This window comes from Silene latifolia, chromosome 11 (genome assembly GCF_048544455.1).
Source record: "Silene latifolia isolate original U9 population chromosome 11, ASM4854445v1, whole genome shotgun sequence".
Taxonomy (NCBI): domain Eukaryota; kingdom Viridiplantae; phylum Streptophyta; class Magnoliopsida; order Caryophyllales; family Caryophyllaceae; genus Silene; species Silene latifolia.
Genome location: NC_133536.1, coordinates 128346133 through 128418221, shown reverse-complemented (window position 1 = coordinate 128418221; position 72089 = coordinate 128346133). Strand labels below are relative to the sequence as shown.

The following is a 72089-nucleotide window of genomic DNA, read 5'->3' as shown; positions in this document are numbered from 1 at the left end:
GGCGGAATTGGAATGGTGGACTGAAGTTTTCGAAAATAGAAATATTCAAAAGATTCATTTGTCGCTTTAAAGGGCAGCTTCCGAAGATAGAGATCTCCGCAAGTCAATCAGTTGAAAAAGGTTGTCTTAAGTTTATTTGCAAAAGACGGTTTGAGTTTGAGTCGGCTCGGAAAACAGTGTATTGTTTCCCAAGACGGTTTTGAAATTAAAAATTGTATGCTCTGAAAATCGAGTTTGAAATGTTTGAAAAGGTCTCGGGGACGGTGCATGGTCCTCGGGATCCCGAAAGTGTCTCGAGAAAAAAAAAGGCGTGTGCTTTTCTCGGGTTTTGAAAGAGCCATTGTCGGCGCGAAACGGGTTAAAATCCGTGTCTAGACGCGGCGATTATAACGGCGTAAAAAAAGTGATTTGAAATGGTTATACAAAACCGAGTTTGAAAATCGTCATTACGACGGCCTAGAAAGGCGTGTTGAAATGGTTATACAAAACCGGGTTTGAAAATCGTCATTACGACGGCCTAAAAAGGCGTGTTGAAATGGTTATACAAAACCGAGTTTGAAAATCGTCATTACGACGGCCTAGAAAGGCGTGCATCGGTCGGCGAAAGACCGAGGTTTGAAATGGCCATTATAACGGCGCAAAAGGTGATTTTGAAAGTTTGCAAATGACACGGAAGGACTAATGATCAAGTAGCACATAAGCACTCACAGTTTCATTATATTATGCATCATGCTAACACGGGTTTTGGCTTAAAATGGTAGGTTACACACCAAGCAATCAAACCCCGATTTTCGAGAGGGATACTGAAGTGAAACTCCAAGGACTCGGATTTTTACTGAAAAGGACACGATTCGGACAGTAAAAGGGACTGTTTAATCGTGCTAAAAACGACTAAAAAACTCAACATGAACTCTGAAGACCGCAATCGAACAAATCGATCGAACCGTTTAAAATCACGGTTCCAGAACTCTACAATCGAATAGAGTAAAGGATGCGATTGGGATATGAATTAACCCAAGCACACAGCCACTAGGTTAAGACTAAGAGGATAATTTTCCAAAGACACAAAGAAAGAAAAATACCCAAGGACTATCTTCCAAAGACACAAAGAAAGAAGAGTACCCGACTCTAAGCACTAAGCAAAAGAGGTTTAGTAGAAATCGATGTTTCTAACTTGTGTTTTCTTCATTCATCAAATCTGATTTTTACACTAAGGAATGCCTTACTTTTATAGGCTAAGCAAAACAATCCTATCCATCCATCTAACCTAGTAATCTAACGGTCCAAAAGACCTCTAGGAAACCGGTTTCAAAAGTGGCCCTAAAGCCTTACACAAGTTCTTACACAAGCTAAAAATCAAAAGCTAAAAACAAGAAAAATAAACTAGTAAGACAAGGATGATGTAAACATAGAGGAAAACCCTTTTGGAGGCTTCAAGGGTCCGGCCACCAAGGTGTATAAGGGTTAGAACATGTAAGAAAAGCTCAAGGGATTGTCTTGGACAAATTGGGAAGCTTGAAAGCGACCTTTGTCCTTGATGTTGCAAACCGTGCAAAAAGGGGCCACCGGTTTTGTTCCTTGCCTTCCTTGATTATTTGGACTCCTTGGAAGCTTCAAATAGTCCTCATACCAGCCGAAATAGAGCCTTGGAGTAGCCATCATAGAGTCAAACAAAAGCCCTTACACAAGCCTTACACACATGTAAGAGTGAAAGCAACATGTGGACCTTCCTCGAAAGCGACATTTGATCTTCATTTGAAAATGATAAAACAACCCTCTTGGACTCTCTTGGACGACCAACCAACTCTTATTTAGCCTAGGATTGTCTTGAATTATTTAACTAGAAAGAATAGGACCATTTGGAAGCAAACTAATGTCGATTGTTGAAAACCGATAAACCCGTTACCCGGTTTTGTCTCGTGACTTTATCTTAGTTCGGATCCTTATTTAAATAAAAGTCCCTAGCCAAAAAGTCTCCAAATTCATTAAAGAAATGAGACATGACAAAAATTACCGTGCCTTTTTAGACGGATTTTGGAGTTTGGACCTCGTTTTGCGTGAAGGATCAAAATCGGGTGGAAGCATGGTTTAGGCGTGGCTCCTTTTGCTTCAAACTCTCCCTCTTAAAAAGGACTTGTCCTCAAGTCCTCGACATCACCATCCTTGACCTTCTCATAGTATTGACTTAAGTCCTCAACATTAAAGATGACATGGATGCCCAAGAGAACCAACCCAATTGAACTAGGACTCGGGTTTTTTGGACAAGGACTCGAAACTGGACAGTGCAACGGACTGTCTGTTTGTGAAACAAGGACTGAGATTTTGGACGGACAAGGGCGAATCAGACGGTCGAGAGGACTGTTTAATCCTTGCAGAGAACTCTAACATGAAAACAATGTCGGTGAGCTTGAAAGGACCTCTTCCACTTGCCATGGACCATTCTTCTTCTCGCTTGACAACCCTTCCTTTGCTGAAATGTATCCACACGGGATCCCCGGGATCAAATACTTTGGTTTGCATAGGACTCTTGGACCTTTTCTCCCAAGTCCCATTGTCCTTCTCGGTTTGATCATGGATGAACGGTTTCCCTTTAACTCGTCCCTTGGAATCATTCCATTTGAGCTTGCTTTGTTTAAGTGGACATTCTCCTACCTTGCCATCGGAGTTGTATATATCACGGCTTCCCAAATGAGGTTTAGGGACCTCGGTCATCAACTCCATGGTGGTACTTGGTGAAACATCTCCATAGAGTTTGGTCAATCCTTGAACTTTGGTAGGAAATGGTTCCTCTTGCTCTTTGGACATATCATTGGTAGGGAGAGCATGGACACTCTCCATACCACCCACCTCTTGATTTAGCACCTCAATGTGATTAGTAGATGCTTTCCAAGTAACCAAGCCAAGACCCATGCCCGTTTCCGCCAAATCATCACCCGTTCCCTCATGACCCATTTCTTCCACATCCTTATCAAACACAAGGATCTCATCATCACCCCAATGCACTAACTCAAATGTGTTAAGGCCTTTCTTTGTTGGACATTCTTTAGCAAAGTGACCAAAGCCTTGACATTGACAACATTTTTTGAGGGTAGTGACCTTTTTTTGTGAGGTTTCGGTTTCCTTACCTTTGTCAAAAGTTGTGGTTTTGTTTTGAGGGTTTGGTTTGAAAACCTTGGTCACGGTTTGAACACTGTGGGGGACTGTTTTGGAGGGCAATTTTGTGGTGATAGGCTCATTCATTTCGGTTTTGGGTCGGGGTTTATGAAGGACTATTTTGGACGACCATTTTGTGGTGGTAGACATGTTTCGGGTGTAGTTTCTAGGCACAAACTTTCTCATAAGCTTCTCCTTCAACTTAGACCAAGACTTAATAGGTTCCTTACCATCTCTTCTCCTTTGAAATTTTAAGTTCTCATAACAAAGAAAAGCATGGCCTTTGAGTTTCAAGATTGCAACTTTGAAAGATTTTCTATCCGAATAATCATTAAACTCAAAGATTTTTTCCATGGTCTCAAACCAATCTAACCAATCATTGGGGTTTAAGCTACCATAAAAATCAGGAATTATTACCTTCAAATCCTTGGTGTGCTCTTGTTGGAAAGCTTTGGCCATAGAATCCTCCGAATCCGAGTTGGTCTTGCCTTCATTGACACCTTGAGCAACCTCATGTTCTCTTCTTCTCCCTATGAACCCACGGCATCTACCTCTGCCCGGTGGTGGTTGTGGTGGTGGCCTTACTCCTCCTCTTGGTAGTGTAGGGACGTTTGCCATCATTGTGGTCATGGATTGCAAGATCAAATCGACATTTGTTGTTAGCCGATTGAACTTTTGTTCAAGACCACTCAATCTCTCTTCACTCATTTCACTCATGGATATTTTGTGTTTTTGAATGTGGTTGAGGTTTATATTGAACTCACAAGAATGATTACCAACCCAAGACTAGCACAACAATGGAATTGTGCTAAACCTAAAGCTCTGATAACCAATTTGAAGTGAAACTCCAAGGACTCGGATTTTTACCGAAAAGGACACGATTCGGACAAAGAAAAGGGATTGTTTAATCGTGCTAAAAACGACTAAAAAACTCAACAGGAACTCTGAAGACTGCAATCGAACAGTCGACAGAACTGTTTAAAATCACGGTTCCAGAACTCTACAATCGAATAGAGTAAAGGATGCGATTGGGATATGAATTAACCCAAGCACACAGCCACTAGGTTAAGACTAAGAGGATAATTTTCCAGACACAAAGAAAGAAAAATACCCAAGGACTATCTTCCAAAGACACAAAAAAAGAAGAGTACCCGACTCTAAGCACTAAGCAAAAGAGGTTTAGTAGAAATCGATGTTTCTAACTTGTGTTTTCTTCATTCATCAAATCTGATTTTTACACTAAGGAATGCCTTACTTTTATAGGCTAAGCAAAACAATCTTATCCATCCATCTAACCTAGTAATCTAACGGTCCAAAAGACCTCTAGGAAACCGGTTTCAAAAGTGGCCCTAAAGCCTTACACAAGTTCTTACACAAGCTAAAAATCAAAAGCTAAAAACAAGGAAAATAAACTAGTAAGACAAGGATGATGTAAACATAGAGGAAAACCCTTTTGGAGGCTTCAAGGGTCCGGCCACCAAGGTGTATAAGGGTTAGAACATGTAAGAAAAGCTCAAGGGATTGTCTTGGACAAATTGGGAAGCTTGAAAGCGACCTTTGTCCTTGATGTTGCAAACCGTGCAAAAAGGGGCCACCGGTTTTGTTCCTTGCCTTCCTTGATTATTTGGACTCCTTGGAAGCTTCAAATAGTCCTCATACCAGCCGAAATAGAGCCTTGGAGTAGCCATCATAGAGTCAAACAAAAGCCCTTACACAAGCCTTACACACATGTAAGAGTGAAAGCAACATGTGGACCTTCCTCGAAAGCGACATTTGATCTTCATTTGAAAATGATAAAACAGCCCTCTTGGACTCTCTTGGACGACCAACCAACTCTTATTTAGCCTAGGATTGTCTTGATTTATTTAACTAGAAAGAATAGGACCATTTGGAAGCGAACTAAGGTCGATTGTTGAAAACCGATAAACCCGTTACCCGGTTTTGTCTCGTGACTTTATCTTAGTTCGGATCCTTATTTAAATAAAAGTCCCTAGCCAAAAAGTCTCCAAATTCATTAAAGAAATGAGACATGACAAAAATTACCGTGCCTTTTTAGACGGATTTTGGAGTTTGGACCTCGTTTTGCGTGAAGGATCAAAATCGGGTGGAAGCATGGTTTAGGCGTGGCTCCTTTTGCTTCAAACTCTCCCTCTTAAAAAGGACTTGTCCTCAAGTCCTCGACATCACCATCCTTGACCTTCTCATAGTATTGACTTAAGTCCTCAACATTAAATATGACATGGATGCCCAAGAGAACCAACCCAATTGAACTAGGACTCGGGTTTTTTGGACAAGGACTCAAACTGGACAGTCTGACTGTCTGTTTGTGAAACAAGGACTGAGATTTTGGACGGACAAGGGCGAATCAGACGGTCGAGAGGACTGTTTAATTCTTGCAGAGAACTCTAACATGAAAACAATGTCGGTGAGCTTGAAAGGACCTCTTCCACTTGCCATGGACCATTCTTCTTCTCGCTTGACAACCCTTCCTTTGCTGAAATGTATCCACACGGGATCCCCGGGATCAAATACTTTGGTTTGCATAGGACTCTTGGACCTTTTCTCCCAAGTCCCATTGTCCTTCTCGGTTTGATCATGGATGAACGGTTTCCCTTTAACTCGTCCCTTGGAATCATTCCATTTGAGCTTGCTTTGTTTAAGTGGGCATTCTCCTACCTTGCCATCGGAGTTGTATATATCACGGCTTCCCAAATGAGGTTTAGGGACCTCGGTCATCAACTCCATGGTGGTACTTGGTGAAACATCTCCATAGAGTTTGGTCAATCCTTGAACTTTGGTAGGAAATGGTTCCTCTTGCTCTTTGGACATATCATTGGTAGGGAGAGCATGGACACTCTCCATACCACCCACCTCTTGATTTAGCACCTCAATGTGATTAGTAGATGCTTTCCAAGTAACCAAGCCAAGACCCATGCCCGTTTCCGCCAAATCATCACCCGTTCCCTCATGACCCATTTCTTCCACATCCTTATCAAACACAAGGATCTCATCATCACCCCAATGCACTAACTCAAATGTGTTAAGGCCTTTCTTTGTTGGACATTCTTTAGCAAAGTGACCAAAGCCTTGACATTGACAACATTTTTTGAGGGTAGTGACCTTTTTTTGTGAGGTTTCGGTTTCCTTACCTTTGTCAAAAGTTGTGGTTTTGTTTTGAGGGTTTGGTTTGAAAACCTTGGTCACGGTTTGAACACTGTGGGGGACTGTTTTGGAGGGCAATTTTGTGGTGATAGGCTCATTCATTTCGGTTTTGGGTCGGGGTTTATGAAGGACTATTTTGGACGACCATTTTGTGGTGGTAGACATGTTTCGGGTGTAGTTTCTAGGCACAAACTTTCTCATAAGCTTCTCCTTCAACTTAGACCAAGACTTAATAGGTTCCTTACCATCTCTTCTCCTTTGAAATTTTAAGTTCTCATAACAAAGAAAAGCATGGCCTTTGAGTTTCAAGATTGCAACTTTGAAAGATTTTCTATCCGAATAATCTTTAAACTCAAAGATTTTTTCCATGGTCTCAAACCAATCTAACCAATCATTGGGGTTTAAGCTACCATAAAAATCAGGAATTATTACCTTCAAATCCTTGGTGTGCTCTTGTTGGAAAGCTTTTGCCATAGAATCCTCCGAATCCGAGTTGGTCTTGCCTTCATTGACACCTTGAGCAACCTCATGTTCTCTTCTTCTCCCTATGAACCCACGGCATCTACCTCTGCCCGGTGGTGGTTGTGGTGGTGGCCTTACTCCTCCTCTTAGTAGTGTAGGGACGTTTGCCATCATTGTGGTCATGGATTGCAAGATCAAATCGACATTTGTTGTTAGCCGATTGAACTTTTGTTCAAGACCACTCAATCTCTCTTCACTCATTTCACTCATGGATATTTTGTGTTTTTGAATGTGGTTGAGGTTTATATTGAACTCACAAGAATGATTACCAACCTAAGACTAGCACAACAATGGAATTGTGCTAAACCTAAAGCTCTGATAACCAATTTGAAGTGAAACTCCAAGGACTCGGATTTTTACTGAAAAGGACACGATTCGGACAGTAAAAGGGACTGTTTAATCGTGCTAAAAATGACTAAAAAACTCAACAGGAACTCTGAAGACTGCAATCGAACAGTCGACGGAACTGTTTAAAATCACGGTTCCCGAACTCTACAATCAAATAGAGTAAAGGATGCGATTGGGATATGAATTAACCCAAGCACACAGCCACTAGGTTAAGACTAAGAGGATAATTTTCCAAAGCACAAGAAAGAAAAATACCCAAGGACTATCTTCCAAAGACACAAAGAAAGAAGAGTACCCGACTCTAAGCACTAAGCAAAAGAGGTTTAGTAGAAATCGATGTTTCTAACTTGTGTTTTCTTCATTCATCAAATCTGATTTTTACACTAAGGAATGCCTTACTTTTATAGGCTAAGCAAAACAATCCTATCCATCCATCTAACCTAGTAATCTAACGGTCCAAAAGACCTCTAGGAAACCGGTTTCAAAAGTGGCCCTAAAGCCTTACACAAGTTCTTACACAAGCTAAAAATCAAAAGCTAAAAACAAGGAAAATAAACTAGTAAGACAAGGATGATGTAAACATAGAGGAAAACCCTTTTGGAGGCTTCAAGGGTCCGGCCACCAAGGTGTATAAGGGTTAGAACATGTAAGAAAAGCTCAAGGGATTGTCTTGGACAAATTGGGAAGCTTGAAAGCGACCTTTGTCCTTGATGTTGCAAACCGTGCAAAAAGGGGCCACCGGTTTTGTTCCTTGCCTTCCTTGATTATTTGGACTCCTTGGAAGCTTCAAATAGTCCTCATACCAGCCGAAATAGAGCCTTGGAGTAGCCATCATAGAGTCAAACAAAAGCCCTTACACAAGCCTTACACACATGTAAGAGTGAAAGCAACATGTGGACCTTCCTCGAAAGCGACATTTGATCTTCATTTGAAAATGATAAAACAGCCCTCTTGGACTCTCTTGGACGACCAACCAACTCTTATTTAGCCTAGGATTGTCTTGATTTATTTAACTAGAAAGAATAGGACCATTTGGAAGCGAACTAAGGTCGATTGTTGAAAACCGATAAACCCGTTACCCGGTTTTGTCTCGTGACTTTATCTTAGTTCGGATCCTTATTTAAATAAAAGTCCCAAGCCAAAAAGTCTCCAAATTCATTAAAGAAATGAGACATGACAAAAATTACCGTGCCTTTTTAGACGGATTTTGGAGTTTGGACCTCGTTTTGCGTGAAGGATCAAAATCGGGTGGAAGCATGGTTTAGGCGTGGCTCCTTTTGCTTCAGATACCAATCCAAACAAAATGTGTAAGGAGGGTGCCCTAGCCTCGTGCTCGAAAGTGATGAAAGCTCTTTGACGAAACAAAAATGTGTAATGTCAATGGTATGCTTGACTCAATCGGGATTCGAAACGCGGGGATGAGATAACTCACGCCGACGAGACGAGCCAATTGGTCGATAAGGGTTAGGTTGTGGGCCCGGACAAGGAAACCGACCGTGACCGTAATATCAATTAATGCATTCCAACCAAGACCTCGTTCGAGTCTCACCATCTAGGGATCACAAAGACGTAAGTGTCCTAGTTCTCCCAGTGAGTCGCCAATCTGTGGACATGGCCCACCTGCAGGTCCGGTTCGATCTGCGGACGTGCAGCGGTCTTTTTGAAAGCCACGCTCGGCGGCGTAAAGGTGCTTTCGACCGGATCGTTTTTAGATCGATCGGTTTCGTCTCGGTAAGGGTCTCGAAACGATTAGAGATGTTCGGAGTTGCCACCAAGCATTTGTGGGATGCCTGGAACCCGTTCGAATTCCACTTTATACCTCGGTCAAATCGAAGCACAAAGCAGCGTTTTGACATAGGTACTAAAGATAAGGAAATCGTCCCTCTTTAGCATCCTATCTCTAGAATGACTCTCGTACGCCTGGATAAGGTCGTCCACTATCCAAAGTTTTCGAGTAAGAGGTGAAGGTACATATTGGGAAGCCCTTTAATCAGACACCCAATCCCGCCCGCGTTTAGCGGCCTCTACTGATCGATCTTGGTTGGTTGAATGCAAAAGTTGATAAAACGGTTTAAATGTATGAATGCGCATCCAATGATTTAAACCTAACATGTGAGAGCTTTCTAAGTCGGTTGATTTAATCCAAGTATCAAGTATAAGATGTCGAGTTGGATTAATGATTGATTTGCATGCAAGACGGAAATTAAACATCCATTTACCGTATTAGGTTTAGGGTGCATAACATGATCCATTTGTCTTAGTAAGGCATTTTGCAAATGTGGGTTGAATAGTCATCTGATCCGTCCTATATCCGGGTTAACCGGAGTCGGGATCGTCCTAGACTAAAGCTGGAAGGGAACAGGCCCTGTACCAGACGGCTATAAGAGGCGCGAGCCAGCCGGCGGTGTAAGGGGCTTCCTCTGGTTTTGAAAATGAGAAAGAAAAGGCCTGCTTGAGGCGCGGGTTAGCCAACGGCTGTATGCCGTGTTCGACATTTGTTTAGAAAACGTTATGAAACGTGTTAAAAGTGGGTATTTGAACCCGGTTTGATTTTGAAAGGGTCGTTTAGACCGCATTTGTTGATTTGAAGAACTAGACTCGAATAATCATCATTATTTGATAATATTCGGTGTCGGGTTCGGTTTTGACAAGCTTGACATAAATAGTTTTGAAAATGATTATGGACTAATTGTTTTAAGTCCATTTTGAATGTAATTAGTCGGTACTCATCATCGTACCCGGGTTAAAATCCGGCATGGTATGTAGAACCAAGGATGATTTCGTGTTGGTGACTAATATGTTTGTTTGAAAATGTAAAGAAATGAAATAAAAGGCTTTAAAATACCTTCTAAATGTCGTTAACCAAATATTATCACCGAAACACGGATTTAACCGTCATGGTATGAACAACCAAGGGTGAAAAATGCTTTATGGTTAAAACATGTGAAATGAAACAAAAGGGTTTCGAAAATACTTGAAAGGGTAAAAACCGATTACAAATATGAAAAATGGATTAAGGGAAATGACGAGAACAAACACGGTTGATCTCTGGTCTGAGCACCCCATTTAGGCGCGAGCCTGTTGGCGACCTAAGGGGCTTTTGCCTCAGACCAAAAATTAGTTTTGGCTCGTTTATTCCATGTTTTGGTTCATGTTATGCATGTTTTAGCATGTTAAAGTCATGAAACAAATGAAAACATAATAAAAGAGGATTTTTACACCCTCATACTTACATGTTTGGTTATGGCGAGTGACCGACGTAAGTGTAACAACTTGTTTGATCGGAAAAAACTCGGTTTAAAACCGTTTTAGTAAGTAAAAGAGTGTTTTAAAAGTTTAGTGATGGTGTAGTGGTCAAAGTGGTCGGACAAGTGATTTAATGCACGATGACGGTACCAAACAATGTGTAAGGCTCGTGTTTACGATCGGTAGGTCGTAAACACGCGTCGGATTGTGACTTTAGAAGTCGAGTCGAGAATTTTAAGGGAGAAAAGAGGGGGCGACACTCGCGTAAGTCTCAAATAAGTGGCATTTGAGGGGTATTTATAGGAGAATGAGTGGTTGTGTGAGTTTTGAGCGACGTGGCCACCTGGGCTGCTCAAAGAGGCGCGAGCCACGTCGCGGCACTTCGAGTTGTGTTGTCACTATCACAACAAACGCAATCATGATTTGTTCTATCCTAGGTTTTGTAGTCACATGTTTGGTACTTGACCATTCATGAATCCGGGAAAACTTAGTATAGAAGGCTTGAGATATTTTGTTTTTGTGCTTGACTCGGTTTGACTCGTTGTTGGAGTCGGGATTTTGAATTTTCGAGTCGGTTTTTGGCTCGGTGTCGGTTTTGACTCTAGTTAGTGTCATCGCGACCCCGTCGTCGTGCATTAAACACTCCAGGTATTTTTGAAATGTTTTGTTTTCGAAATCGTTTTAAGTTTTCCGACGAAAAGTTGTACACAAACTGTCGATCAAACGCTGCGATCCCAAAACATGTTGTAGTCCGATAATCATCGGGTGTTTGTTGGAGTCTCGGCAGATACTGGGTATCTACAGAGAGTTTCTAAACTAATTCAAAGATAGAAAATATTCATAATCTAGTCCGGCACCCGCCTCCCCCGAAGAAAGCAAAGGTTGCAAATGTGTGGCCTCTTGGTTGAAGTGGCATACCTTATTAGCAATCCTTGTTACCAACCCACCTAAGACAATCTTACTAGTGGAAGGGTTATATTGTTTGGTAAAATGATTTGCAAAGTGGTAATGGAGATTAATCCCCCATTTCTCATCACCATCAACATTAAGAAATGCACCCAAAATTTCAACCTCCAACATCCTCGCCGAGTGAGGTTCATTTCTACCCAAAAATGTCCAACCCATGAATCGTTGCCATATACGAATAGCGGGTTAATCAATGTACTAGTTGAGATCCCGTGCTAAAGCACAGCATTTGAGAGCTAAAGCGCAACATTTGTGAGCTTGGCTTATATAGTAAGAATTTAAGATATTTATATAAATGAGTTGTACTTATAATAAGTTGTAATGTACTGATTATAATGTTAGTGATATTTTCAAGAAAAGTGTATTATTTAAAGGACTTTTAGATTAAATTATTTTTGTGCGAACCTTTTTTTATTATTAGAAATAATGAAAGCCGACTATTATGGAAAAACATAATCTAATATAGGGTCACTACTTATAGGGGATATGAGCATTGAGTTAAAAACGAAATGTAAGTAAATCGCATATTAACTTTATAACGGAAACATATATAAAAATAATACGATACATCTAAACGGACGAAATGTGAGTAAATCGCATATATTAACTTTATAATGGAAACATATACAAAAATAATACGACACATCTAAACAGAAACATATATTAACTTTCTTTTATTAGTCAATCAATCGGGTCCACTTTATTTTGTACTCAGTTAAGAATGTAGTGTAGAAAATTGTATCAATTGAGTTGAATAAACTTGTATAGAATAACATGGGTTTCACTTTCTTTTGTTACTCAATCAATAGCAATTATTATAATTTTAGCATGACCCACCACTATGTCAATCAATTGGGCGGGAAAACATTGAGAATTTCTTATTCTTTTAGTTTAGTGGGGATTGGTGGGGGACATGATTCCTTGGTGGGGGACATGATTCCAATCAACAAATGCGAATTTAGAAATGGCTTGCCATGTATTCTTGGGGTGAAAATGGGTAGGTGACTCAATATACAATTTCTCATGTTTTAATTCAAAGATGACCGCAAATGCACCTAAAGTCATCCTAAGGTCTTCATTGAATAACCAAAAACTTACACCATAAATAAAATCCTTCTTCTTAGACTTGTGAAATTCAAATGAACTCAAGGGTGAATTCGGGGAAGGTTTTGTAATTCATAATATAAGCAAATTTCATGTCAAGTCCCTTAAACAAAGATTTAACATGCTTATCAAGACCAATATGCTTTAAACAGTCATGATTAATGAATCTGGTGGCTTTCATACCCTCAGCTCTTAAGAACTTCCATTTTAGCCATTGAGTTCCGTCGCAAAAATCACATCCGAAAATGTAGGATCATTTAACTACACCATTGCAGGGTGTAGTAATATGAGTAGTGTAACTGCAGAAGGGATGAAGAATGAAGTTGTTTCACGAGACTTGTTACAGGATCCGAAAACTATGCATAGTGGGCCTTACACTAACCACCGTGGGAGTAAAGTCGGTCACTTAAAGGGAAAAGGTGGTCTGAGAACGCACAAGGTAAAACTGGCACGCTCAAATGTGTGTGAAAATTCAAGAAGTTCTAATAAGGCGTGTAAGGGTATTTCGTTTAGGTGGTAGTGCACGCCCCGAAAAACGCTGAATGAAGCCCGAAAAGTATGGTTGCCCGTGGGAACAAATTTTATCGAATGGTAAAGGGTCGAGGTTATGTAGTACCTTGGATGGACTCTTGCATGAGGCATGAATTGAACATGGTTGCATTAGGTGGAAAAGGTAAAGTTGATGTTAACTCCATAATTGTCGAGAGGTGGGTGATTGTTGGGATTAATTCCCTCCATTATGGAGAATTATGTTTCATGAGAAACATAGGAGTAATGAATTCATCTGAAAGAAACTTACTTTATTGATCACTAGAACTAAATGTAAGATGTTATACATACTTATTATGACTTGGAGTTATAGGTTGTCATTGGCTAAAGAAGAAGAAGAAGAAGAAGAAGGAGGAGGAGGAGGAGGAGGAGGAGGAGGAGGAGGAGGAGGAGGAGGAGGAGGAGGAGGAGGAGGAGGAGGAGGAGGAGGAAGAAATGCTACGTAATTTGTATTCTTATATTGAGTGATCAATAAGATTCCTAGTGTGACTATAGTGAGGACGTAACCAAGTTGGTGAATCTCGTAATATTGTGTCCTTATTATTTTTTCGATTCTTATATTTATTATTGTGTGTGGTCTATAGCAAAAATCTCTACAACATTTAACTGACAAAAGGAAAAATTTACAAAAACAAAAGAATGAATATTAATTACATGAGACAACATCAAATGACAAAAACTGATACTGCAAGAAGTTATCTCAAAAAGTCAGATGTCGCTAGAATTTGAATCAATCATTACAATAAGCCATACAAAATATGAAACGCATTTCTGGGTTTATGTTATCTTATCAATAATGTAATTCATCAAAGTATTCAAGTATTCAATCAACAATCATCTTCCTTCAACACTCAAGTTAGTAACATTATCCCGTTTCTTTATTACTATGCTTCATTTGTGCCTGCGAGTGGGTGGCAGTCACAATTTTGAGAGCAATTTCAGTGTTTTTAACTATCCAAATAGAAATATACAGGAGTACCTTATACATTGATTAATGATAGATAATGAAACTTCAACTGGTATGAAGTGATGAATGATGTAGAATGGGTAATGACAAATGAAGGGAGATGATGAATGATGAAGAAAGAGGAATGAATGGAGAGATGAAAGGAGCGTACAGTCGAAATAATGGGTTAATATTAAACACAAACTAAAAGGGGGAGGTAATGGCGTTTAAATAAGAAAAGAGTAAAGAGGTAACATGTTGAGCAGGCTGCGAGTCCAAAATAGCAGTATGAAAAAAAATGAGTGTAAAGATCAGATTAATATGGGTTAAAAAATGTAATTATTAGCAAAATGAAGAGAGAGAAAACGGATTTTTCAGCTCTAGGGTTTCAATCGATCTTCTGCAATGACGAAGATTACATCACCTTCTCAATCTTCATCGTCTAAAAATCGTCAACATAATAATAAAATATCAATTAATACTAATAACACTACTAGACATACAAAAAATTGAAACACAAAATAGTAATATACCACATAATACAAATACAGATATGAATGCTGCAATTACTCAAGAGATTCCGAAAGCTAGTTCGACTTCAGATCGTGCAGCAGCAATTGAAAAAATTCGCCAGGAGGTGGCGGATATGCTTGCAAAGGTTGGGTATACTCCAGATGAATGTGAAGGCTTCAAATACTGCGATGGGTGAATGGATTGAAGTATCTAATAAGAAATCAAAGCTTCCACCTATTGTAGAATAAAAGGTTCTGGAGGACAATACCAAAGGTAATTTGTTGAAACTCACTTTAGATGATGTGAAAGATGAAATTGATTATTGGAATTTAGCAGTTTATGGATATGTCATGGGGGCTAATCCTCCTTGGGAAGCCATGGAAGGATACCTTCGTCGTATTTGGAGGAGTTATGAGATTTCTAAGGTATCATTCTTACCAAATGGTTTATTTGTGGTTCGTTTTGCAAAGGAGGAACATAAGCGGTTAGTTTTAGCACAAGGAATGTTTATGTTTGATGGGAAACCAATTATCCTACGATCCTGGGAACCAAATGTTAAGATTACTAAAGTCTCGGTTAAGAATATTCCAATCTTGGTGAAATTGGTGGGACTGGACCTGAAATTATGGGGGGTCAAGTGTCTAGAGAAATTGGCCTCATTAGTTGGGATGTTTAATAGAGTGGATAAGCTTACTCTTGAAAAGAATTTACTGGGATATGCTAGAGTCCTGGTAGAATTAGAAATTGATCAGCATTTCCCAGAAAAAATACAATTTGAGGATGAGAATGGTCATGAAGTTAATGTGCTCCTTGAGTATGATTGGCTTCAAATAACCTATCAGAAATGTAGAGGCATTGGTCATAGTACAAACATCTGTAGGGGCAGAACTAGAATGTTCAGAAAATAACGTGTTCCTGCTCCTGCTGCACATGATTTGGCCCCAAAGCAAGTATGGAGGAAGAAGACTGATGTTATGCCCATACTAGATTCAAAAGAGTATCCTGCTCTTTCAGGCTCAGGTGGGAATCAGTCAGTGCAGGTAGAGAGTACTGGTAGTATGGAGGATAAGATTTCAGGGATTATTACTCCAGCAAATACTCCTATGAATGTGATTCAAGGCACTGTATACACTCCAGCAAGAATATTGACTAGAATTACAAGGCATGAGACTGTCAGGAGGGACAGAAGGTGAGTTTGTCAGGAATTTTAATGCTGAATTGATTAAGTCTACTGAAATGGTTGATAAAGGGGGAGGTGGGGGTACCTCATCTTCTCATGGTTAAATTTGGAATGTGAAATGTTAGGGGTTTGAACAGTGACACCAAGCAAAGGGATGTGAAATTGTATCTTCATCATTCTGAGGTGATTCTGTTTGGACTCTTAGATACTAGGGTAAAACCTGGATCTCTGAATAAAGTAGCTACTAATATCTGTAATGGTTGGTCTTATACTACTAATAATAATTGTCATGCTGGTTGGAGAATTTGGGTGTTATGGAAGAGTCAATACCTCAAAGTGGATATAGTTGAGAGGGATGCTCAATATATTCATCTAAAAGTAAAGGATACAATAGATGACTGTGTTTTTTATGCTACTTTTGTGTATGGGTTTAATAGAGTGGAGGAGGGAGTACCTTTGTGGACTGCTTTACAGAGTTAGAATATTATTGAACCTTGGGTGGTCCTTGGGGACTTCAATAATGTGATGTACTCAAATGAGAGAATTGGGAAAATTGTAAAAGATGCTGAAATGATACCTTTCCAAAACACTATAGCTGCTTGTGATTTACAAGACATGAAGACCACTAGTGCCTTCTTTACTTGGACCAATAAACAGCCTAGTGCTACTGTGGTGTTTAGTAGAATAGACAGAGTTTTAGTCAATACTGAGTGGGTAACTGTGTGGCCAGATTACTTTGCTCATTTTGCCTCTGAGGGAGAATTTGACCACTGTCCTTGTGTTATTACTTATGGGGGTGAAACCTTGACCAGGAGGAAGCTCTTTAAGTTTTTCAATATGTGGAGTTAGGTGCCTGATTTCCGAGAAATTGTTAAGAAAAGGTGGAGCTGCTATATTAAAGGGTCACCAATGTTCAGAGTGGTGCAGAAATTAAAACTTCTTATACCTGAATTGAAGGCATTAAATAGGAATCTTTTTGTTGATGTTGAGAGGAATGCTGAAATTTCCTATGAAGTTCTCCTGGACTGCCAAAGGAGTTTGTAGGCTGATCCTAGGAATACTATTCTCATTAACATTGAATATCAGTCTAGGGAGAGTTACTTGATGCTTGCAAAGGCAAGAGATGACTATCTTAGACAAAAAGCTAAGTGTAACTGGGCAAAGGAAGGGGATACTAATCCTGCTATGTTTCATAGAATCATCAAACATAGACAGATTCGGAATAAGGTTTTGAGGATAGAGGATGCTATGGGCAGAATCTTTACTAAACCTGATGACATTCTGCATGCCTTTGTGCATTATTATGAGCATCTTTTGGGTTCAAATGCTAGTACTAATGGCTTTTATTCTCAAATTGTGGACCATGGGAAGAAGGTAAGCATTACTGAGTGGGACAATCTTTGCCAGACACCTTCAAATGATGAAATTAAGCAAGCGATATTCTCCATTCCTGATGACAAGAGTCCTGGACCTGATGGTTTTACTAGTTGTTTCTTTAAAGCCAGTTGGGGAACTATAAGAGAGGATTTCTGCAAAGCTATCATAGATTTTTTTTTCATTCTGGGCAATTATTGAAACAATTGAATAGTACAAATTTGGTCTTGATTCCAAAAAAAATAACCCTGTCTCTGTTAAGGAATTCAGACCAATAGCCTGTTGTAATACCACTTATAAGGTTATCTCAAAGCTGATGTGTAACATAATGGCTGGTGTCCTCCCCCATATTATTAATCATACCCAATCTACTTTTATTAAAGGGAGGAGTACAATGGGCAACATTCTGATTAGCCAGGACTTAGTAAGACTTTATACCAGGAAAACTGTATCCCCTAGGTGCATGATGAAAGTAGATCTTAGGAAAGCCTATGACTCTATTAAGTGGAAATTTGTGCGCCAAATGCTTAATGGTCTAAATTTTCCTCCAAGATTTGTTGATTAGATAATGTAGTGTATCACAACTACATCCTTTTCTATTGTGATTAATGGCCAATCTCATGGTTTCTTCCCTATCAAACGAGGTCTCAGACAAGGAGATCCTCTTTCTCCTTTGTTGTTCACTATTTGCATGGAGTAAGTAGACTGCTAACTGCGGCTTGTGAGTATACAAGATTTAAATACCATCTTTTATGCAGAGGTCTTAAATTGAGCCATTTGATGTTTGCTGATGATTTACGACTTTTCTGTAGAGGGGACAGCATGTCAGTTTTTACCTTCATGGCTGTCTTCCAATGTTTTTTTGAAGCCTCTAGTTTATCTATTAGTAATGAGAAATCTGATATCATTCTTAATGGCATTAAACCTGAGTGTGAAAATGATATCTTAACTCATACTGGTTTTATAAAGGGGAAGTTATCTTTCAAATACTTGGGTGTTTAGATTTTTCATATTAGACTTACCAAGTTGGATTGTAACATTCTAGTGGATAAAATGTTGGCAAGGATAAGAGGATGGAATAAGAGGAAGATTTCTTATTCTGGCAGATTAGTGTTGGTTAAATCTATCTTAGCTACTATTTACATCTACTGGTCTCAAATTTTTATTTTACCCATGGAGTAGTTGACAGAATCAAGGCCTTGTGTAGAAATTTCCTTTGGGAGGGTGGTGAGTCCTACTCTAAAGTTCCTTTGGTAGCTTGGAACACTCTTTGTAAAGGGAAAGAATTTGGAGGACTTGGGCTAATTGATACTAAACAATGGAACATTGCTGTTGTGGGCAAGTTGGTGTGGTGGATTGCAAGGAATAAAGATCACCTGTGGATTCAATGGGTGGATAATATTTATATAAAGCAGACTAATTGGATGGATTATAAGCCTACTTGTGCTAGCTCATGGGCATAGAGGAAGGTTTGTGAGGTAATGGAAATATTTAAAAACTGCATATGCTCAAGGGAAATGGATTGCAGATGATGAGGATTATAGGATTATTGATGGTTATAAATGGGTCACTCAGCAAGCTATGGACAAGGTACTCTGGTTCAAGAGTGTTTGGAATAAATTCATAATTCTTAAGCACTCTTTCATTCTTTGGCTTCTTAATTGGGAACGGTTATTGACACTGGATAGACCTGTGAAGATGGGCATCACTCATCAAACCAGCTGCTTTCTATGTGGACTCCATGCTGAGAATCATAGACATTTATTTCAGGAGTGTGTGTCTGTCGGAAGTTGCTATACTAAATTACTTGATTGGCTGCAGCTTAGGTTATCTGGTTAGATCACTGCTACCAGAATGCTGAAGCTGAGGAAATATATTGGATTTATACGACTTCTACTTAGCTCTCTGATTGTTGTTGTGCAATATCAGGTTTGGATATGCAGGAATACATGCAGACTTGATGGATATGTGCCTCATCCTAATGCTATCATTAAACGTCTAAAACCTGATTGTAGGATGCAGCTTGTGTAGACCTGGCAAAACGGGTCAACGGGTCGGGTTCAGGTTGCAATTCAAGTCGGGTCAGCTTGGGTTTCTCATTGATTTCGGGTTAACTCGGGTCGGGACAGATCATTTCGGGTTTCGGGTCTGTTTTGGGTTTGTTGGTCGGGTTAGTTTCGGGTCAAACGGGTCGGGTTGTTTTGGGTCGGGTCATTTTCGGGTCAATGAATAATAGAGAAATAGTCATTTCAAGTCTTTTCTGTTCAATTAGAGTTAATATTTTGTCGGGTTATTTTCGGGTCGGGCCAGTTCGGGTCAAGAAAGCTCGGGTCGGGTCGGGTAAATTCGGGTTTTTGGGTCACGTTCTGGTAATGTAGTTCGGGTCACTTCGGGTCTCGGGTCAATCGGGTCGGGTTGCTTTTGCCAGGTCTAGGCTTATGAGTGTCAATGTAGGGAGTTTGAAAAGGAAGAGATTGCTTGGTGTACTCAGCGTGACTTGATATAACTTTATATTTACCTGTGGTTGATCTTATTGGAATATAGGTGTCTTAGTGGTATATGTTTACCTTTTGCAAAAAGGTAAATGGAACCAGCAAAATGGTTGTATTGGTGATTGTCAGCCTATTTGGGCTTGGTTTATAATATTACTTACATTTTCACCCATATAGGTTAAAGTATAGTTAAAATTAATTTAAAAAGATAAAATAGTTTAAATTATTCTCATTAAATAACCCTATTAATTACATTAGATAATAGGAAGAGGAAACGGAACCACAGCTTTTTTTTGGTCTAATTCCTTGGGAGTATTACTCAACAAACAAAAATTCCATGGTAAAGCGAGGTCAAAACGATACACATAAAAATAGAAACTGTCAAAAACCCGGAAAAAAGCATAAAGAGGAAAGCCACTTTCCCAGTTCCCACCTCGCTTTTTGCATTCAAATACACACATTTTTCCATCTTTTACCATCTTTTCAAACTTCCTAATGATGGACCCCTTCAATTTTTTACAGTGTTTTATAATTTTTTTTTGGCATTTTCTGTCTTCAATTTGATGTTGTTTGTAGTATTGAGCTAAAGAGCAAAAGTTAGAGAGACACGGCACCACAATGCTAGTGATAGGGCAGGCAAAGGAATCCTACCAAGATCTGCGCCTTTTCAACACTTTGCTAGGTTTCTTTCCTCCAATTCCTCACATTTTTAAACGTGATGCTTGCAATGTTAAAAAAAAAAAATCTTTGCTAAACCTAGACGGCTATACGCAACCTCTCTTCACCTTGAGATGTTAAAAACATATTTTCACCTGCATCACAAAAATAAACTAGGAACTTTTAGATTGTTTTTTTTACGGAAAATGCACGCGGTGTCCTTGAGGTTTGACATTTTGTCCGATATGCCCAATTTTTTGACCGAAAAAATTTAAGAGGCCATAACTCGTGTTTACAAGTTCAGAAAGTGATTATTTTTTTTTCAAATCGATCATCTTTTCGAGAACTACGATTTGAAAAAAATTTATCGTATTTGGATCCCATGGCTCGGAGTTATTGTATGTCAAATTTTTCTTGACTAAACAAACTTTGAGTGACCATATCTCTTGGTCACGAATTTCAAACTCAACAAATTCTTTTTTCAAATGGTAATTCTCGAAAAGATGATTAATTTGAAAAAAAATCGTCACTTTCTTAATTCGTAACCACGAGTTATGGCATCTTAAAAATATTCGGATAAAAAAATTGAGTATTTCGGACAAAAAGGTAAATCTCAAAGGCAACGCGTGCATTTTCCATTTTTTCTAGATTCTTTTTCTATCTTGCCATCTACGGAGTGAAACAAATAATATCGAAATAATATTTTTTTATGAAGTTTTTTGTATGAACTAGTGAGAAATTTACACGCATAAAAAATTTATAGGTAAGAAAAGAATATAATATGCTAGAGTATCCTCAACCATACAAACCACAAAAAATTGTGTAAAACCATATAGACTTTGTAATGCTTCACAAAATATTGTGCAAGACCATTGTACAACCTACGACTTTGTAATACTTGCTCACCTAATTTCTTGCATAAGATACTCTTACGTGCAACACACGACTTTATTAGGATTTAAGAAAATAAATTAGCTAAAATACTAACAAATCGTTTTAGCATCAATATAACTATAGGAAGATATTATATGATATGATACGGTATGCTATCATATCGTATCTTAGTCGTTATGGAAATATGAATAATCTTGTTGCTTTATATGTGTAGATTGTAATTAGCTTAAGATTGTGGAAATATTTCCTTGTAACTATATATGCCTTATGTAACGATGGACAAACTTATCCAATAAGATACAATTCTTCATTCCTCTGGTTCTTCTTGTTCTCTTCATGGCATCAAGAGCAAGTTAGATCCTGAGCACATATCTTCCGCAAAATTGTTCCTATTTTCAAAAAAAAAAAACAAAACAAACAAATAAAGCAAAACAATGACGACTGGAGAAACAGGAAAGGGAGGCGAAGGAAAGAAAGGAAACGGTAGCAAGACAATTGAACAGATTGCTCCGTCCTCGCCACTTTATTTACACCCATCTGACAGTCCGAATTTGTCATTGACAAACATAGTTTTTAATGGTGAAAATTATGACCTTTGGGCCGATGCAGTCCGAAACGGTCTCGACGCCAAGAACAAATTGGGGTTCGTCGAAGGAATTGTGAAGAAACCGGAAGCCATCGGTTGTGGAGGCAGAGGACAAGGAGGTGCATACCAGACAGCTAATGCCGCAACAACAAGCAAGAATGAGACGAACAAACAAGGATTTACTGAGCAGGAGATGACCCAGTTGCGAAATTTGTTGGTGAGCAAACCCGACAATAGTAAAAAACTAACAGGTAACGAAAATAAATTCATTAGTAATTGGCTATTAGATAGTGGTGCATCGCATCACATGACGGGACGACGAAAATTGCTCAGTAACGTGAGAAAGGGCATGTCTTCCACGGTGTCCCTGCCTAATGGAACAACAATTATAGCCGAGGAGCATGGAGAAGTTGTTCTAAATAATGGTTTCGTCTTAAAGGATGTCTTGTTTGTGCCAAGTCTAAATTGCGATCTTATTTCGATACAACAACTGATTGAAGAAAATAATTGTATTGTAACTTTTCATCCTACTTATTGTGTTATACAGGACCAATCTACGAAGACGACGATTGGACGGGGTGAGCACAAGGATGGGGTTTATTATTTAAAGCATGGTCAGGAAGCCGTTGCAAGGACACACGTGAGCAACGATGGACGACTGTGGCACAGGAGACTTGGACATCCATCCCATAGTATACTGCCTTTCTTTTCTAATTTGGTTGGCAAAAATTTATCTTGGAATTTTGACGATGTTTGTGACTCATGCTGTCGTGCTAAACAAACGCGGTCAATTTTTAAATTGAATAATAAAAGGAGCCTTGAACTGTTTGCTTTAATTCATTGTGACATTTGGGGTAAATATAGCACGAGTAGCTTGTCAGGAGCCCATTATTTTTTGACCATAGTGGATGACTATAGTAGGAATGTATGGGTTTACCTTATGCGAGATAAAGGGGAAGTAAGCCAACTTCTGAGAAATTTTTGTCAAATGACGATGACTCAATTTGGTAAACAAGTTAAAGTCGTACAAAGTGATAATGGGACAGAATTCCTTTCAGGGACTATGAAAGAATATTATAATGAACATGGGATTGTCTTTCGGACCCGAACATAGACACACCCCAACAAAATGGGAGGGTAGAGCGCAAGCATAGGCACATCTTGGAAAAGGCTCGAGCCTTACGATTTCAAGCTGATTTACCATTAAAATTTTGGGGAGAATGTGTCCTAACTGCAGCATACCTTATAAATCGTACACCCACTCGCATACTCAATGGTCAGACTCCCTATGAATTGTTACATGGTGACAAACCACTCATGGACAATATACGAGTTTTTGGTTGTCTTTGTTACGCTCATAGCAAAGAAAAACCAAAGGACAAATTTCACGAAAGAGGTAAACGATGCATATTTCTTGGTTATCCTCACGGTAAGAAGGGTTGGAAAGTTTATGACCTATCTCGACATACTATTTATGAATCGCGAGACGTAATTTTCTATGAACATGTTTTTCCATTGGGGATTACTAATAAAGAAATAGGCATGGAATTATCCACAAATCAAGAACATGCTATTGGTAATGACCATGTGACAATTACTTATGAACCAATAGAAAATGGGAATGAAGAGTCTGACGTTGAAAAAGAAAATGAGGAAGTGGGGAGTACAAATATGCAGGTCATTGACGAGCAACCCACGAGTGAAAACGAGCAGGTTCCTGAACAACCTGAGATTGAGCAAGCCGAGACAAGTATGCCAATGGGTCGTGGTGCTCGCGAAAAATTCGAGCCCGCTTGGAGAAAAGATTACGTGTGTAAATCCACAAGAATAATAAACCCCACACAACAAGCTCACTCGGACCAATCGCTAATTCGTAAGAAAGGTACTCGTTATCCAATAAGTAATTATGTTGCAAACAATTGTTTTTCTAATGCTCACAAGTGCTTTCTAGCTGCAATCGATGAAGTTCAGGAGCCTCGGAGTTATTTCGAAGCAGCTACAAAGGCAGAATGGCGAGAAGCGATGTCCAAAGAAATTACTGCCTTAGAGACGAATGGGACATGGAAGGTTGTCGACTTGCCAATTGGGAAGCGAGCAATTGGATGCAAATGGGTTTACAAGGTGAAGTACAAGGCGGATGGTACAATTGAGCGCTATAAAGCGCGATTGGTGGCCCAAGGCTTCACACAAATCGAAGGCGTCGATTATCATGAGACATTCGCACCGGTGGCAAAAATGACTAGCGTACGTTGTCTCTTAACAGTTGCTTTGCACAAAGGATGGTCAATCACACAGCTCGATGTAAACAATGCTTTTCTTCACGGGGATTTAGATGAAGAAGTTTACATGCGACTACCACAAGGTTTCGAATCACATGGGCCGAACAAGGTATGTCGATTATTGAAATCATTGTACGGTTTAAAACAAGCCTCGAGAAATTGGTTTGCAAAATTGACCGATTCATTGCTAAAATATGGGTTCGTTCAATCTCTAGCTGATTATTCTCTATTTACATACAATCACGATAATGCATTTCTTGGGGTACTTGTCTATGTTGACGATATGATCATCGTAAGTGATAATGAAGAAGCATGTGCACGCCTCAGCGCGTTTTCTCGACACAAGCTTTGGCATTAAAGACCTTGGTCGCTACGGTATTTCTTGGGAATTGAAGTAGCATCCGGGCAACGAGGATTATTTCTCGGTCGGCGAAAATATGCATTAGAAATTGTTAAGGACGGAGGAATGGAAGGAAGGAGCAAAACCAATTGGGACTCCTATCCAAAAAACCATAATTTGGCTCTCTTGGCGATGGATATATACTCAAGGACCCAATGAAATTTCGAAGGTTGGTAGGACGCCTCCTCTACTTGACCATAACAAGACCCGATTTAGTTTATGCAAGAGACATACGTTGTCCCAATTTGTTCACGCCCCAAGAAAGGAGCACATGGATGCCGTTATGCGAGTATTGCGTTATGTTAAAGGAACTCGTCGCAAAAAGGCATCATTCTTCATAGACATTCGAATTTGCGGCTTCATGGTTATTCGGATTCGATTATGCGCGATGCCCGTTGACACGTCGCTCATTAATCGGTTATTTTGTCTCGTTAGGAACCAGTCCTATCTCGTGGAAGGCAAGAAAGCAAGCAAATCATTGCCAAATCAACTGGCAGGCGGAGTATCGTGCAATGGCCGCAGTAACAAGTGAACTACTTTGGTTAAAGTCTTTTCTACACTCTCTCGGCATTAATCACGAGCAGCCTATGCATGTCTATTGTGATAATAAAGCAGCAATACACATTGCGAAGAACCCCGTTTTTCATGACCGTACAAAGCATATCGAAATCGATTGTCATTTTATTCGTCATCATTTGCTAGCTAAGACGATTTCAACATCTCATGTGCGAAGCAAGGAGCAATTGGCAGACATTTTTACGAAGCCACTGGGTGTTGAACCTTTCGAGTATCTACAAGGCAAGTTGGGCATTGGTTTGCCCCATGCTCCAACTTGAGGGGGAGTATAGGAAGATATTATATGATATGATACGGTATGCTATCATATCGTATCTTAGTCGTTATGGAAATATGAATAATCTTGTTGCTTTATATGTGTAGATTGTAATTAGCTTAAGATTGTGGAAATATTTCCTTGTAACTATATATGCCTTATGTAACGATGGACAAACTTATCCAATAAGATACAATTCTTCATTCCTCTGGTTCTTCTTGTTCTCTTCAATAACACAACTTTATATATTCTAAAAAGAACTATGAACTTCATCATTAGAGTTGTTGTAAATGCACAAAGGTAAACTTTGCTAAACAAGCTCGAATCCAAAAAATTGATCCCATTGGGGAACTAAGATGGTTAAGGCCCTGTTCTTTTGGACTGAAACGGATCTGGTCTGAATTGAACTAAACTTATAGGATCTGAACTGAACTGAACTGAACTGAACTTATCGGATCTGAACTGAACTGAACTTATAAGATCTAAACTGAACTGAACTTATTGGATCTGAACTGAACTTATAGAATCTGAACTGAACTGAACTTATAGGATCTGAACTGAACTTAACTTATAGGATCTGAACTTAGCTTATAGGATCTGAACTTAACTTACACGATCCGAATTTAAATTAACTTAAATTAATTTAACTTAAATATTATTATTATTATTATTATTATTGTTATTGTTATTGTTATTGTTATTGTTCTTGTTGTTGTTGTTGTTGTTGTTGTTGTTTTTTATTATTATTTATTATTATTATTTTTTTTATAGAACCACAAGTTTTATTATTATTATTATTATTATTATTATTATTATTATTATTATTATAAACGCAAACTTTTATTGAGATTAAACAAATTTTTTACAAGAAATTAGTGGGTTGCCAAGAGAGAACACAAATAAGAAAATATAGTCTAAAACACAAGGTAAAATAATACGAAGTAACATTTTTCCGCTTTATATACATTTGTTTGTTCATACATTATACTACGGTTACATAACGATAAAAAATAATGAGAAGAGTGATAATTTTGGTATAAAAATAATAATGTATATATGTATCAAACAATTAATAATGTCAAATGTTTTTGCGTCGGTTTTAAAAATAATACTTTGTATATAATTTTTCTAAACTGAATTGATATGATCTGAACTTATAGGATCTGAATTGAACTTATAGGATCTGAACTGAACTTATAGAATCTGAACTGAACTGAACTTATAGGATCTGAACTAAACTTATAGGATCTGAACTGAACTGAACTTATAGGATCTGAAGTGAACTTAAATTAAGTGACTTTAAATCCAAAAGAACATAGCCTAATTCCAATTGAAGGTAATATGTTCCCCAACTGAATTTGAATCGTTCAATGTCATGTAATTAGATCAAATTTAAAAGAAACTTGATTTCTAATAAATAACCCCTCACTAATACTTCATGTTAGTAGCTCATTTCTTCCCCCTTTTTTACTTTGTACAAGAAATAAGCAAATAATTTTAGAACACACAACTTTTCAAAAAAGAAAATTTGGAAGAAAATATGCCTACCATAAAAAAGAAAAGAGGGACGAAATGAACCACTATGAGGAAGTATATAATAAGATTAATTTACAACAATAATCTTAACTATGGTTGATCTTCTAATATTAATCCAACTACATTTTAACTTAGAATAAACTCAAGTATTAAATTAAATCTTTTGCTCAAATAGTCTAAGGCCAGTTAAAAAACTTCATATTTATTGAATGACGGACAAAAGATTATAAGGGAGTGATCGTTTAGAAAAAAGTAAATTAAAAAGTTACTATTATATACGTTTTTTTTTTACTAAGCAAAGTTAAAATCTACCATTTTCTATTTTGAGAAGATGGGGCCAATAATTAAGATTATTTTGAGTTAAAATGGAGTATAAATTAATATAAGGTCATTCATAATTGAATTATTGCTTGTAAATTAATCCATTAAGATTACCTTTTTAGGACATACTTATCCACATTGAATTTGTCTATTTCCCCACCCAATACCAACCTAAATCAATTTCTACCCTAATTTCCCAAATTAAACCCATCTTTAATCTATTTGGTTATGGACTTTTTTTTTCATTTTTCTCATGTTTGGCAGGCATGGAGAAAGCTATAAGAAATTTTGCAGGAGATGCTGTCATTTTGGTTTTTGCGAGTGGTTTTATTTGTCTAACCAGCCACAGGGTAACACACTAACACCTGGGAGATACTCAAAAGAGGTCATCAGTAATAAAAGTCTCCGTTTTTGTGTATGGTGAGAATCGTTTTTCATTTCTTATTTTGAGGGTTTTTCATTTATTCGTGGGTTTAGTCTCATCAGTAATACAGTCAAGAGTAGTTTGTTGATGATTCGTAGCGTGTTCTTTCAAAGGGTACAAGTGATTTGTCAACGATCTTTGGAACTAGTTAGAAGTAAATTTTATCTCATAATAACGAATGATCTCCTCATAAACTACATGAAGATAGCGATAATAGGACGAGCCGAATTGTCAGATCATGTTTTGAGATCCCTAGTTTATAAGAAAGTTATTTTTCTTTTGTTACCATTAGATTGGTTTTTGATTATACTTATTCTTTGTAACATTTGTAAGTGTCGTATGACGTTCTATTAATAAATTGTTCTTTACTTTAAAAAAAATATAGGTCATCAATTGACCTCTTTTGTGGATGGATCATGCTTATTTGATAACCTAACAAAATCAAGACCATTTTGGAAGTTAATTAGGATTCTCTCCATTTCTTTGAAGGGTTCATTTCCTAACGGCCTAGATTCCATCTTATGGCGATCGAACGGAGCATATTTTAGCATAAAAAATAAAGGCAAAAGCAACTAGTAAGAGCAACTCCAATGGTACAATTTTTGGACCTGCTTGCAATTTACATAAATTACCTAGCTACAACACAACTATTGGGGAAGAAAAAGTAATGTATGCTTGAAAGCTAATGTAACTTGCACAAGCAACATGCTTGAAATTGAATGCTTTGAATAATAGTGTAAAAATTGAATAAAATTAAAGTTAAAATAGTAATTTAACTTGTGTGACTCATACAAGCTACATGGTATTGTAGCTTACCACTAATCGACTTTGTAGCCGAAAAACAGGGTTGCTTGAAATGATGAGACGGAAATCCAAGCTACAAGAGATTGTAGCTATCCATTGGAGTTGCTCTAAGAAAACAACAATATAATATTTTATTATGAGAGAGAAATGGACTCTCCATTTCATTTGGGAAATGGAGAGGAACTGTACTCCTTGGAAGCGATTTTAAAAGGGTTTGCTATATTCCGCCCTAGTTTTACTCATTATGTCCCTTAACATATTTTATCTTATTGCCCTTGAATTATTAAAACTCCTTTATACATTACTTGTTTTTTTCTCATTTTCGAATTCCAATTTCAAAATTTTAAAACCCGCTGCAAAAATTAACAAAATCAAAACCGTTTCAAAAACCCACATATCTTTTTTCGTTCTTTACGTATTTTAGTAACGTTGATTTTCGTATATTAATAAACGATAATTAATAACTAAAAACGATTAATTAAAAACAAAAATGACGATTAGAAACAAACAAAATTTCAAACAACCATAAGTTTATGCTCGGATGTCCGATTTTGACAAAAAAAAATTCAAATCGCATAACTTTACGAGACGAACACAATGTTTAAAAAAAGGAGTAAACTGCAAGTGTGCCTACTCTTGTGAAAAACACGAACTGGCATAGGCCGGTTCATGTGATTTACACGAACTTGCCTAGGCTGGTTCGTGTAAACCACATGAATCGGCCTAGGTCAATTCGTGTGTTTTACATGAATGGACCATTTAGTTTTTTTTTTAAAAAAAATTTCATTGCGTTCGTATCGTCGAAATAAGCGATTTGGAAAAAAAATCATTGAAAACAGACACTCGAGAACAAAGTTATGGTCGCTTAAAGTTTCCGTTCTTAATAGTCAATTTTGATCCCAATTTAAATCGTCATTATTATCGTTTATGTTATCAATCATCGTCTAACATAGGTAAAAAGTTCATTAATTCGTTAGTTCAATATTTTTTTTATTAATTCATCGGTAATTAATACTCTCTCGGTCTCTCTCATCCAAACCAAAAGTTACATTTGACTTTTTGGCACTATTCATGATTTTAGAGAATATTTGGTATTATTAGTAATGTATAAGAGAAAACATAGTCATACGAGATCTTATTTGATTCATCGTCATAAATGCTATAAGAATATCAAGTTTTTATAATTTTTAATAATATATAACTAAAGACATTCACGTTGTAAAATGAGCCTCAACAAGCGTAATAAAGTCAAATGTAACATTTGGTTTGGATGAGAGGGAGTATGATAATTCATATCAAATTTAAGTTTTCGTCACTTATTTTTTATTAATCGATACAATATAATGTTAGAAATATGTTATAGAGAGAGATGAGCAAAGTTAGAAAGTTAAAATAAAAAATAGAGGCGGAATATGACAATTTTTGGTAGCCAATAGGTCTTGGTATAGATGGGTGGGGCGAATAGACGGGTAAAAATCTCTAATAAAATGGGTAGGGGGACAAGGTGGGGCACCCCTCATGTGCTTTCTACTTTATGACAAATGGGTATTTTGTGAGGGAAATTGGTATCCGTCTATACGTATAGACGGATAGTGTTCGTCTATAATGAGAATTTGTGTTTGGTAGCTTGGTAAACATGGCAGAGCTTGCAGCCCGGGCCCGGCTCCGGCTCGTACAAAGACGTAGTGTCGGTAGGAGACAGCACGATCCCACTCATATAAGCTACTCGTATAGTACAACGCTAGTTTCTTGCTTTCTGCCCTAGTCAACCTTCAAAATTACACGAATCACACCACCTATCGCCCTCTTAATTTTGTAAGTATTCTGCTCATTTTATTACTTCGTACATAGAGTCAAAATAATAGATATTATTTGATCAATTAAATTACCATATAACTTTATTTATTTTTGTAGTTTTTGTTGGAAAAATATATAAGGGTTTTATATGATGGTATATTGGTAGTAAGCATATCAAAAGTAGAGACGTGTTTCTTTTACACTTTCTTAATATTTGTGAAAAAAAAAATATATGTAAATAATTCAATATAAAATGTAGAAAGTCTTATTGTTTGGGAGATATTGTTAGAGACAGAGGCGTAGCCAGTATTGTAGCATGGGGTAGCAAGTGCTACCCCAAACTAAGAAAAATTTACGAGAAAGATGAAAATTTGCTACCCCGAAGTACTGTTGACTGGAAAACAAATGTAACAATTAAAAAGGCCGTTGTATTCTCATCCGTGTACCTGTGGTCTGATGGTAAAGATGTGGTCTAGTGCCTGATGCGTGCGTATTCGTCATTCGACCCCTATCTAAAGCTTTTTTTTTTGGAATTTCATATATTGAAAATATAAGTAACATGCGAGGTTTTTTCCACCTGATTTAGTACGGTTGCTTCTCCATTCTCCACCTTTTTACTTTACTTCATTTCGCCTTATCATATTTTTTAAAATTATATTTAAGATATAATATTTTGCGAAAGTGTTTTTACGATAAATATTACTTGTAATATTTTAGTTTTTTACAGTACTATTTTTTATTTTGTAATATATTTACGGTCAAAACTCGGTAATTTTGACCCTAAAAACGGTTGAGAAGAAAATAGAAAAATTGAGGGGTATAATTTTCCATTAGAAAAAATGATACTTCAACTATATATATATATATATATATATATATATATATATATATATATATATATATATATATATAGATTTAGGATCCGGTGAGAACGATGAGAACGACTAGTATCTAAAGAATACAGCTAACATTAATAAAAAAATAAGCGCGCCCAAGTCAGTGATATTACAAGTCCCACCCCAAAACTCCCACTAACTGATACGAGCCCACCATTCAAGTTCCAACATGTCAGGCTTCCCGCTTCCCCCACCAACAGACGACAACCACTACGACCAGCCACCGCCACGACCACCAACATACGACGCCGACGACACAACTACCATCATCATACGACGGCGAGCCTCTTACTCTCTCATTCCCAACTCGTCACTGTCGCGACCAGATTTGCGGTGCGGCACGATGCTTCCAGTGGCGAGGAACCTGATTCGTGACAAAGAAGTCGTCGGCGACAAATACTTCAGCATCCTGAAATTCGGCAACAACTGATTTCCATTTGTATGCATTCTCACTATTTAACCAGTCAACATCTAATGACGACACCACCCATAACACACCTTCATTATTTTCCAATCAATTTCAATGTATCTACACTAATTTTCGATGCATCTAGCCAGTATTTCGATGTATTTAAGATAAATACACAAAATTATTTATTAGGCACATCAAAATTGCTCTGAGATACATCAAAATTACTCTAAGATACATCAATATCAAATTTGCTCCGATCTTTAATTTGATGATGAATGATGGTGACGGAGAAAACAAAGGTGATGGTAATGAGGAGATCTTTAGTGGAGCGACTTGGCATGACGCTCCTGAGGTTGACGACGGTGATGGTTCTCCTGAAATGCAACTTCATCCGGCGAGGATATCGTCTGAGCTCCGGCCGCATACGAGTATAATAATTGGATTTGTGAAAAAGGATGACGTGTGGCAATGGGATTGATGGATTTAATTGATGAGACTATTGTCGTAGCTCTGATTACATGGCTCTTGTTAACTTTAATGGTTATCAATGGTGAATCGGGGGAAATTAGCAAAGGAATTGGGATTTTCTTGGTTAGTTAGAAATCGGGATTGAAGTTGAAAAATGAAGGAAACATGTGGGCCTGATGGATATAATTAAGGGTTATTTAATAAGAATACTCTCAACTATGGGCGTGCTTCTCAAAATACTCCATACTCCATTTTAACTACCAATATAACCAACTATTACACCTCTTCCCTTAGACTAGAATTAGTGTTTTTCTAACCTGTTGTAGCTGGTAACTTTTAGCTGTGGACCCATACTTTTCTTTTTATGAATCTTCATCTTTTTCCTTTACCTCTTTCTTTCCTTCCATGTGAAATAATTGAATTTGTATGCTTTAGTTTCCACTGTTGTTAACTGATAAGATATTTCATTAGTTTCCACTGTTTTTAATTGATAAGATATTTCTTTCAAAAGGATTACATGATTAAATTGGTACAACCGTACAATCATACATTGTTGTGCTTATGTCCAGACAATTGCTTGTTTATATGAACGGGCCAGTAAAGACGCCTAATGGTAATCTAGGTAGTGGGCATGATTTCAAGCCCGATCGAAAATATACCACAGGTGCTTGTGCCGAACATATACCCTCCACTTCTATGCTATTGCTCTCGGACGATTCCTTGGTTCCAACTGCACTCATGCCTTTTTCGCATCAAGCTTACCGCCCCCTACTTAGTGATTCTATACGGCAGTTGGTGGCACTAAACTGGAAGTGAGGATTGAGCAAATATCTACTGAAGCGAGTGCTCACAGACCTGTTAATTCTGGTCTGGGTAGGACTGATTTTACAAGCAATAGTCATCCAAATCAATCTGACTCTCGAAATTTGGATAAAGCTCCAACATCCCCATCAATGGTTGAGACAGATTGTGTTGTAGAAGAGAGAGGATTGGCGATTAGGAGAAGAAGTAAGGGAAGGGGTTAAAAGAGAGGTTAACAGAGAGGGGTCATAAGAGGGGTTAAACAATTGTTTACTTGCTTAACAGGTATCCCGTCCATCAATTCTATTATAAGAGAAGGGGTGTATTTGTTGGTTTTATTGGTAGTTAAAATAAAGTTTAGAGTATTTTGAGAAGCACCCTAATAGTTCAGAGTATTCTCATAAAATAATCCTATAATTAATGTGATAGTTAATAGGTTTAATTCAATAGGTAATATCAGCCGTTTATTTCACTCTTATCTAAGGGGGGAGGGTCGTTCTCACCGGATCCTACCTATATATATATATGTATATATATATATATGTATATATATATATATGTATATATATATATTAGTTGAGTCCCTAAGTCCTCCTCTTAGCCTTTGGATGAGAAAAATGAAGGGGCAAGATTAGATCTAAAAAGAGTGAATAAAGGCATGAGATTGTCTAAAAAATTTGTGGTCTAAAATTAATCTGAAAAACTACCTCATTCACTCCTTTCTCCTAATTCTCTCATTCTCTCATTCACTCATTCATTCTCCCTCTCTCATAAACACTCCTCCTTCTCTCTAAACTCTCATCTTCTCTATAATTTCCTCTAAAATAAAAACCCATCCTCCAAACACCACCAATAACAACCCACCACCAACAACAACCAACAACGACCCGCCCTCCCAAAATCACCACCCGCCCTCCACCACTCCCACCACCTCCCGACATTAACCGGAGCCCACGGTCACGGCCCCGCCGCTACTCCCTCACTGGCCCCTCCAACACCACCTTCCCCCCTTTTTTCTCACACAAATTTAAAAACCTAGATCTACATATAACTTAAGGCTAGATCAACATTTTCTAGATCTCTTGACGGTTGTTGCGTTAAGGTGGAAGGTGGGCCGGTTTTTTAATTGAGATTAATTTTTTTTTTTCAGATCTGTTTTTTTTGTTGGGTGGTGGCGGTGGTTGGAGAAGGTGAGGATGGTTGATGTTGTTGTTGGTTTTTTTTTTTGCTTTGTTGGTGGTGGTAATTGGAGGAGGCGACGAAAGGAGAGAGGTAGTAGGTGTGGTGGTGGTGGTTGGTAGTGGTGGTTCCGGGCTGATTTGGTGGTTGGTAATGTGATATACGACTAAAATTACTCTATTAACGACTAAAGTTACACCCTCGAATCATTAAAGTTACATAAAATTTGAACTAAAATTGCAGTATTTCAAAAAGATGTATAAAATAGACTATACCACAAAATTTATGCCAACAAAGATTAAAGTTATACCCTTGAAGCAGTAAAGTTATACATAAATTTTGTACTAAAATTACGTAAATTAAAAATAATTTCTAAAATAGACTATACGACTAAAGTTACAGTCATTAAACATTAAAGTTATAATGATAAGGACCAAAGTTACATATATTTATTTGAAATTATTCAATTTTAAGACAAGTTTTTGTATCTTTAGTCCAACTTTATAAAACTTTAATCCAAAATTTCTCTCATTTCCCCAAATTTAATACAAGTTTATGTAACTTTAGTGTTTTATTAGTGTAACTTTAGGTTTTTTAAATATGTTGATTTGAAATTCTTCAATTTTAAGACAAGTCTTTTTATCTTTATTCCAAATTTACTTCAATTTTGTCCAAATTTACTTAAATTTTGTCTAAATTTATGTAACTTTAGTGTTCTAGGGGTGTAACTTTAGTCCTTGTGAGTGATTTTTTTTACCTCACAACCACTCATTTGAAGTTATATAATGTGATTTTAGATGTATTAATCTGAAAATATTCAATTTTAAGACAAGTCTATATAACTTTAGTCAAATGTCAATGTAACTTTAATGCCCAATGATATAACTTTAATAGACAAGAGTGTAACTTTAATAAAGGAGGTGTGTAACTTCAGAGACAAAAAATGTAACTTTAATCCAAATCACCACACACCACCCCCAAAGCCATCCAACTACCCGACCACCACAGCCTACCCCACGACCCGACCACAACAACCACCACCACCATCACCACTCATTTTAAAAAAAAAAAAAACAGATCCGAAACTAAAAAAACCCGCCACAACATGACTACAACAACCACCACGACCACCTTTGCATATCAAATATAAGGAAATAACAACACCACCGCACGACCACCACTACCACGACATCACATCCCTGCACGACCGCCTGACCCACCACCACCAACCACCATAACCTAATAAAAAAATCAAATCTGAATTTTAACAAAAACAGATCTTGCTTGTTGCATTTGAAGGAGGTGGTGGTGTTTGGTGGTGCTTGCATTTGAAGGAGAGAGAAAAGAAGGGCGACGGTGGGAGGTTGTCGTGGCAGATCTGGTTGTCGAGGGTTGTAGTTGGTGGAGGTCGACGGTGGTGGTAGGCACAGGAGGAGAGGAAGGGGTGGAGGAGGTGGTGGCTGGTGGTTGATGGCGATGGATGTGGTGTTGGTGGTGAGTGGTGGCCGGTGGTGAGGGAGGAGGAGATGAGAGGTGATTAATTTTTTAATTTTTTGGGTTTTTTTTGTATGAAAAGAGAGGAAATCAAGGAGAAGAAAGACATAGGGAGAAAGTGAGAATGTGAGAATGAGTGAATGAGTAATGGGTGAGAGAGGTTGATCGTTTTTTTTATTCAGATTATTTTGTGGCCATGTATTTGCTTCTAATCTCATCCCTTCATTTCTTTCATCTAAAGGCTCACATAAGGACTTAGAGACTCAAAAAAGATGAGGGACTCATTTGAACCTTGCTATATATATATATATATATATATATATATATATATATATATATATATATATATATATATATATATATATATATATATATATATATATATATATATACTTTATCAAATTAGGTGGTAACCACTTAAAACTTTGTGTGCAACATTTTCGGTAGATACACTTTTTAGTCATATGAGCCTATCCCATAAGCTAACTATAACCTGAAGTGCAATCTCAACAACACTTTATGGTCGTGTTAAATATCGTCGACACTTTTACTAATTATCGTCGACTATTAACACATCTTTCCAACATTGGCCCCCATTAACTCCCCTCTTCTCTCTCTCTCAAATCTTTCTAAAAAAAAGACGGTTTTCCGGAAAAAAATCGTAATTTAATTTACGAAATTTTCGATTAAAACGGTTTTAAACATATCGACTAATGACGGTAACAACGATCAAGTTAATAACGATGTTCAAGAGATATGTTTACGTTTCAAATTTATGATTTGACGAACGGATTAGAGTAGAACGGATTAGCGATTATCGATCCCCGCGCCCAAAACTTATCTATGACGGAAATTAATAAGTTTTAAAAAAAAATGTCGGAAAGGGCCTGGACGAACCAGACGGAAATTTTTCTCGTCCAGACAAAACAATTTTTAGTCCAGGAGAAAAAAAAATAAAAAAATTCAGGCCAATTTATTTTTTGTCTGAACGAAAAAAATTTCGTCCGGAAAAAAAATGCATGTTCCGACTTAGATTAATTTTTGGCGCAATAATTAATCGCTAATCCATTCTTACAATAACGATTCTATTCTAAACCACCTAAATCTACTAACAAATTACAATTTTTTAAAAAATTAAACTAGTTTAGATTATTTGCGTCGTCGATTTCTTGAATTTAGTGGCGGAATTGAAGCGGTGGTGACGGAAATGTCGTACTTGAAAAAAAGATATGTGGGGGGTTTAGAATGAAGGGTAGATTAGGAAAGTCATTACAAATTGTCGACGATACTTAGTAATTTGTCAACAACGTTTAGCAGGTTGGTTGACAAATAACTTATTTGCCAAATAAGCTACCTGAAATGAAATGTTACCTAGGGTAGCAATTTAGATTTCAATTACTTGTTCTAGGTGGGATCATCGGAGAAACCTAGAAACGATTTCCTAAATCTAAATTTTGACGGTTCGAGAATTGAAGGCAATAAAACTGCTTTAGGATATTGTATAAGAGATCATAATGGTAAAGTCCTTGTGTTCAGAGCAAAAAAGTGCAGATCTAATAATATTCTTGTTGCGGAAACTCTCGCTTTAAAAGAAGGTGTTTTAGCCGCTAAACAGTTAGGAATCTCAAAGTTAATTGTGGAGGGTGATAATTTATGTGTTATTAACTCACTTCGTAGTACTTGGCAAATTCCTTGGGAAATCTCTAGTATTATCAAGGATGTGAAATTAGACCTTCATTTGTTCGATGAACTGATAATTAAACATTGCTTTCGTGAAGCCAACAAGGTTGCTGACTTCATGGCTTCTATTGGACATTCATGTCCAACTCTTTCGAGGTGGTTTGAAAGCCGGTGGCTTCAACTTACCTCACTCATTCGAAAGGATGAGATATGTTGGTCCTACCCTAGAGGATCAACCTATTTTTCTTACCTTATCAAAAAAAATTTACTTGTACTAGGTTATATTACATTTTTATCCCTTCAATTTATATTATACTCTCTCCATCCCAGTCATTTGTTGTCCTTTGGTTTTGGACAAAGATCAATAAAAGAGGAGAAGGTCAATTACATAATGACATGTGGATCAAATTGAATGTGAATTATCAAATTGTTCGTCAAATACATTTCTAAAATAGAAAAAGACAATAATTGACTGAGACATCCAAAATGGAAAAGAACAACATATGACCGGGACAGAGGGAGTAATAAATAACTATTACTCCATTTGTCCCGGTCATTTTTTTTTTGTGACAAGGAAAGGAAACTAGGTCAAATGAAATTGACCCATAACATCCTCACGGATGAGAGCGGTAATCAAAAATTAAAAAAATTTCAGATCACCCGAAGAAACATTGGAAAACAAGGGGAAAAAGACACAAAAATGCTCTCTCAAAGGAAGAAGTGCATAACAGTGAACTTTGAAATCCCAAAAAAATGGAAAATAAACCCAGTCAAAAGTAAGGAAAGAAAATAGGCTAAGAAAAGGCAATACTCCGTAAAAGATTTGGCCACAGGAACTCAGGGAGCATCTCTTCAATCTCAATCAATTAATAAAAAACACACACACCATTCCGATTTCAAGCTATAAGAAAAGATCTAGATCCGCATTTCAAGCTAACACTTAAAATGGAGGAACACCCAAAAACACAAATACTCACAACACAATTACTAAAAGTATTTTGCTAAATCCAAATTATGAGAATCAATCCCATATCGATTTTCTGTATAAATTCATGTTTCCTTTAAACCTTCAAGCTAAAGATGTATGACTGAATTAACTCTCCGGTGCTAAAATGGAGAGTAAGATCAGTCAAATCTCAAAGAAGGTAGAAAAAGAATCATGAAAATAGATTGATGAAGAAATTTCAAAAAGAAAAGATGGCAAACTTAACCAAATGAAGGAGAAAGGAAGAAGAAAATCCAATCTCATTTTATTTCTAGGTTTTTTTTGCCTTAGAGGATTCTCTCTCTAAAATTTAGAGAGAAGGTTTCTAAGGAGCCATAGAGGTTTGTCCTGGTCATTTGTTGTCATTTTCCATATTGGGATGTATCAGTGAATTTTTGTCATTTCTATTTTAAGAATGAACTTAATGAACAATTTTGATCATTTACACTCAATTTGTTTCACTTGTCATTTAGTAATTGATCCCTTCCTATTTTCTTGGTCTTTGTGTCAAAATCAAAGGACAACAATTGACCGGGACGAAGGGAGTATATTCTTTGACGTCATTACCAAAAATAAGCTACTTTTTCAATTAGTTGCCAAACGTTTTTTTTTTATATATTAAGTTCGTTTATCAACTCCTAATTTTCAGCTACTTTATCAGTTAGCTACCTTTTCAGGTTTCAGTTAATTTTCCAGTTTTCAAATATCTTTTCAGGTTTCAGGTACCTTTTCAGCTCGTAACTCGTTTTACTAAACAGAGCCATAGGCTACAATTAGAGCTGATCATGGGCCGGGCCTATGCGGGCTTGGGCCGGGCCGGGATGATAAAAATGGCCCACATGTGCGGGTTGGGCTGGACCGGGCCAAATGAGAGGGCCTATTTAGTGAGCCCAAGCCCGGCCCTTATGAGCTAAATCGGGCTTTTGGGCCTATATGGGCTTTTCGGACCCTAAAATTTACGACTTACCAAACGAGATAAGTAGTATAATACCTTCAACTTGTACTTTAAATGTGCACTTAGTATAAAAAATCGTACAAAGTATGATGAAATACATATGAATTAATCTCCAAAAATAGAATAAAAGACAATCATCGACACATTATAATGCTTAATCATATCTAGTAGATATGATTTATGTTACGTGAACATCGCTTTTAAATCTCAATAAATATATACATGAGTTTATAAGGAATTATATATAAAATTTACGCTACTTAAACAAATTTTATAAGAAAAATATTCCTTAACTAATAAATATGGGCCGGGCCGGGCCAAAATTTAGGCCAAATGCTTGGCCCAAACCCGGCCCAAAAGTACAGTGGGCTTTTTTGGGCCGGCCCATGGGCTTTTTTGGGCCAAAATAAAAGGCCCAAGCCCTTCAAAAAAAGCGGGTTGGGCCGGGTCGGGCCAGTGGGCTTGGGCCATTTGATCACCTCTAGCTACAATCTAGACCTGCCAAAATGAACGAGCTGAACCCGGCCCACGGCCTTGCGGACGGTCATTTCCCAGTCCAAGCCTGCCACCAACGCGAGCTCAATCCACCCGAGTCACATATTCGAAGCCCACTAAAACGCACAAAAAAATAAAAATTATGTAGACCAGGCACGAGCCAATGGGTTGCTTGGCCCAGCCTGGCACAGGTTGGCCCTGCCCATGTCCAAGTCTTCTACGGCCTATAATGTTCTTTTGTTGGAGAACCAAGAAATTAAGAGATCCAATATCCCCATGAAACATTAAATTTTTATTAATGTGTTTTGTTTGCGGCAAGTATGATGTTTTGTCTTAGATTCGTGAAATGGTGGATTAATTTCTATTTTGCCAATGGTTTGTGCGCAACTAGACATTGCATGAAATTAGAAACAGGAGAAAAATACCTTAGGACATTAAATTGCATACCTTTATCTGTTTTCTTGGTCATCTTGGTTCTTTTCTCTGAATTATGTAGTAACCTAACTTCCTCTATCAGTCACTTGCTTGAATGCAACAGTTGGAGCTATTCGATAGCTCCGCCTTTGATGCTCCTTCACAAGCTCTTCTGCAAACCAATCCAGCTTCTCAGAATTGCTCTGCTCGCTTATTCTCTTCCCTCCGAACAGTATTGATTCAACGTTCTTTTGTTTCAGCATTTCATCTCCAATCCCGACCAGCATTTTCACATTATTAGGGCTTGCATCTGTGTCTACATTCACCCCACGCCGACAAGAGCTTGACCCATTCGCCTGTCATAGACCTCATGATATCAACCCTTTGATATACAGATAAATACTCTGATAGTTTTCCTAATTTCTTATCATTCCATCAAAGTACTATAAACCCTGGTTTGACAAACACATGCATCATCAAAATGCTGAAAAGGTAAACGTCACTCCGTATTTTAGATCAAACCAAAGCATTATGTCCTTTTTGGCTTTTTAAAAAAAAGTCCTTTTTTTCGCGTTGCTACAATGCAATCACGACTATTTTGTACAGAATACTGGAGCACATGCAAAATAGCATTTTATCGAATCCTGACCTACACCAAGTTTTTTTTTTGTTTTTTTTTTTTTACCAAAGTTGTAAGGTTAAAAATAGTCTATGTTAACACATTGAAGTAATAAAAGTGGGTGAATTAAAAAAGACAAATCATGAAGACACTCCATTTATAAACATACATTGTTGATTCCAAGGTTTATGACAGGCTTAGAGCATAGGAGGCAAAAGTATGTTATTCCTAAGTTTCTGTATCGAAACAGAGATAGAAACACTATAAGAGCATAGGAGGCAAAAGTATAATGTTATTCCTAAGTTTCTGTATGGAAACAGAGACAGAAACACTATAAATTCTTCTGTCACAGGTCGGGTTTGAAGAAGAATAAAATTATTTGGGTATGGTTATAGACAATGAGCAATATCCAGCAACATTACACAGCATGTGAGCAACTGAATTAAAAAACAACACATCACTGTTGACAATAATCACTAGTTTCTCAAGATTGTGGACCACTTTTTATTCTCTTAAATCTCTTGTACTCCCACTCTGTTTTATTCATTCTCACAGGACCCAGAAATCAACTTGTTTTCAACAATTAATCTTGTATGAGACGGTTTCACACTCTGACATGTCAATGATGTCAAATAGCCGGGTATCTCTGAAACACATGGTGTCTAAGACTGAGATGCTCTATTGCTCTTTACCACACTTATTAGTACTAAGATTGAGCCATAGAGGGTTCCATGTCGTAACCATGCATAGCTCATAATCCAACAAGAAGTACTCATCCCTATTTATTAAATGAATAGGTCAATCGACGTTTTTTCCCGCCTAAAATTTTATCTTCTAATTGGGCTTTTATTTTTTATTTTTGCATTCTACTATGGGCTAAGTCTAATATAAAAAATGGTACCCAAAAAATATTTTTATTAATCATCTATCCTACTAAGTGCTCAATAACGTAACAAATATTGCCAGATTATTGAAAATATTTGATTGCATATATTATTTATCTTTAGCAAGATAATAACTTATTATTTGATAGAACGTGAATATATCATAGAACGTAAAAGAACTTATTATTATCTTGCCAAGGATGATTATTTGATTGCATATATTATTTTGCCCCAAAAAGAATCTCCTATTTACTAAATGAATAGGTGAAACTCCCATTTTTCCGCCTAAAAAATATTTCCTAACTTGGGCTAAGTATTGTAGCATATACTAGGTATGATGAGTAATAAATGAGCATAATTTTTTACATGTAAATATTTACAAGATTTAATATATATATTACATTCCCTATAAGTTTATCTCCAGTCTATTTTATGATACCGAAATTATTATTTTTTTCTTTGAAGAGTTTTATGATAAAAATTTATTGACATTTAATGATAAGAAGTTCGGCAAAAAAATATGTCTTTTATAATTCTATTTTTCTGTCTTATGATACAAAGGTACTACAAGTTGACCAAGGCGCTGTTTGGTAAACAGCATATTGGCCAATTTTTAGCATATTCAAGGGTTTTAGCATGTTTGACCAATCAATATGCTAACTTTAGTGTTTGGTAAACAACATATTGAAACAACATATTTGGGGTCAATATGTTGTTTTACAATATGCTGCTTACCTCAGCATGTTGGTTAGCATATTGTAAAATAGGAAATTTTTCTTCATTTTACAAAGAAAACTAGCAATCTACTAATAGTAATCTGCCAATTACCAAACACTCAAATTAATTCTGCTAATTATAATATTCTAGTCAAACCTTTTGATAAAATCTGTCATTTATAATCTGCTTTTGCAATCTGCTTATGCTGACATTAATCCGCTGTTTACCAAACAGGGCCCGACTCCTTTTGCCATTTTTCTAATTTTATTGTATAATTAATTCATTATTTGAGGTTATTTTTTTGGTTAATGTAATCGTATAATAATATTATGGAAAATGATACATACAGCCCTAAGGGCTGCATTTAAGGTAACTAAAAAGGAAAGAAAAACTTAAATTAAGCATTAATGACATCAATTTACGCGTAATTGTGTCATAAATTCCTAATTTAATTCCATTTTGGGAAGTAATTTAGTTCTTAAATACAGCACTAAAGGCTGTATTTATCATTATTAACATTATAACAGTGAAGTAATTTATATAATAATAAGGTTCTGTTAGAACGCCAATCGTATCTGGTGTGAAAACAATCAAATATTCTTTCTTACGGAGTATATAACTTAAACATGTTACTAAACTATAATATTTGACACCTATTATCTAAAATACCGCGCATTTGCGCGAGATCTACACTAGTATTATAATAATGCAATAACTGTGTTTTAGAAGAAAGCTACTCTCTCCATTCAACTCCACTTTGCAACTTTCTATTTTGCGCACTATTTACAAGCGAACATTCAACTTCAATTTTCTCTCGATACATAAGTGAAAATATATTGATGTGGGATCTTATTTGATTCGTCTATAAGAGTACATTAAAAATATCTTACTTTTATAATTTTTGCAAATACGCAGCTAATGATATTTATCGTGTAAAAGCTGCGTTTACAAACGTGATAAAAGAAACTTGTAAAGTGGAGTTGAATGAAGGGAGTAGGTCATTAGCCCAAAGCCTTGGCAAACTGCTCTACTATCAATGAAATTCTTGACCAATCAATCACAAAAATGTTGCCTACTACTTAGACGATGCAGTCTATGTCTATCACAAGGCTGCTTGTCATCCAATAATTTGTCTACTTCTTTATCCTTAGTGTTTGTGTTAACAATTGGTCTCCCTTGTGACGGGTTACCATTTGTGGCGGATATTTTGTGAGATAAAATGGTAACAAAATGAGTTAGTGGAGAAAGGGGACCACATGAATAGTGTTGCAGAGAGAGAAAAAAGTGAGATTCATGAGATAAAATGGTATTCATCACAAGAATGACGAATATGTCTTAAATCACAAACAAGAATTTGTGTTGGGTTAAAACCTAAGTTAAACAAATAATCCGTAATTTGAAATGCACACAGGAAGCAACTCAATATCACCCGTACTGCAATATTATTCCCCCCACCCCCCCCCCCCCCCCACAAAAAAAAAAACCTGTTACAGAGTATAAAACAGCCGAAGAATCACGTGGAGAGCAGGAGTAAGAGGGGCCAGTACAATAACTGCAAGGGTAGCAAGTTGGTGAATTCCCTTGTCATTTGGGTGGAAGGCAACTACAACTCTACAGGTACGTGTCCCCTACTATCATCCCCAAACAAGGTTAATTGCTTGGTCATGATCTTGCTTGGTCATGGTTAGTGACTTAATTAAGCTACTTAATTGGTGACCAAAGGTCAATTTGTGACCTTTGCTTCATTTGGTGATCTCTTCCATTATCCAATAAGTGTCATTTTCTGGTTTGTTGGACACAAAAAAAGGACAATGAATATATTTATAAAATTAGAAAAAGTAAGAGAGAAGTATATAATATGATAGTGGGAATGTTGTAAAGTGGATAATGATTGAACTAATGACTTAGGTCGCGACCTTCTATTTGGGAGGATGAAAATGGGTCAAGGTTAATAAGATGGAATTAAGAGTAAAATCGGTTCATGACCTAGTTAGCGTGACCTTTACTTTGGGATGATCTAACATTAGCTGTAGAAACAATTACGTAGAACGCTGCCAACCGTAAGGGATATACACCTTCTCCCACAACTTACAACAACGTCATCATCTCTTGTTTGTCAAATACCGATGTGCAACTTGATCAATTAATTCAGTTTGCTGGCATTAACCAAACAATTTGGACACTTGTTTCTTAGACCATTCCCAAGCAAAAGGTCAACTTAATCGGATCAATCAAAATTTTTACTCTTAATCACCCCTTATTAACTTGACTCATTTCACCCTTTTAAGCAGAAGGTCATGACCTGGGTCAATTAATCCAATTATTTTTCACTTTCATCTTTTCCCACATTCTCTACCTCACTAAAATCTCTCTCTTACTTTTTTCATCATTATTTACTAACTAAATATATACAAGTTATTTTTTATTTTTCATAAAATAAAACTAGTCCAATATGTTAAATATTAATTTAATGGGATACACTACTGGAAAAAAATTATTAAATAACATTGTTAAAATTTAAAAATTGAAAAGACGATTTTATTGACAACAAAAAAAAACCGCAAATATAATTAAAAAAAATCGCATATATAAGATAAAAAAATATGAAAATAAATAATTCTAAAATTTCCAAACTAATTCTACATTTTTTTTGATTAAAATGGGATTAACCCGTGACCTACAGCGAGTAGGGCCACAAAACGAAGTTCACAACAAAAGAAAACGAAAACAAAGAAAGCAGTAGTAAACTATCTAATCATCATCCGCTTCCCTTTCCAAGCACGAATTGCATTCCAATTGCTCACCCATTCTTCCAAGCAATACGGTAAGTTTTCTTTCCACTCTTTAGACCAAACTAATTCTACATAATAAAAAGAAAAGCAAAAAAAAAAATTGAACAACCAACCAGAGAGTGACACCTATTGGGTCACAAAGGAGGTCAATTTGAGCTAATAAGGGTCACAAATTGACCTTTACTCACCTTGATCACCCCCTTAGGTCATCCTAATTTTTTTCTTAATTAAGGATTAAGGTGACCTTTCACGAATTAACCCCCCCAATTGACCTTGTTTGGGGTGGTCTTACTATAAAGTTGTATTATTCCTAACAAACAAACAAACAAACAAACAAAAAGGCATATTTATTGTAGACTTGTTCCATGCTAAAGGATAGGTTTTGAGAATGTTGGTCTTGTGTTTGCGAATTGCGTTTTTAACATCTAGTAGAAATATATACTACTCCATGTAATTATTACTCCCTCCTATTCACCATTTTCTTCCCTATTTCCTTAAACGGATTATTCAGGTTTTCTTCCTCTTTCCTTTTTTGGAAAACTTTTACTCTTATTTTATTCATTCCTCTCTCCTAACACCCAAACCCCACTCAACTCACAATTCCTTATTTAATTCTTATTTTATTCATTCCTATCTCCTATTACCAAACCCCACCCAACTCACAATTCCTTATTTAATTCCTATTTATTCATTCATCTCTCCTATCACTAAACCCCACCAAACTTACACAATTCATATTTTATTCACCTCCTAAAATTTTGTGCCCACAACAAATGGGAACAAAATGGAAAATAGGAGGGAGTATGTATGTAAGAATGTCTGTTACAAGACAACCTTATAGGATTCCAATTCAGTGGCGGATCCGGAAAAATATATTTCAGGTATCCTTTATAATATTTTACATATATTATTCAATAAAAATGATATTTCTAGCATTCAATTAAGGCCGAAAACATACAACAAAAATTCTTTCCGGTTTCCGAGGACCCCATACCCTAAGGCATGGACCCGCCAATGGATTCCAGATCATTTGGGACCAAAATATAAATTTCGAAATTTACCACCCACACTTGAAAACCACATGTCACAATCTTTAATTTTCAATTTTGGAAATTAATACTCATTAACATTGGGTGGTATTATGCAACATCATGTTATAAGTGTATGAGCCTTGTTTTTTAATGATCTCATTTGAGTTTTTGTATATTAAGGAAGTAGTATAAGATAAAAGACTAAGCAAGTTTTAATTGAGTGGACTAAACCCCAGAAAGCTTACTTGAACCCGAATATAATTACCGGCACCGTGATGCACAAAGGCCTTGGCAACAGCATGGTCGACCATATCAGCATAACCATCAGCCGCAATTCGAGCCCAATGTTTTGGTTTCCAAGCTTTGACTACCCCATCATCAAAACTCCCTTCTAAAAGCTGACCACTACCAATCGAAAGTACCATTATGTCCTCAACCCCTCGCACGAACGGGAACTCCTGCTTATTATGCAGCACGTGTGTGATTGCGGCTGCGGTTGGGTTTGCCATAGCCAACCCACCATCAACCGCTACACAACGAGTCGAACCATTCACAGACCTCATACAGACGGGATCAAAAACACCCGGTTCAGCTGACGTGGCACGGCAGACTTCCCAAAGCCGAAAGTCAAACCCATCCGTCTCAAGTGCATCCGCACGTGAGAACAAAAACGGCGCCGTACTAGACAAGTCATAACACGGAATTAATACCGGTTTAAGAGTATCCTTGAGGGTTAAACTCCGTCCGTTTTTGACAAATTTCTCCTTCATCAGCTTCTCTAAAACGACAGTACTAGACCGGGTACCGGTACCACGAAAAAACTTGGTGAAAATACCTGAACCGGGGCGGTTTCCAGAGCGGTAAATTCTACTCCCCTGGTCAGCCAGGAACCTCCAGGTGTCGTCAGCCTTGAATAGCGGACGGGTGTGATCCTTGGTTCCGAATAGCATGGCTGTGAAAATGCCAGCAACTCCGGCGCCAGCGGCTACATCAATGAAGTCAGCGATTTTGGCGTCAGGGTTGCCGGATTTGACTTGTAAGGCGTTCTCTAAATAACCCAAGACCTTTCCGGAGATGATGTTCCGCATGCCGCCTCCATCTATGCTGAGGATGCATATCTTTCCCCGTTGGTTTTTTAATGAGCCCAAGCCGCCGTCTCGAGGAGGCGTCAATGATGGCGATAAATTCTCCGGCGCTGGAGTTACTTGCTTAGGAACCCAACTTAGTTTATTACTAATATTGCTGTCATTATGAAGGTGGTTGTTGTTGTTGGTGTTGGTGTCTTCTTCATATCCAAACAGAAACCTGCTTTCAAGGATGGAGAAAATCTCGTAACTTAGCTTATCAGTATCTACGCTTGGTTCTTGCATTTCAGACGACCAATTACACGCCATTCGCTTAGCTTACTAATTTATATTTTATTTATCTTTATCTCTCTCACTCAATAAAGACAGATTTATTGCCTGCCTTGGAAATTTCGCAAGATGAAACGACAATTTATTTTGTTGAATGCCTCCAACATCAAATATCCTCCTTGATCAAAGTTAATGACTTTATTTTATCGATAGGTGAAAGGAAGGAAGTTTTGTCAATGATGGAGGTAGGGACTAATACGGAATAATAAGAGTATGGAAAGAGAGCAAAAGGGGTCAAAGCCTCAAAGGGGGTGGAGACTCAAAATTAGGAGTGACTTACTGCTGAGTGCTGAGCATGAATAGAAGACCGTTTCCTATTTCCACATTTTCTATTTTGGCTTTCATTAATTTTTTTTTTTTCAACAACTGATTTAATCAATATCAAAAGGTGCACTGCTAAATATTTGAACCCATTACTAAATATCGTCAACAATTAATAACTGATTTTCAATAATAATAAGTGTCCTTGTGACAGTCATAAGCTTGTCTCTCCCACTTGCTTTTTCACTTGTTCTTCCACTTTCATCATTTGAGAGGTTACAAGCTTGTGACGAAAAATATTCGTCACAAATTAGAATTTGTCTTCGAACAATTCCCTTTTATAAATATTCACTTGGTGTTTGGGTGTGAGAGTTGGAATGTAATGAAATGAATTTAACCCATTCTAATGTTTGGTTGAGCAATTTTTGAATGGAGTTAAAATCCGGATGGATTGGAATGAAGTTAGAATCCGGATGGATTCTAAATCCATTGTAACCCCCTCTAATCTCATACCCAACAGTTACTCCAAGATTCCAACTCTATTCTACTCCCTCCTATTCTCAATAACTCTCCCTATTCATGGAGGGCACGAGAATTAAGGGAGAGAGTATTATATGGTAAAGTATTGTAGTACGGGTAGGAAATTAGAGAGAGAGAAGGTATTGTGTGATATTATTGTGTGGTGAGCTGATTAAAATAAGTATGGTTGTGAGGTAAGGTGATTACAATAAGATAAAATATGGGTATTGTGAAGTATTGTTGTGGGGTGACGTGATTAAAATAAGTATAAAAGTTTGCCAAATAAAAAAATAGGGAGAATATTGTGAATAGACGAAAAAGAAAACAGTGAGAGTTATTGAGAATATGAGGGAGTATAATGTTTGACATTTCATTCCATTCCAAGGTGCGCAACCAAACAATATAAACCAAGTATGCTATTTAGAATCCATTCCATAATGGTATGACATTTCTATCCATTCCATTCCTTCCCTTCGAACCAAACGTCCCCTTAATTTCTTACTTACCTCATTCTACATGAAATTAACTATTGAGAAAAGCTCCAACCAATATGAATTACACATATAAGGATCCTAAATTGGAGAATTAGATATCAGTATTTCACTATATAAGGCAAGGGGTTACTCCCTCTATAGCCAATTGATTTTAGTGTGGATCCTCCTTAGGCTTATAAAGCGGGCTCTTTCTCTCCTCCATTTGGATGAGGCCCAGACTCGTTTTCATGATCTTACTCGAACTTTGGGAAAAAAAAAGTGTTTTCATCATGACAACAACTTATTCAAACAAATTAAAACGACTAATTAATTAAATTAACTAATTCAATATTTTAGCCGCCACTTCAAACAACTATCACAAATGACTAATATGGCGTCATCGTTTAACACCTAAAACAACTATTTATAAACTCAAAATACTAACAAGTATATCAAGTAAGTTGTGGCCGATCCACAGAGACAGTTTGTTTTGAAAAGAGTTACAAATATAGCTTAGAATGGTGTCTAATGTCATAAGTTATTTGGGTTTGGGTGTTGGTCAAAGCTACTAATGCAAATAAAGATAAAAACGTAAATAAAGTGAAGTAGTAGAGATATGAGATGTAAACAATTAATTAAAGGCATTATGGTGTCATGGGTTCAAGAAAAATGTCAAGGGAGTCCACATGTATGAGACTAGGTTGAGTTGGGGTTCTGGTCGGACTATGAGCCGAGTCTTTCGGTCTAACGATTCTACCTAGGTGGAGTCGGGTTAGCTCTCGCGTACACCTGTTCCACCCATCAACATAGTGCAAGTCCTACAATTCCTAAGACTTTTGATTTACTAAAAATGTGTAGAATAGGTAGAGAGTCATGCAAGCTGTCACTACAAGCATTTCATCAAACAAGTAATATGAAGTAGTTGAAATTAGATTCTTTAATCAATTTATTAGACTCAACATGTATGAATCTACCCTTTAATCATCTTACTAGTCCTCATTAACCCTAACTAAGAGACTACTCACTAATAATCGTTACTAACATGTTAATAACATCATTAAATACAACAAATAGACTAAACATGATGATCAAGTAACATAATTCACAAAGGATTAATGAAATATCAGGAAGAGATTAAGAAAGTTATACCAACTTCAAAGATAAGCAAGGCATGAACAAATAAAAGAGAAATCCTTTAATAGATAATGATCTTGTCACCAAATAACTAATAAACCCACTAGATTCCAAGAACAATAGAAGATTAATCACTAATTTGAAGAGTAATTGGCGAAAGATTACACAAATTAAAATTAATTAAGCTAATTATATTAATTATAAAACTAGATCTAAGACTATAGTTGATAATTGATGTCCTCCCAATGATATTGATACAAGAGGGCTATTTAAATTAATCCAAGATTAGAGTTTGATTAGGATTCTAATGGGCTTGTGGTATAGGCAAAGCATTGATGCCTCGCTGGAGTCCTTGATGAACTTGAGCGAATACGCTGGATTCTAAATTCTGTCAATGAATTCGAGCGAGTTGTGGTGGAACTCGGGTGAGTTCTCCTTTGCCTCGCTCCAGTTCTCTTGTGTAATACTCCGTATTTTATATCGCTAATCGAGTCGAGTTAATTGTTTAGTCGTATTGATATCGTAAGATCGAGTTATCGTAAACTTGTTAAGACGGGTTTAACTGAACGAAGTCACGTCAACTAATTCTTTTTCTACACTTACCCATTTACCCGTTGACCCAGGCCCGTTTACCCATGACCCAATTAACCAATTAACCTAAGTTTAACCTAATTCTACCCTAACACTACAAAACCCCACTCCCTCACCCGCCTATCTCATTTTCAGCGGCACATTTCCCAACCAACACACAAATCGAGAGAGGGAGAGTGAGTGTGGGTGTTGTCGGAGCAGCAAGGAAGGCCTTAGGGTGGTTGTCGACGTCCATAGTTAACCCTGGTGGCTGTTGAGGTGGCGGAAAAAGGTATGAGTGCAACTTTCTCTTTTGTTTTCGTTTTCTGTCGGGTTTTGTTTGTGGTGTCGTGACTCAGGGAGGTGATGTTGGTGGCTGGTGTCGGGGACATGGTATTGGGTGGTTTGGGTCGTCTCTATTGGTGGCGGTTAGGGAGGTTCTTGGCGGCGAGAGGTGTTATTGACAGGGTAGATCAAACGGGTGTTAGCAGGGGTTTCAGGCGGGTGTTAGATGCTTAGGTTGGGGTGGCACCACCGTGGACTCGGGGGAGGTCGAAATGGTGGTGTCACGGTGTCTGGGTGCGGGGTCTGACGGCGAGCAGGGCTGTGGTGGTTTGGCAGAGGTTAGGGGATGGCTGCGGTGGTTGTGAGTCGAGGACAGGGGGGTGTTTGGTGAGGCACGGTGGTGAACCAGGCCAAATGATTTACTCTGGTTCGACTCGCCGGCGGCAGTCGACCAGGTTGGGGTCGGTTGTTGGTGGTGGGGTCGAAGAGGGGAGCAAGCTTGGTGGTGTTCGTGGTGGTTTTAGGCGGCGCGTGAGGGGTGTGAGAGAGAGTGAAGGAGCGGGTTGTAGGAGACGGGTTGATAGGGTTAGTTAGTGTTGTTTCGATTCTTTTAATCGTATAACTTGTTTTATCATTTATTATATCGTACTCTTATTTAGCTAATTAATTCCCGAGTTATTTAAATGTTTAGAGACGGGTTTGAGTCGGGTTGGTAAAATAGAAAAGACTGTTAGATCGGGAAAGTTTCCATTTAAGGAAACTTTCCATTTTAAGAAGTTTCTATTTTTAGTAACTTTCTATTTTGGGAATGGGAATGGTTTAAGTAATTGTTTATCATTTGTTTATCTTTCAGAGGGCGAATTTGTTGTGGAATATTACTGAGCACCCGACTATTTGACTGCAGTACTGAGGTAGGGGAATACACTGATTGAATTCTTACGATTATAAAGAATTGGTATGTTTGGTGATTATATGACATATCTGATTATCTTATTTATCTTGTTGAGCATTATTGTTTCATACGTTTCATACATTGCATTTGCATTGGAGTTGGAGTTGGAGGAGATGAGATTATTGTGATTAAGGCCCAGGCGGGTTCTGCAGGACTTGCCTTGGTGTCCTCAGCTGCGAGCTGGCAGATCGACTACGGTCGATATATAGTCTACCGGGGATTGGTATGGCTGGGCGTTCCGGGGATGTGTGTGATGGAGTTGAATGGAGGAGCATAGCATTGCATTCTTTATTATATCGTATTACCTACTCAACCTCGCGGTTGACCCTGTGTATTCGTGTATGCCTGTGATGATCCTTTTAATGGGGAGCAGATTGACAGGTTGTTGAGACATTGAGAGCTGGCAGGGAGAGAGCATGGATCACCTGACTTAGAGCTAGCCCACTTTTGTTTTGTTTAGTTGTCAGACTTTATTTTCAATTTAAGACATGTTTTATTCCCGTTGTAAACATTATAAACTTTTAATTTAAAGTACCGTTTATCTTTCTCTTTGTTATCTACTGCCTCGGGTTTCCGAGATGGTAACACCCTTCTTTATCTGAGGAGTCCTAGTTCAGGCCCTTAAATAAATGGGGGTGTTACAAAGTGGTATCAGAGCGAACGATCCTCAGGCCTAAACCAATGAATCCAATGAATATAGGAAGAGTCTAAATAAAATGAACCCCGGGACAAAACTGCTAGGAGCACACTAAAGGTAAGGGATGAGTTAGGGGCCCCCTCACACCGAACCATTGGCCCTCTCAGTTTGACCCGGGAACCTGAGTGCAAATGAGAGGAAGGGTAGAGAAGCTGCATGATGTTGAGCATGACTTCATATATCGTTGCCTAAGTGTTAACTGATTGATATGTTAATTGTTGCATAACGAGTTGGTAGGAGGTTGTGGCATAATACTTTGCATGTTTTAAGGTTGATTTATTCTTATATCTCTATAAAGTTGTGTTAGAAGGCTATGTCTAGTGATATGCGGTTATGTGACCCCTAAACCATGCTAGATAGACAAGTAGGATAAGATTGATAGAATTGGCTAGAATTGCCAAGGTGATTTTGTGTTGCAGCTAATTCCTAAAATTCTCTTGTAGTCATGCCTCCAAAAAGGAACACGGCTGTAAACATCACCCAGGAAGAGTTAGACCGACTACTGGCTGAGAATGAGGCCCTAAAGGCTAAAAGAATGGACCCTGCTAAGATGAGTACAATAGTGGCGAGGCATAACCCTACCATTTTCACTGGAGAGGGGGAACCTCACTTGCTGGGAGATTGGTGTCGGGAGTTCACCAACCTATTCGAGCTGATAGCTTGTCCTGAAGAGCTGCAAGTAGACCAAGCTGCACATTACCTCAGGGCTACAGCTGGGGAGTGGTGGAATAGGAACAAGGCGGAGATTCGACATGTTGCTAGGGATATTGAGGAAGGATACGTGTCTTGGTTAGAATTTCAAGTGATATTAACGGACCGATTCATGCCGAGTTCAGAAAGCTAAGGCGAGGGAGGAGTTCGATACGTTTAAGATGACAGAGGACATGACAGTGGACACATACCATAGGAAGTTCCGACTGTTGGCTTCATATATCGATGAATTTACTAAGAACGAGACCATGCTGGCTATGAGGTTTGAGAGGGGATTGACGGTGGATATAAAAAAGAGACTCACAACAGCTCCACCTACCACCGTTCAGGACATCTATCTGAGGGCTGGTGCTGCTGAAAGGCTCTCCGAGCAGATCAAGGAGGATAAGAAAGGAAAAGCTGAGAAGAGAAAGTCGGAAACTGTCAGTGATAATACTGGGGCCAAGAAGCCGAATTCAGGCAAGTTCAGTGGATACTCCACCAATAGTGCTCCTGGGGATGAGGAACCAAAGCGGAGGCGGTTTCGAGGTGCTAGTATTGGAGGTAATGCGTCCGGGGTCACTTGTTTGGTGTGGGAAGTTGGGACACGGGAAATTTGAGTGCCGGTTCGGAGGAAACCAATCTGGGGGCTTCCGAACACCTACATCCGGGTTCGATGGGTCTCGGACAAATGGGATCGGGATACAAAAACTACCGTACTCCTAACACCGGCTATGGAGGAGGTGCCCGATCTGGGGCAAGTAACGATTATCAAGGAAGCTACAACAACTACCGGAACCGTAGCCAAAAAAAAAACCATCCAAATGGGGTGGTAATTTCCGAGGGAACCGAACGAGGGGAACAAGCAACCCAATACCGCTTCATCGAGTCGATCCTGGAGCTAAGTCCAAAGGTGGCAAGCTCTTTGCCATGGGGAAGGAAGCGAAAGGAGGATGCACATGTGTCGTGATCGGTACATTTCTTGTCAACTCTAAACCCACCTTTGTGTTATTCGATTCCGGTGCCACACATTCATTCATATCTAGGGAGCATGTTAGAGCCTTGAACCTTACTACATATGATAGAGTGGTCGATTCTCATATAGTACCCTCGGGAGAGTCTGTGCCTTGTGATAGAATCTATACCTGTGTACCTATTCAGATTGGGGAGGTTGTCTTTCACTGTGACCTTATGGAGTTTCCATTGGGTGGGTTCGAGGTGATTTTAGGGATGAATTGGTTGGGAAAGTACAAAGCTTTCATTGACTGTTACCAAAAGAAGATATCTCTGAGAGGACCTAAGGGAGTCAGAGTAACCTACAAGGGATACATGATCAAACCCAAAGTCAAATTTATCTCTGTAAACACCCTAAAATCGAGTCTGAGGAAGGGAGACCAGTTGATCTTGTGTAAGATGTGGGATAGAGAGTCTGAGACCCCTAGGATTTCTGACATACCTGTGGTGAGAGACTTTGAGGGGGTATTTCCGGAAGAGATTCCTGGGCTACCACCTAAGCGCGACGTGGACTTCTCCATTGACCTAAAGCCGGGAGCTGGACCTATTTCTAAACCACCGTACCGTATGGGACCAAAAGAGATGGAAGAATTAAAGAAGCAATTGGATGAGTTGGCTGAGAAGGGTTATATTCGACCCAGTGTTTCACCTTGGGGAGCACCTGTCCTATTCGTCAAGAAAAAGGATGGGAGTTTGAGGCTGTGTGTGGATTACCGAGAGTTGAATAACGTGACTATCAAGAACCAATATCCATTGCCAAGGATCGATGATTTGTTTGACCAATTGAGTGGGGCCGGGTATTCTCGAAGATCGACCCGAGGTCGGTTATCATCAATCGAGGATAAAGAACGAGGATATCCCTAAGACTGCATTCGAGCGATATGGACACTATGAATTCGTGGTCATGCCCTTCGGATTGACCAATGCGCCACTGTGTGTTTATGGACCGATGAATCGGGTGTTCACCGTACTGGACAAGTTCGTGGTTGTATTCATCGATGATATTTTGGTTTACTCCAAGAATGAGGAAGAGCACGAGGAGCATCTCAGGATAGTGTTAAGAACTCTGGCAGAGAATCAGTTGTATGCCAAGTTGAGTAAGTGCGAGTTCTGGTTGAAGAAAGTTGCCTTTCTGGGGCATGTGATTTCCAAGGAAGGGGTGTCAGTGGATCCTAGCAAGATCGAGGCCGTGACTAGATGGCAGAGCCCAAAGAATGTGAGCGAAATTCGAAGCTTCTTGGGACTAGCTGGGTACTACAGGAGGTTTGTCAAAGATTTTTCGAAGATAGCAAAACCATTGACATCCCTAATGAGGAAGGAGAACCGGTTTGTTTGGGACGAGAGTTGTGAGAAGGCTTTCTTAACACTCAAAGAGCGCCTAACCACAGCTCATGTCCTTGCTTTGCCAGATGGGAATGATAACTTCGAAGTGTATACTGATGCTTCCAAGAAAGGGTTGGGGTGTGTGTTGATGCAGAACGGGAAGGTAATCGCGTACGCTTCGCGACAGCTGAAGACCTATGAGGAGAATTACCCTACCCATGATCTAGAGTTGGGGGCCGTGGTTTTTGCTCTTAAATTGTGGCGACATTATCTCTATGGAGCGACCTTCAAGGTATTTTCTGACCATAAGAGCCTGAAGTATATCTATACTCAGAAGGAGCTGAACATGAGACAAAGGAGATGGATCGAGTTGATTGGTGACTATGATATGGACTTACTCTATCATGAAGGGAAGGCGAATGTCGTAGCCGATGCTTTAAGTCGGAAGTCTATCCATGCCCTAATCAGTGCTAGATCCAGGGTGAGAATGTTCGGTGAGCTAAGGCAGATGGGGATTTACATGATCCGACGAGGTGAGACCGTTGGAGATATGACAGTCGAGCCAGAGTTGTACGAGGAGATCCGAGAGCTACAGAAAGAGGATGCTAGAATCCAGAAATGGCGCAATGAGGTAGAGCAGGCAGGTGCGGAGCCTTACTCTAAATTCAGTATCCATTCAGATGGGAGCTTGAGGTTTGGGCAGAGGTGGTGTGTGCCAGCTAATGGGGAACTGAAGAAGAAAATTCTCACGGAAGCACATGCTACTCCGTATTCTGTACACCCTGGAGGGGATAAGTTATACAAGGACCTCAAGAAGACGTTTTGGTGGCCTAATATGAAGAAGGAAGTCGCTGAGTTCGTATCTCGATGTTTGACATGCCAGAGGGTGAAGGGTGAGCACAAGAGACCACAAGGGAAAGTTCAGCCGCTAGACGTGCCAGAGTGGAAGTGGGAGAGTATTTCCATGGATTTCATCGTCGGGTTGCCTCGGACTCAAAGAGGTAACAACATGATTTGTGTGATCGTCGACAGATTGACCAAGTCAGCTCACTTTATTCCCATGAAAGATACTTGGAGTAAGGCTGAGTTGGCTAAGGCTTATGTTCAGTACGTGGTTAAGTTGCACGGTGTGCCTAAGGATATCGTCTCCGACAGAGATTCCGTTTCTATCCAAGTTCGCGCAGAATTGCAGTCATTGATGGGTACTCAATCAAGATGAGCACCGCTTTTCATCCTGCTACTGACGGTCAGACAGAGAGGACTATTCAGACCCTCGAGGATATGTTGAGAGCTTGTGTTCTAGAGTTTGGCGGATCTTGGGAGGATAGACTGGGATTGATCGAGTTTTCTTACAACAACAGTTATCATACTAGCATTGGGATGGCACCTTTTGAGGCACTTTATGGTAGGAAATGCAGGAGTCCTGTATGTTGGGATGATCGATCGACGCCGTCATTTTGGGGCCGAGATGATTCAGAGATGGTTGAACAGTGCAGATTATCGGGCAAAAGATGAGAGCTTCTCGGGATGACAGAAAAAGCTATGCTGACACTAGGAGAAGTGAGATTTCTTTTGAGGTGGGAGAGAAGGTACTACTCAAAGTGTCGCCAATGAAGGGAGTTATGAGGTTCGGGAAGAGAGGGAAGCTGAGTCAGAAATTCATCGTACCTTATGAGATTTTGGACAGAGTTGGAGAGGTGGCCTATCGTTTAGCTTTGCCACCAGCGTTAGCCAGAGTTCACAATGTCTTTCATGTTTCCCAGTTGCGGAGGTACCTGAGCGATCCATCACATGTGTTAAGTCCTGAGGTGATCGAGGTGGATGAGCAGTTGTCCTATCTGGAGACACCCAAGGAGATTCTGGACAGGAAGGTGAGGAAGACCAGGAATGGGGAGACAGCTTTGGTGAAAGTCTTGTGGACTAACCACAATGTTGAGGAAGCTACATGGGAGACTGAGGCTTCCATGAGGGAAAGCTATCCACACCTATTTGCATGAGGTAAGTTCCGGAACGTAACTTTCTTTTTAGGAGGGTAGAATGTAACATTTTGTTTCCGACCTAAATCCATGTGTTATCTACTTTAGGAAATCTGTTTTGGGGCCCACATCGATGCGTGTGGGGGTTTGCTAGATGAGTGAACTTCGGGACGAAGTTCATGTTAAGGGGGGAAGACTGTCATACTCCGTATTTTATATCGCTAATCGAGTCGAGTTAATTGTTTAGTCGTATTGATATCGTAAGATCGAGTTATCGTAAACTTGTTAAGACGGGTTTAACTGAACGAAGTCATGTCAACTAATACTTTTTCTACACTTACCCATTTACCCGTTGACCCAGGCCCGTTTACCCATGACCCAATTAACCAATTAACCTAAATTTAACCTAATTCTACCCTAACACTACAAAACCCCACTCCCTCACCCGCCTATCTCATTTTCAGCGGCACATTTCCCAACCAACACACAAATCGAGAGAGGGAGAGTGAGTGTGGGTGTTGTCGGAGTAGCAAGGAAGGCCTTAGGGTGGTTGTCGACGTCCATAGTTAACCCTGGTGGCTGTTGAGGTGGCGGAAAAAGGTATGAGTGCAACTTTCTCTTTTGTTTTCGTTTTCTGTCGGGTTTTGTTTGTGGTGTCGTGACTCAGGGAGGTGATGTTGGTGGCTGGTGTCGGGGACATGGTATTGGGTGGTTTGGGTCGTCTCTATTGGTGGCGGTTAGGGAGGTTCTTGGCGGCAGAGTTGGCGGCGAGAGGTGTTATTGACAGGGTAGATCAAACGGGTGTTAGCAGGGGTTTCAGGCGGGTTTTAGATGCTTAGGTTGGGGTGGCACCACCGTGGACTCAGGGGAGGTCGAAATGGTGGTGTCACGGTGTCCGGGTGCGGGTCCGACGGCGAGCGGTGGCTGTGGTGTTTTGCGAGAGGTTAGGGGATGGTCTGCGGTGGTTATGAGTCGAGGACGGGGGGTGTTTGGTGAGGCACGGTGGTGAACCAGGCCAATGACGCTGTTCGACTCGCCGGCAATGGATCGACCAGGTTGGGGTCGGTTGTTGGTGGTGGGGTCGAAGAGGGGAGCAAGCCTGGTGGTGTTCGTGGTGGTTTTAGGCGGCGTGTGAGGGGTGTGAGAGAGAGTGAAGGAGCGGGTTGTAGGAGACGGGTTGATAGGGTTAGTTAGTGTTGTTTCGATTCTTTTAATCGTATAACTTGTTTTATCATTTATTATATCGTACTCTTATTTAGCTAATTAATTCCCGAGTTATTTAAATGTTTAGAGACGGGTTTGAGTCGGGTTGGTAAAATAGAAAAAACTGTTAGATCGGGAAAGTTTCCATTCAAGGAAACTTTCCATTTTAAGAAGTTTCTATTTTTAGTAACTTTCTATTTTGGGAATGGGAATGGTTTAAGTAATTGTTTATCATTTGTTTATCTTTCAGAGGGCGAATTTGTTGTGGAATATTACTGAGCACCCGACTATTTGACTGCAGTACTGAGGTAGGGGAATACACTGATTGAATTCTTACGATTATAAAGAATTGGCATGTTTGGTGATTATATGACATATCTGATTATCTTATTTATCTTGTTGAGCATTATTGTTTCATACGTTTCATACATTGCATTTGCATTGGAGTTGGAGTTGGAGGAGATGAGATTATTGTGATTAAGGCCCAGGCGGGTTCTGCAGGACTTGCCCTGGTGTCCTCAGCTGCGAGCTGGCAGATCGACTACGGTCGATATATAGTCTACCGGGGATCGGTATGGCTGGGCGTTCCGGGGATGTGTGTGATGGAGTTGAATGGAGGAGCATAGCATTGCATTCTTTATTATATCGTATTACCTACTCAACCTCGCGGTTGACCCCCGTATTCGTGTATGCCTGTGATGATCCTTTTAATGGGGAGCAGATTGACAGGTTGTTGAGACATTGGGAGCTGGCAGGGAGAGAGCATGGATCATCTGACTTAGAGCTAGCCCACTTTTGTTTTGTTTAGTTGTCAGACTTTATTTTCAATTTAAGACATGTTTTATTCCCGTTGTAAACATTATAAACTTTTAATTTAAAGTACTGTTTATCTTTCTCTTTGTTATCTACTGCCTCGGGTTTCCGAGATGGTAACACCCTTCTTTATCTGAGGAGTCCTAGTTCAGGCCCTTAAATAAATGGGGGTGTTACATCTTGGAACTCTGTCGAGTTCTCCTGGAACTCGGTCGAGTTCTCCATATAAAACCCCTTCTTTGTCTTAGCTGACCCTAAAGTTGTGGGAGCTTGTCTTAGGTTGTGAAGGCTAGGATCAAATAGTTCATAATATTGTTTTATTGGCATAGCGTTTTTTAGTCTTCGTCTCTGCTATATGCTTGGTCATTAGAACCGTCCATTTAGGTCCTAATCGCTCCTTAAATGCGTGATTCTCGGCTATTTTGGTTCATTTCCTACAAAAGGCATAAAATCTTATAGAATAAGAAATAGGAAGCTAAAGACTAAATAAACCACCCTAATTAGCACTAATAGCATGTGAAACGAGACTAGTTATGTAATACCTCGTAGTTTATAGTGCTCCACTCGCCCGAGTACAATTGAGTACTCGACTGAGTGGATGCTCACTCGATCAAGTGGCCATCGGGACTTCTTACCAGACTCTGATTGTGAGTCACTCGGCCGAGTAGATGGTGCACTCGACCGAGTGCCACTGTTCAGTCCTTTTTCCGCATTTGGGCTTTGTTATTGGGCGTTGGTATATAAGAACTCTCTTCAAATTTTCCACTCACTTGCACTCATAAACCCTACCTCCCTAGTTTCTCAAAATTCCCAAAAATCCTCTCAAACCTTATCCACTCAAGATCTTGCCATACTTTGAAGCTTTGAATCTCCAATTCACACTCTTTGTGATTTATTTACATTTTTAAGTATATATTCTCTCTTTTTCCTTTATTCATTAATTAGTGAACCCTAGCTCTCTAGTAGGCTGTCTTATGGGATTTTAATTAGGGTTTTGACTAATTAAGTAAAGTTAATTAGTATTGTTATTGTTGTAGTATGTTGTGGTGATAGTTAGTATTAATTGTGTAGGAGGAGATTTCATTGAGGAGCCTTTCTAGTTTGCTTGCCTAATTACTTGGAGATTGCAAGAGATAGGGTTTCCCTACTTAGCTTTGATAATATTGGGTATTTACTTTTCCATTAGTTGTCATCAATTAAAGAATACTTGTGGTAGTTGCATGATAGCATGAGTAAGTAAGAAATTAGGGTTTGTTTGCATACTAATGTTAAGTGTTCATGACATGTTATGGTTGGGTAAGTGGATTTGGCATCATGATATCACCTGTTGCATTGTAACATGAATTGAGAAGTTTGTCAATTAATTAGTTGGTTTCTTGGTAAACATGTGGATTCTTGTCATAATATGGTTTATTATTATATGGAAAGTCTTATTTGCATATTGTACATAATTGGTTTATTGCGGATGTTGGAGGTAAGGAAAGAAGGATTCGAGAATATCATGTTGGCTGTTGTTGTGGACATGGGCCACCCGAATGCCGATATGTGGACATACGGCAGTCCGAGAGCTACATTCAGGGACGTAGAAATGCTCTTGATGGAGCGATGTCGTCGGGTCACATCCAATCAAACACATTTATAATACTCAACATACAACTAGTTAGCGGTAAGTCGAGGTCGATCCATGGGACGGTGTGCTTTGGGTTCTAAGTCTATCTATCTCAATTTATGCTAGTGTCACAATTTGGTTGGGTTTGTAGTTGTGTCTAGACTAATGCAAGCAATAAAGTAAAACAAGCAATAAAAGGAAAGATGTAAACAATTGATTAAAAGTGCTAGGATATCATGGGGTCATAGGGGATTCATGGTATTGATCATACAAACATGTTTACAAGGTTGCAAGCAATTAATGTTGTGGAGGAACCGAGTTGGGTTATGTCTTACGGTTCATAGGAAGAGTTGGGTCCCGGAGCCGAATCGATTAGATTGTACAACACCTACAAGTCGACTTACTTTCCTCCTATTCAACTTCTATGCATGGTCTAACAAGACTCGAGTTGGTTTATATCTTACAAGTCGAGTTGAGTAGATAAGAGATGGTAAAAATGCAAGGATTCATAGGCTAAGCATTTCATCAAACATAACATGTGCATAAAGTTGACATCACAACAAGCAAGCAATTTAATCATATGAACATATTAGATTAAGCATAAATCAATCCCATGTTGGTTTCCCCTAATTACCCACTAATCCTAGCTTAAGAGACTACTCATTCATTATCAAGTTTAACATGCTAACAAGGTTGTCAATCATATTAACAAGGTAAAACATGATGAACAAGTAAGAAAGATTAACAAAGATTAACAATAATTAAAACAAGGATTAAGAAGATTATACCTATGGAGATTCCAAAACAATAATGCAAAGAATAATAGAAGAACTTGATGATTGATGGAAGGTTGTCAATCTCCCAATAAACCCAATAATCTTCAATTACCCAATAATAAACTTGAATAATAAACTTGAACAATAATTAAAGAGAGATTAATGTGTAATTTGTGGAAAGATTAAAGAGTAATTTATTCTAATCTACTCCTAATCTAATCTAAGAGAGTTTCCTCCTAAAGACCCCCCCCCCTAATTACCAAGATGGGGTATTTATAGTGGAAATTAGGTGGATGTATTTAGGGTTAACTAAGGGCTAAACTAGTAATTACACTTTTGAGATTTGAGCAGGGAGAAGCCGGTATTTCTTGAAGGAAGGGCTTCTTTCTTTGTAGCTTGGAGAAGACGAAATTGTGCTGTGGGGGAATCCGTGCGTATTGTGGTCGGGACGGGCGGATTCTGGGAGAGGAAGACGAGCGGATTTGCTAGAATCCGGGCGGATTCTGGTGGGGCAATCCGAGCGGATTCAAAGCAAGACGCTCGGATTGTGTAGTGTGGAGACGGGCGGATTGGAGACAATCCGCTCGGATTGTTCTTCAGCAATGATTCTCCTTCTTTTCTTCCCTTTTGCTCATTCCTATTTTATTCTTGCGGGATTGGTCTTTAGTCTTTGCTTCCTCTTCATACTAGTCCATCTAGTATCGTCAAGTAGCTTCCAAATATGCACGAAAGACGGGAATTTCCGCCTTATTATCTCCTTTTCTACAAAACATATGAAATTCGATAGAAAAGCAAATAGGAAGGTTTTGACGGATAAAATGGCCATGAAATGCTATAATAGTATGCAAAATAGGCTCAATTAGGGGACTAAATGTGCGCAAATAATGTTCACATCAAATATCCCCAAACCGAACCTTTACTCGTCCCGAGTAAAGAGGTGACTAAAACTAGACCTTTATTTAAACTAACCTAATAACATAACCGATATGAGACAATTAGCGGGTCTCACTCCGCCCCTTCAACTCACAACAAGACAACCATGAGGTAGGATGCCTTCTTGCAAGGCAAGGTGGGGCTTGCCAAAATGGCGATACATCCAAACATTAAGCACACAAAAACACACAATGGATGCATCTACAAAAAGAATAGCCACTCCCTCATCAAGTGGCGGAAATTATCTACAAGGGAAGCGATTCAAAGGTACACAATCCTTCATAGATGCAATTTGTTCAAACTACTAAGCCTAGAAGGATACCAATAAATCACCTCCAAATTGTGTCAAGCTAGGGTACCTTTGTCCTCAATCGTTAAATGCTTTTGTCAAGAGTAGACTCCCTATGGTGTTAGAAACACTGGAGGATCGCGGAATTCCCCCTCTTGCCTAGACAAGAAGAAGGGTCGTCCCCTCTCTACCATGCATAAAAATGGATAAGATGGAAAAGGGATCGATAGTATTTGAGTTTCATTTTGGGAGTTTGCTTTCATTGTTGTTTTTCCCTTTAGTTTCTTGTGGCATATAACATTTGAGAACACTTTCTTTGCCATTTCTTTTTGATTTTTGGCATTTCAACATTTGACAACTTTCTTTGCATTTCTTTTGAACATTTTCAAAGTCATCCCATATGTAGTGAGGGTGCCTTATATTTGAAACTTTAGGAGTTCTATTTTTGCTCCTCTTTTTATTTGATGCAATTTTGCAAACTTTCTTTCATTTTTCATTTCATTGAACTCAAATTGATTTCTTTTTGTGCCCATTCCCTTTGATGACAAAATGTATGGTAGAACATGGATGAATGATGGATGCATGGTTTCAAGGGTCACCTTGGAATAAACGGTAGCCAAGGAGTTATCACACCAAAAGGTACTCTTGACTAGGCCTTAAACCATGGGTCAAAGGATACTAGCATGACACATCCTAGGGTGTTTTACAAGTATTCTAACAAGAAAAGTCTTAAGAAGAAAAAGCATCTACTAGGGCCTATATACACTTGTCAAGCTTCCCAAATAGACGGTTTCTCAAAATTTTTCTAACATGCAAACTACATGCCATGATGCAACTAACATTTATACATCCTAATGCATATGATTCCACCAACTAATATGACATATAAACTAAATGCAAGTTCTAAGTTCACATTGTTATACCGCATCAATCAAAATAAAGCCACATAGTCATTAACATAAAGAGGAAAAAGGAGATTGGAAAGATCATACCATGCGGTCTTCAATATCCTCATGTCTCGGATGTGGCGTAGTCGATCAATGTGAACAAGGATAAAACAAACACAATATATACAAAACAATATATACAAGACTACACTACAAAGGAAATGAACATGTTTTTGGATTTTTCAATTTTTCAATTTTTATGGTTTTTGATTTTATGAAATTAAAAGACATATTTTTGAGATTTTTCGAAATTTTTCAATTTTTATGCATTTTTGGAATATAAATTCCCATCCCCCACTTTATTTTGGACATTGTCCTCAATGTACATGTAAGAGTAGGAATGAAAAAGAAATACATGTTTTTGGATTTTGGATTTTTGATTTTTTTTTGAAATAAAGTACAAATGCAATGATATGGTATGAATGAATGCATGCTCTAACTAAATGCAATTCTATATGACATATATAACAAATGATTGCAATCTAACCTATACTATGTGATGCATGATTTCTAGTAAACTATGGTCACTTATGATCAAACCTCCCCAAACCGATTTAAACACTATTTCTAGTGTAGAAAAGAATAGGATTGGTCATTAGTGACTATGCATGAATTCTAATCTATATGCAACTATCTACATGAATTATGTTACAATGCAACTATACTATGAACTAACTAATGCAAGTGCAATATGAAATATATAATACAAATGCATGCAAAAACTACAATAAATGCAATGTATATACAAAAGAGAGAGAGGGAGAGATGGGTATCATACAAATGGAAGTGGTGAAGTAGGCCTCTTTCACTCGTCATCCTCATTTTGATCATAGCCATAACCATGAGAGCTTCCGGCTTGATCATAACCGGGTGCTTGGCCCCAATATCCTCCTTGGTCAAATCCTCCTCCTTGACCCGAGTACCCTCCACCTTGGCTAGAATGCCCTCCGTCTCCTCTACCCCAAGCTTGGTCCCCATAATTTGGGAACAAGAGCTCCGGTTGTGCCCAAGAGGGTAAAGGGCCATTAGGGTCAACGTACCCTTGTTGAGCCATGTTATAGTATTGGGGGTAGAGGGCCAAGTAGTTGTCTTCCCTTCCTTTATGCACCCCAAGGTCCACTCTATTCATGAGTGACATCAAATCATTAATACCCGGGGTGTTGGGGATTTCCGGTTGGAATTCGGTATAAGGAGTAGGGTATGGCGGGATGGGTACGTAGGAAGGTGGGCGAATAGGTGCTCCCGGCCCCCCACGAGGTGGTTAACGGTGTGGCTCTTCCCTTTGAGGGGGATTATCAAGAATTTGGATTTCGAGGAGGTAGCTTGGTGGGGGAGAGTATGGACTAAATCTTGGGTCAATGCCCGGTATCTTCCATCCCTCAAGGACCATTGAAGTACATCCCTTGGTGTGCCACTCCACACTCCCATCTCGAGTGTAGTTGTACCATCGGTGACTGTGGAAGATGGTGTGCTCATCAATCAAAGTCCTCCCCTCAAGAGGAATATAGGTTCCTCGGGCATTGAACCCGGGACAAAGGTGTTTGGCCAAAATTGTAATTAGACCTCCCATCACAAAGGTTTTGAGCTGGGTGGTCCCTTGAGCAAAATCATGGAACCTAGTAAGTATCTCAAGTGGCGTGTTGAAGTTATAACGCCTCACCGCTCGAACATTCAAATAAGACTCAAGAAAATTTAAGTCAATGAGAGTACACCGATCTTGCTCGTACCTCCCATTGATGCAACCGGCTACAAAGCGTTCGGTGAATCGAATCACCGGATGTTGGATAGCAAATGTATAGCAACGCTTTATATGGGTAAAGTCCCTCCCGGAGATAGCTTTCCAAAGAAAGTCCACATTAAAATTATCGGGCTTTTCGGTATAGTCGGTGGGTACTTCAAGACCGAAAACATAGGCTAATTCCTCAAGAGAAAGAACATGGTCTAGGTTGCATAACCTAAACTCCATGCCTACATTGTTGTGGGTATCCGCCACAATGCGAAGGCTACTCAAGAATTCAAGGGTGAGACTAAGGTAAGTCTCTTCATGGGCATGGAAAAAGCTCCCAATGCCAAGGCCATTAAAGAACATCTCGGTAGGGTACCTTATCTTAAGGATTTCCAACACCCTAGTATCAACAAATTGAGTAGGTTCGTACTTCTTACCTAGAAGCTCGACGAATTTTTCGCGGTGGTCGTCGGATAGGAAGATCACTTCTTGGAAGTTGTTGAGTTGTTCAATGCCTCCCCTCATTAAGGGTCGGGTGTTCCTTGGTAGTACTACCTCTCGTGGTGTTGAAGAGGTTGATCCCTTGCGCTTCTTCCCGAATGATTCAACCAATTTCTTGGCCTTTCCCTTGGTGTTTGTCAATGGTGCCATTTGAATGTTGGTGATGAGGGAATTTTTGAGGATTTGAGGATGATTTTGAGGGTTGAGATGAGTGTTTTAGGGTTTGGTAAGGTGAGGAAATGAGGGAGAAGGGGGGTGATTATATAGAAGAAGTAGGGAATCCGAACGGATAAGATTGGATCGAACCCGCTTTATCCGAGGGAACAGTACAATCCGAGCGGATTTCAGTCGAGACGGCCGGATTTCGGGGAAAGAAGACGGGCGTCTTTGCTAGAATCCGCACGGATTCTAGAACAGAGAAATTTTGTGGCTGAGAAGCAGGGAAAAGACGGGCGGGTTTTGATCGGGACGGACGGCTTGATCTGGACGGGCGGATTCTCGATAATCCGCACGGATTTTGTCACAATTCAAAATCTCGCTTCGATTTACACACGGACGGGCGTCCGTGGAGAAGACGGACGGATTGTCCGGGACGGGCGGATTTGTTTGAATCCGCACGGATTCTTCTTCAGTTTCAATTTTTGCTTTCCCGTGGGCCCTGGACGGGCGGATTTGCTAGAATCCGGGCGTCTTTCTGCTTCTTTCCTTCTTCTTCTTTCTTTTTCACGAGACAACATACCCCTTTTCACTGATTTTCTCTTTTCCCTTATCTTTTTCTGAAATTTGCTCATGAAACATGTAAGATGACTCTCTCTCTCTTCTCTCTCATGCAAGAAATTAAATGCAAATGTAAATGTACAATATTATACAAAGTAAAGGGTTCAATAAATATCTTATAAATGGTGGTTTTGAGGTAGGACTCCACCAAACTAGTTCAATTTGTAGGGACTCTTATCCATAGAGCTCAAAGCTCTTAATAAAAGATCAAAAGCTTGTGAACAAGCTCCAAATAAGCATAAGTATGGGTTGCTCAATTTGAATATGAAATTTGGCCAAAGAGGTGTTGGGAAATGTGTCCTCAACAATAGTGCGATCATATGATTTAAATATCATTATTAAATCTCATTTTAAGAATACAATTGGGAAGTAATATTGTTACTGTCAACTGGTCAACATATATCGGTAATGATTGGCTGACTAGAGTTTGACATTACTGTCGTGTGACGGTGGTGATCAGTTGACCCCCTAGGTCATACCTATAGGGCAATACTCTTAATTGATTATTTAATTAATCGTATAATGTTGCGAGTTAATTAAATTACTTGAAAATTGACGGACGATTTTGGAAGTAAAATTTACGTATCATATTAAAATATGATTTAATAAGATACGGTCTGAGTAATTGAATTGTATCATTACTCGGATGAAATTATTGTTTAAAGAAACAATCGAATCGAATGAATTATTATAAATACAATCATTTGTAATTTATAAATGGTAAAATATTTTGGCACAAGTAATTATAAAATTACTAAGTCGATTTTTGTATGTGACGTATTTTTGATAATACGTTGATTTTTAATATGTTAAAAATACATAACAAATTTATGTCACATATGACATGTGACATATTGACAATTGACAAAAATAATATGGAATCCATATTATAGATTGGGCCGAAAAAAATTGGAGGAGAATTAAGCTAAAATTGTGTTTACATTTTTAGTGGTGAACATAATGATTAAAAGCAAGTATAGCCATGCAACCCTATAAGACATTGTGAAGACAAATGAGGGCATGCATTGGCTCTCCTACCTCTCTCCTTTGGGCCGGTTTTTGAGAGTGGAAAAACTAATTGTTTTTCCTCTCAATTTTACCTAATATACAATAATGAAAGATTATTATTCATTCATTCTTTCCACCATCTAAAATATGAGTTTTAGAGAGATAAAAACTCCCATCTTCTTCCTCCCCAAAAACCGAAATATTCAAGAGTTATATAAATATTTTGGTTCAATTTTCTACCTAATTAATATTATACTAGTCTTGTAATATTAATTAAATTAAGAGAAAGCCTTGGGTATAAAGCTTAGGGAGAGATCCTACACTTGGATCTTGGTTCATCCATAAGGAAAAACTCAAGAACAAGAGAGAAAGGTGATCTCTCTTGTGCCCAATATAACCGAAATCTACAATGTAAGGACTTGATTTCTCTTCTCTTATATTATTGTTTGCATGCATAAAATCCGTTTCAATTTTATGACAAATTAATTATGACATATATGAGTATGTTAATATGTATATGAATATACATTTCCTTCAATCGGTATCAAGAGCCACGGTTGTTTGCATGCAAATTGGTTAAAAGTTTTTCCGAGTTATATGAATAACAAATAAAACTTGTAAAATTTGTGTTATTATGATATATCACGAATTAATTACATGCATGTTAATATTTTTGGTCCTAAAGTGTTTTAGGATATTTTGGTTAATTTTTCGGATTTTTATTGTTCATATTTAATAATAATGACATTTAAATGTGATTTTATGAGTAAAAATGTCATTTTTGGTCGAAAATTAGCTATACTTCGAATTTTCACTTGGTTTTTGGATATGTTGTTACATATATTATTTGGAGATAACCTGTAAATTTTCATAATTTTTGGACTAGTTATGCTCGAAAAATGAATTTTTCATCATTAAATTCGGATTTAAGAGAAAAATAGGTTAATATGAGTTAAATTTCGAATCTGGTCATAGAAAATTAATATGTTGTCACATGCAATTTTACAAGATGTGTGTAAAATAATTGGCTATAGAGAAGTCTTTTAGCATGATTTATGAATTTTTGAAGAAAAATTAGCATAAATAGTGACTTTATTAGTGAAAAAATTAATAAAACATAATCTATGACTTAGGAAAAACGTCTAATGTTGCATTTTATTATATTTTTCAGATCTAAAATGAAAAGTTAATGAAAATAATTTTTCCATGTTTTTATGATTATTTTATTAAATATCGATAAACCGCAACATTATTTTTCCGGAAAATTTTCGAAATTTTTAACCTAAGATTTTGAACATTATGAGTGTCATGGAATTTTTCCAGAATGTTCATGAATTTAAATTTCAAATTTTGAATTTATTTGAAATTTTGTGATTTATTTGAAGTTTAATAGCTTATTTTTGTAATTTTGGTCCATTTATGAACAAATTTGTAAATAAAAGTTAATTATGGTCAAATTATTAGTGAAGACTATATTTTGAGTCCTAAGAGGTTAGGGTAATTAACTTATGCATAAATATGAGTTTATGTATTTTTGTGATTATAAAATGTTGAAATCACGCAAATCCGTAAAAACCGAGTAATATACGATATTGGCTAACTAAAAGGCGATTTAGCATAAAAATTGAGCATGTTCATACATATTATAATGCTGCATTTTTCTTTATGATTGTCATAATTTTAATTTATGTAATTTTGAATTATGTAATTTTACTTAGTATGGCCTTAGATTTTAATTGGTATTTCCCGAAATGTATGGGAATATCGATTCGGTTGTAATTTTTATTGTGATCTCGTATCACCGTTTTGTAATTTAATAGATTTATTTTATTTTAGTTACAAATGTATAATAGGAAATTATGTAATTTATTATGTAATTTTATTCATTCCGGAGTTCCTAAAGACGGATTTCTTCAAGAATGGCGATACATAAAGACGGTGTTACCTCGAGATGCGTGCCACAACCGAAGTTCAAGGGACCAATGGAGTTGGTTTCCGAATATGTAATAGTTAAAGAGTTTTTCTATTTTAGGAAAGGCCATACTAGGATTTATTTATTTTTATGCTTTGCATTTTATTTTATGTCACATGCATCGCTAAATCGCCATAACTAAAACATGCATTGTCTTTTTATCGAGTTTATCGACCGTGTCAATTAGAATTATCGTAGTTCACCGCTTTAGTTCACTTAAAACGTGATAGATAATAAATTGACATGACCTCTCGCTAAAACAAAACAATTGAGACATAGCCTTACCAAATAGTAGAAACCATGAAAACCTATTTCGTGAGGGAGTGCACTCGGCCCTACCGGGGTACAAACCTTGTTACGTAGGGGAAGTGGGTGATAAATGTCAATCCACCGAATTCATGTTGATGAGGGTTTCATCGGCCATACCGTGCCCAAGTTGATGTGGATTTGGATCATGGACACATTTATTCGAAATTTGGATTGAGCTCAACGGAAGTATTCGCGACCGTAGTTGCATGTGTTCCGGGCTATAGATAAATATTAGAGTAATTTTATCGACCAAGAGTTCTAAAAGTAGAATCGATTAAAGCGTTAATCCACCGAGTTATATTGATAAGGGTTTCATTGGCCATACCGTGCCTAAGTCGATATGAATTTGGGTCTTGGAATCATTTATCATAGTTGGGTAGAGGTCACTATGTAAATGCTTTACTTGTTATTTACAAGTATTATTATTAAAACGATAAATGTTGAGTTTTCCACTATTCCGTTATCATATTGTTCTATTTCTTTACCACAATTCATATACGATATCATTTCGTTTTTGACTCAAATCTCCATTAAAATATCGTGACCAAAGACAAAATTTGATTTTTCTTCTTATGACCTCAAATTAACCATTGCTAAGGATCTCTTGTAAAGAGTATAGATTAAAGTTATTCATTATCAAACAGGTTTTTGATTCTTGACTAACACTTCTACTTACAATGGACTATGTTTCATATGCTTAATTGAATTAAGTACCTTGAAGCGATAAATTGTTTTGGTGATTAGATTTTCAGAATTCGTAATTGACCAAAATAACGCAACCACTTCAATGAAAGTTTTAAGACTAAAACGAACAAATGAAGAGTGTTCTTCATGAATTCAATTTTGCTACTCAAAGCAAAGACTCATTGAAATGAGTGGGAGCATTTTCTTAAACCGTTAAGATGAGGACGAGGTTCAAGAAGTAAAGATTATAATGGAATTGATACAAGGTAATGTTAAAGGTAAAGTTGTTGAGAATGACAATACTAAACCTATCAATCCCGACCGATAAAGTTTCCATTAAATGTTGGACACAAGAAAGGAAACTACCCCAAATTATTGAAGAATTAACAAGTTAGTTGTGGGACATCTAATGGGACCTTCTTCTTTAAATGTTTATTTGATTAAACATAAATTTTGCTAGTACTACTTCGTCAATATTAGAAACCAAAGGGAGGTTTTCATCATTGTTTTCGACACATAAGATGATTAGAATATGACGACTAGCAACAACAATATCGAGAGATAGAGTAATTGTGTACTCAATCTAGTTTTTGGGTTTGGAGTTGTACTTAATTGTGACTATTAAGTACATAAATTCTAAATAAGAATATAAACTTGTTAAGATACAAAAGAGGTTTCACTTTTGTGACCCTATACACCACGATTTGATGTATGGCAAGCCCATTATCAAGGTGATTATATTCTAAACCAAACTAGAATGATATATCATGTAGATGATGTAAGATTCAAATTGGTAACCCAAGATTAAACCTTAAATTTTGGAATGATGAACGCAAAGAGTTATCGAGTACTCTTGAAACCATTAGATTGTTAATGGTATATGCGTATCTTGTATTCAAAGCAAGATGTCTCGTGCCTTTTGTTTGAAAAGGAGATCGAGATTGTAAATCATTGATCCAAAATAGGTTGATCATTTTCTTTTACCAACGATTTAAGTTGACACTAGTGTGTTCACTTAATAAGGTAAATTGAAAAATCTTTGAAGAAGTTCAAGAGTTCAAGGAATCACGATATAGTCGTGATGGGATTATCAAAGTGAAGACTTTGATATAAGCCAAAGGAAATGTGATATAGTATCACAAGTTAATCTCTCTTAGCACGCATTATGAAATAATGTGTGGATGGATAAGAATTCAAACGCTATTCGATATGGTTTGGACTTCAATCAAGTTACTTTGAGTTACTTGATCCTTTTGGGGATTTTATCAATTTTGTCTAAATTATTTTTCCACTAATACGAATCATATGAGATATGAAATGGTAAGG

At 38.0% G+C, this 72089-nt stretch overlaps 2 protein-coding genes across 5 annotated transcripts; one reads left to right on the top strand and one right to left on the bottom strand.

The window, feature by feature from the left end:
- Window positions 1-19769: 19769 nt before the first annotated feature.
- Window positions 19770-47685, bottom strand: LOC141611901 (patatin-like protein 6). 4 transcript variants are annotated; one of them, XR_012528861.1, is made up of 3 exons: window positions 46153-47685; window positions 39898-40220; window positions 19770-20367 (listed from the first exon to the last, which is right to left on the bottom strand). XR_012528861.1 is itself a non-coding variant. In XM_074430553.1 (2 exons), exons 1-2 carry the CDS (start codon window positions 47299-47301, stop codon window positions 39951-39953), a joined length of 1419 nt encoding a protein of 472 aa, XP_074286654.1. In that variant the 5' UTR covers window positions 47302-47682; the 3' UTR covers window positions 39789-39950. The 4 variants fall into 4 exon arrangements, 1 of the variants encoding a protein (XP_074286654.1); XR_012528862.1 differs by lacking the exon at window positions 19770-20367 and adding an exon at window positions 20759-21495 and having other exon boundaries at window positions 46153-47682; XR_012528863.1 differs by lacking the exon at window positions 19770-20367 and adding an exon at window positions 39259-39566 and having other exon boundaries at window positions 46153-47682.
- A 6148-nt stretch (window positions 47686-53833) lies between these two features.
- LOC141613975 (uncharacterized) lies at window positions 53834-54781 on the top strand. The gene has a single exon (XM_074432720.1). It carries the CDS (start codon window positions 53834-53836, stop codon window positions 54779-54781), a length of 948 nt encoding a protein of 315 aa, XP_074288821.1.
- Window positions 54782-72089: the final 17308 nt, after the last annotated feature.

Coding starts and splice junctions, on each gene's coding strand:
- LOC141613975 (XM_074432720.1), top strand. CDS start 53,834: ATGGGGAAGGAAGCGAAAGGAGGATGCACATGTGTCGTGATCGGTACA.
- LOC141611901 (XM_074430553.1), bottom strand. CDS start 47,301: ATGGCGTGTAATTGGTCGTCTGAAATGCAAGAACCAAGCGTAGATACT. Junction 40,221..46,152: donor GTAATTATATTCGGGTTCAA/GTAAGCTTTCTG, acceptor GGTCTATGACAG/GCGAATGGGTCAAGCTCTTG.